The 72,089-nt window shown below is 31.5% G+C and overlaps 3 protein-coding genes and 1 long non-coding RNA gene across 8 annotated transcripts; 3 read left to right on the top strand and 1 right to left on the bottom strand.

Annotated features, from left to right (window-relative positions):
• Positions 1–34,221: 34,221 nt before the first annotated feature.
• LOC101213450 (DELLA protein GAI) lies at positions 34,222–36,300 on the top strand. The gene has a single exon (XM_004146243.3). The coding sequence runs from the start codon at positions 34,488–34,490 to the stop codon at positions 36,093–36,095; it is 1,608 nt and encodes a 535-aa protein (XP_004146291.2). The 5' UTR covers positions 34,222–34,487; the 3' UTR covers positions 36,096–36,300.
• Positions 36,301–52,189: 15,889 nt separating this feature from the next.
• Positions 52,190–60,440, bottom strand: LOC101213206 (protein argonaute PNH1). Of its 2 annotated transcripts, none has more exons than XM_004146242.3 (23): positions 60,290–60,440; positions 57,217–57,545; positions 56,920–57,128; positions 56,693–56,839; positions 56,461–56,594; positions 56,241–56,350; positions 56,025–56,131; positions 55,800–55,938; positions 55,596–55,712; positions 55,367–55,474; positions 55,210–55,281; positions 55,010–55,132; positions 54,754–54,913; positions 54,264–54,385; positions 54,037–54,174; positions 53,806–53,948; positions 53,654–53,716; positions 53,505–53,568; positions 53,273–53,408; positions 53,085–53,158; positions 52,897–52,991; positions 52,776–52,807; positions 52,190–52,476 (listed from the first exon to the last, which is right to left on the bottom strand). In XM_004146242.3, exons 2-23 carry the CDS (start codon positions 57,532–57,534, stop codon positions 52,307–52,309), a joined length of 2,781 nt encoding a protein of 926 aa, XP_004146290.1. In that variant the 5' UTR covers positions 57,535–57,545; positions 60,290–60,440; the 3' UTR covers positions 52,190–52,306. The 2 variants fall into 2 exon arrangements, with proteins under 2 accessions (XP_004146290.1, XP_011656603.1); XM_011658301.2 differs by lacking the exon at positions 60,290–60,440 and adding an exon at positions 58,061–58,167.
• LOC105435756 lies at positions 52,370–59,382 on the top strand. 4 transcript variants are annotated; one of them, XR_004214120.1, is made up of 4 exons: positions 57,544–57,894; positions 58,296–58,428; positions 58,650–58,777; positions 58,892–59,382. It is a non-coding gene; the product is annotated as an uncharacterized LOC105435756 (long non-coding RNA). The 4 variants fall into 4 exon arrangements; XR_969700.2 differs by lacking the exons at positions 57,544–57,894; positions 58,296–58,428 and adding an exon at positions 52,370–52,501; XR_004214121.1 differs by lacking the exon at positions 58,296–58,428.
• Positions 60,441–67,137: 6,697 nt separating the features above from the next.
• Positions 67,138–68,253, top strand: LOC116404332. Its single transcript, XM_031886521.1, has one exon. The coding sequence runs from the start codon at positions 67,138–67,140 to the stop codon at positions 68,251–68,253; it is 1,116 nt and encodes a 371-aa protein (XP_031742381.1).
• The last annotated feature ends 3,836 nt before the right edge of the window (positions 68,254–72,089 follow it).

Raw genomic sequence — 72,089 nt, 5'->3', positions numbered from 1 at the left:
ATCCAAATATTCAAAATGAGAATAAGATAAAATAATCAAATTTTTAAGTAAAACTTTAATGATGTAAAAAAGGGGAAAAATGTTTGCGGGTGGTTTTAAGTTTTAAAGTTGACTTCCAAAGTTCCACAGTAGTTAGATAGGAGAATAGACCGTGAAAGGGATAACTATCTTTATTGATATTGGACAAATTAAACCATAAGAGTTTATGTCAAAGTATACAATATCATACTATTATGAAAATATTTTTAAATTAATTATTATCTCTTATCAAAATGGTATCAAACTCATGTTTCCAACTTAACTAATCAAACAAAGATGCACTGAAGTATTAAAGCCTGAAAAGTGGTGATTATGGTGTAATCCAATGGTCAAACTCTATATGATAACTAGGGTAGTGTGTGCTCCCATAAAGAAAATTTAGGTAAATAAGTGTTTGACAAATATATGGATGACTATCTATTGGAAGGAAGGCTTGATGAACCTTTGTACAAAGGAGGCTCGTTGTCTCCAGCAAAATTTAAATTAGAGACTATCTATAATCATTTCCCAAACCTAAAGGTAAAAGTATAGCTTTTGAAATTTAAACTAAAAGTGTATTTTATCTCATAATATATACATACATACATGAAATTTGACAAATGATAAGAAATCAGCATCAAGTGGGACCCAATGAAATAGATTCAAGCACACGTGACTATTTTGCATGCTTTTCTTCAATCCTGAGGTTTTCATCCATCATTTTCATTTTCAAACAAAATATATATATTATGTATTGTTTTTTATTGGGACCACAAAATCAATAGGTCAATTTCTTTAAAGATCGGGACATAATGATTATATGACAAAATTGTTGAAAATATTTATATAGTAAAAGTTTAAACTTCTACTATCTTGTAAATATCTAATAGACACGAATATACTTTTGCCAATTTAATAGATGTTGATAGACGTGATTCTCTTGAAATTTTGTTATATTTTGTATTTTGATTTATAATTTTATATTTAAAAACCTTCTTAATTTAAATACTAAGTCTATATAATATTTTTTTCACATTATTGTGTCAAAAAGATTAAGATCTAACATCGACACGGGGAATACTTTAAATTGATCGAGGATATATATTTGATTCAGTGAACAAATCAACTGACATATAATTTGTATTCCCCGTGTCGATGTTAGATCTTAATCTTTTTGACACAATAATGTGAAAAATTGAAACTTTTTTTTTTTTGTCCCAGAAAGCTGTTTGAAATATACAAAACTTCTTTCTTTCCTATGATACAAAACAATGGTTGTTAGACAAATTATAACATCATAATTAATAAATTAAGAATAGTTGTTACACAAACTATATCATCACAAAATGTATAAATTTGGTCCCAATGTTTAAAGCAGCAACGCACAAGAAGATGCAGCCATGAAAGTAAAAGCAGGTTGTTTGTCAAAGTTGTTAATAGGCCCAAAATGCTTTATTTATTTTAAAATTTAGTAAGTTAAGTGGTAGATTTAGTCCCTAAATTAAAATTACTTTGTATAGTCAATAATTATAATTTGCTCTTTATATATAGCTAGTTTGACTATCACCACCTTAGGTTTATAGTATGCATTATTTATGGTATAATTTATCATAAACCTAAGGTGGTGATAGTCAAACTAGCTATATATAAAGAGCAAGTTATAATTATTTAATCAAATTCTAAGAACGGTTTACAATCGAAGTTTTATCAAGAGGTTAGATTCTTAATTAATAATAAAATCTTAGGGGACGTTTGGAGGAAGGGTTGAGTTATGGAAGAGTCGGAGTTATGATAAAACTAGTTTTATTATAATAGGTGTTTAGGAGAAGGGTTTATAAAGCCAGTATATTAGGATAACATGTGTTTGGGAAAAGAGTTGTGTGAGTAGTGTTATGATAATTTTATAATAATATGTGTTTAGGGAAATGATTAATATGTAGGTAGTGTTATGATATATATTTTTTAAAAAAGATTATATTAAATCCAATATTTTAGTTTATTTTTAAAATTTAGGTTAGAAGTTGAACATCAAATTATGAAAAAATAAATTCTAGGAATGAACGTTTAATTAAGAAGTGGTTTTAATAAATACATTTTCAACCAATCTTATTAAACAATCAACTCTCATATCAATTAAAATTTGCCAATTCTCAAAACTTATTTTGTATTTAATTTTTGTAGGCAAGACTTTTTCATTTGACTAAATTGACAAAATAATTTTATATCTTTAATTAAGAGTGTTCATAGACTGCAAATTGCTCAACTTCTTTTCCTATTTTTTTTTGGAATTTTCCTTTTATCACATTTGCTTAAACAGGACAAAGAAGGAATTTTTCCCTCTCACAAATAATCCTTGTTTCTCCCATTCTTACAAATCAAACAATAATTATAAGTTAAATTTAACAAAGGTTTCCTCCTTGAGTGAAATTTAGTTATTCCATTATATTAAATAGACTAAAGATGATTTAAAATAGATAGACTCCAAATCTGAACTTACACAAAACAAAAATATAATTGTACTAAGAAATTACTAGGAAAGCAAATTTTTTTGATACCCATTTCTCACCATCCACAAAACTAACACATTATGAATGTTCAAAACCCAATAATCTTAACCAAATATCATCAAACAGAGCTACAAACACAACATCTCTCTCACTCTCTGTTTTTCAAGAAATTACATCTAATTCACAAACAAAATTGCCAAGAAAATCTTAACTATTTAACCCCAAGTCCAAATTCCACTAGGTCAATCCCAATACGAACCACTTTTCGAGCTGTCCGCTATCGCCGTTTATTTGGCACAAAACAGAGTGATTTCATATAATAGGTATAAATATTGAACATAAACTAAAAAAAGAGGAATGAGAGAAAAATGAATCATGACAGAAATAGAAAATGGAGAGGGGAAGGGGAAAGGGAAAGAATAAAACACATAGAAGAAAGGGAAAGAAGAAATGGAAAGAAGAAATGGAAAGAAGAAAACGCAGAGAAAAAGTAAAAGAAGAGAATGCAGAGAAGAAAGGAAAAGAAGAAAACGCAAAGAGGAAAGGGAAAGAAAAAATGAAGAGAGGAAGGAGAAAGAGGAAGAAGACGACATAGATTAAGAAAAAATTGGGGAACTAAGTGGATTACAGCAGAGTGAAGGAAAGGGTTATGGCAAAGAAGAGATAAGTGTGAAAGGAATTTAGGAGTATTATGGAAACCCTAAAACTAGAGTTTGACCCAAAAAATTTAACCCTAACCCAATAGTGATAAACTGGGGCCTAAATGCCCTCTTAGAGATCAATCTAGCTATAAAGTAACTAATAAAACTTTCCCTTAAACCATAAAAACTAATAATTTTGTAATTTAGTCCACTTCATATAATCTACAATTATTTAATTTGCCAAATTTGACCTTTTAGAAATTAAGAAGAATATCGAGGATTTCATATTTGAACTCTTGTTAATTTAATGTTGTATCAAAGTCTATGAAGCTAATCAAACGCATTGGTTCAAAAAATAATTTTTTGAATCTTGATCCAAGAGTGGTGAATCCAAGAAGGAGGTACTATCATGAGGATGAGAAGACATGTTGAGAATCCAAATGTAGCAGTGGTAATTAGATTTTCATGTTCAACTAAGCTTAAAACAATGATTAATATAAGAGGTTGTATAAAGTATTTAAGTTAGGTTTTATGTCCTAAAACTCGTACATAGTAAATATAATTCATTGATCGTTATTAATAAAGTGTTGTTATTATAATTTCAATAAGTGTTATTGATTATATTCTTAGTTTAGTTTTGTCTTAATGACCTAAATCCAATAAACTAACATCCTAAGTTGTTTGATGAGTCTTGAATAGTACCTAGAGATACATAAGAATCAATGTATGAGATACAGCTTAAAGAGTCTATAGTATAAGAATAATGATGGGTACCTTATCCTAGTAACACTATGGATACGACTCACTTTATATTTGATACAAACGTAATGATCCAATTCATTTGTGTAGGTGACATGTGAGTGAGGGTATCATATGCAATGAGTTTGCATAAGATTGGACCACGAAATAGTAACCACTAGATGTACTCCGTTAACTAGTTAAGTGTATTATGAACTCATGTTCTCAAGGGATTGTTATTTGATTTGTACGGGTGAGAGTGGCCAGATTGTCGAATTAATATGCTTATCATTTTGGAGACAATACCGAGTGAGAAGCTGGAAACATAATCACACAAGATGAGATTCACATCTTTTCAACTTTAGGGTAAGTAGATAAGTATTCCCTTAAATGGTGCCTCTGGAACTTGAACAAAGAGCCCTACCCTCTTTATGGCATGAGAGGGGTTTATGTTTAGTGGTTGAACCATAAATAGGTTGTTCATTAGATGAGCATTGGTATTTAAAGACTAGAAGTAACCCAGGGGTAAAACAATAATATGACATAGTTGGAGTTACAGACACTTGAAAAACTAACATACTATTATTGGTCTATATTCATGGACACAGAAATATATCTATAATGAGAAGAGTTTAGTTGTGAGTCTTTAGTGGAGTGTACACAGAGTTAACAAATATTAATCAATGTGGTTAATGAGTTTAGCTAATTAATCTCATATCATTGTAGCTTTTGATGTGTAGGTCCATTAGATCTCCTTCTTAACTCGTAAAGAGTAATAAGATTTATTTATATTGGTTATAACATGAAATGTTCAAATTTACTTTTGAAAACTAATATAATGAATGGTGATACATTATACTGTAAAATTTATATTTTAATTAAATTTAATTTTGGATATAATTCAAAATTAATTGATGAGATATAAGATATAAGATATTTGAATGAGTTCAAATATTAATTTAATGTGAATTAGATTCATATTAAAATTATAATTTCAAATTTAAAAAGTATATAATACACATTGAAACTATAAGTTGTGAAAAATTTATATTTGAATATGATCCAAATTTGAATTAAATTAAATATATTATATTTAATTTAGCGATTAATTAATTAGAGAATTAATTAATAGTTTAGTTTAATTTTATTTAACTAAATTTGATTTAGTTAAATTAAAATGATAGGTGATAGAAAAGATATTTATTTAAAATATGATTTAAATGAAATATTAATTAAATAAATCTTATTTAATTATTAATTTGATTTTTTAAAAATTAATAGGGACTTTTTTTTTTCTCTTCAACTTCCCTCTTCTTACGGGTGAAGGAGTGAAGAAAAGGGAGTTATACATCCAGCAAAATTAAAATTTTCATCTATATGTCTTTGCTATGTGTAATCTCTCTTACAAGAATTCTCTCACAAATTTTCCTTTTCAATTTTGGTTTCACCAGCCAAAATCCCACCTACAAAATAGGGAGGTCTCTAAGTGGTGTTGTCCTCAAATTTGGTGATTGATAGATTTAAAGACGTGAATAGAGTAAGTTTTCTTCTCTATAATTTTTAATTTTAATTTCAAAAACATGTTTAATGTTAGAATTTAGAATTTAGTTTCTATATTTTATTGCTAATGTATTGGTATTTTTAAATCCATATTAAATTGAGTGATGGTTATGTAATTCTTTCATTGTGTTTGGATTCTTATCCTTTCAATTTAACTCATAGTCCCATATTCTTAAATAAAATTTAAGACTAAAAAACTTATCTTTATATAGTTGAGTTGCTCTAATTAAAATATCTTTAATCTGTTTCTCACTTACTTTCACGAAGAAATTCAAATTTTGACATCATCTAAAGATGAATCTATACAAACAAAACTTAAAACAGCAAGGAAGCTTTTTGGAAATGGCTAATGGTGAACTTTTAAATCGGACGAAAAATGGTCCATACTAACTCTTAAAAAAAAAGATCAAACAAAAGTTTTACTATTTTAATAGAATATATAGATTACTCGTCTCATTTATTATTCTAATTTATTTCAGGGTGCCCTCAAAGTTTACATTTATCTAAAATATGTATGAAAAGAAAAATTATATATTGTGTGATTCAAAAAATGAGATTATGAGCAGAATATTGGTGATATATTTAAATGATGAATTCAAATGTTCATTCTTTTTCCTCCGCTAATTTTAACATTCTATTTCCCATGCATTAGGTGAAGCTTGAATCAAAAGATTGCATGGTGTCATTTTTAAATGGCATCTGTCCATGCCAATTAATTTATCCAAATGACAATTGATGATGTCAAAATTTAGAATAGAAAAAGACGGATATGCATCTCTCTACCAACAATCATAAATTTATAATTTTGAAAATATAAAATTCTACAAAAACAAAATAAAAAGTAACTCTACCAACAATCATAAATTTATAATTTTGAAAATATAAAATTCTACAAAAACAAAACAAAAAGTAACTCTAGTGCTAAAGGCAGATAAGTTTACCTATTCCTAATGTGAAGCTTAAGTTCAAGTTCTCTGGCATGAAGTTTCTAGAGCCACTTATTTGAAGTTTACCTTTTTCTAATATCAATCGCTCAACAACTATTATTTATTTAATAATTTTGATGTAATTTTACATATTTTTTAATTTTATTCTTTTATGACATTTAAGTATGGATAATTTTGTCGTTTTACTGCGTCACGTTGGATTTTATTGAAAAACTGTTTAAAAACTAGTCAATAGGTTCGTATGAGATAGTTTTTGGCATATTGAATTTGGAATGAAAATTTTGTTTGTTATATATGATTCTCACTTGAAACTAATGGCTTAAATTTATGATTAAGTTACCAAAAAAAGAAAAAAACAAATAGAGTAGAGTATTGAATTCACATAATGTAAGATAAGGGCCACGCACTCACCATGTTATCGACCAAAAAAACTACTAAGCCATTCATATCTAATAAAACTTATTTGGTAACAAGATATTGATTATTGTTCTTCTTTTTCATTCCAAATTTTGAGGACATTTCCAAAGGTGTGTACAAAAAATGTAGAACATAATCAATTTTGTTTGTTTCTTTGTTTTCCTTTTTCTTAAAATAAATACAAATTGAATTGTTATTTTTATTAGTTTTTAAAATGCATTAACAAATATCTAAAACAAGTAGAATATAAAATTTTGTATTTTAATATTGAAAAATTGATTTGGTGTAAACGTTTTCAAAATTTATTAAACATGAAATAAGTAGAAATCAGAAAGGTTTTTATTAAACATGGTTTTTTTTTAGTACTATTAAACATTGCTCTACCTTCATATTGAATAAAATTTTATTTAAAGAAAAAAAGAAAGCGATTATGTTTTATTTATTCTTTTTGCTCTACAAAGAGGGGGGAAGGGAAAATGAAGCATGAGAATTATTGTTGTTTGGATTGGGCCTCCAAAAGTACATCCATCTCACGCTATACTCATTTTAATTAATATATGCAGCCCATCCCCTTCCACAATATCATCCTTTCCTATACTCAACAAACACTTCTACTTCTACTGGAATTGGAGTACCATCCTATTGTAATCTAAAATTCACCTTTGAATCGACTGTTAAGTTCTTTTCATTTTCACCGTTTTAAATTAAATCTTATTTCATTAGTCATAATTTTATAAATTCAGAATTAAAAGGGTACTAACTTTAATGTAATTTTAAAGCTACGGTACAAAAATAACAAAGCAACAAAAGTTATATTTGTTTATATGTTTGATTTTTAAAAACTTCAAACAAATAACCAAATAATTACTAAATAGGTTTAAAACTAAAAATCAAATCGAGGGTTATTCTAACCAATATGTGATATCTATATACGCACACACACACACGTGTATTTCAAATTTTAAGCAACAAAAAAGTTGTATGTGGACTGAAAGAAATGGTTGTTAGCTACAAAATTTAAGTTAAAAGTGGATTTTTGTTTTTTGAAAAAAATATAAATTTCATTTTTAGTGTGGACTAGAACGTTGAACAAAATTCAACAACTATAGTAGTAAATTCAATTTTGAAAGGCAGGAGGCACCACTTTATCATAAACTCTGTTTTTTTTATTGTGATAGTTGCAAATATAACCGTTAGATTTAAAATAATTAAGAATATAGTAACATTTTTAAAAAAATTATAAATATAGAAAAAACTGTCCAAATCTATTATTAATAGATTTGAGACCATGCTTTTAAACGTTAAATTGAAATTAGTTCGGGCATGTATTAGATATTTTCATGAAGCTCAGTTAAAATTAAAAGTTTTGATATTTGTTACTTATAATTTTAGAAACCAAGAATTAAAATTGTATTGACGGCGAGTAACAAAGTAATAAACCATATATTTGAAAATGGTAGTGTTTATATGCTTTAATTTTTAAAAACTAAAATCAAAGAATGAAGATCCATTTTGGATCAATTTGTTTTTTTGTTTTTCCTCTATTTTTTTCTTTGTTACCTATATTCTAAAAAAAAATGTAAGTTGTAAAATATGAAAAGGAAATAGACAATTCAAAAACAAAAACATAAAACAAAATGATTATGACCCAAATATTAATTAAGACAAATAAAAAAAAATATAGTTTTTCTAACTCATATATATTGACTTGAAATTTTAAGCAACAAGAACATTTTATGATGAAAGGAAACTTAAAAGTTCTCTCTCTTCTTCATTTTTTTTTTTGTTAAGAGAGAACTTGAACCTATCATTTCGGTCTCACATAATTTCAGCTATAAAATAAATTCAATTTTAAAATAGATAATCACAAACATAACAAAATATGTCAAACTCTATTCACAAATATATCACTTTGCAAATATTAATCTATCATAAATAGACTATTAACGATAAAAATCTATCACATACGAACTGTGTCATATTTACAGTTTTTTAAAATTGTTACCCATTATAATTACTCATTTTAAAAGGTAAGAGATAAAACTTAAACCTAAACTAATATCGTCACATTATATATATATATATATATATATATATATATATATATATATATAAAGTGTGCAAATTTTATATTGACAATACAAAGTCATAATTAAGAGAGAATCCACGTGTTCGTTGCTCTTATATGACTTCGCAGTTGAATAAAAACCTGATAACTCAACTCAAGCCAACTCAAAATTTGAAGGTTAGATTGGATACTCGTTTGAGATATTTTGGTTTACCAGTTTAAATTTTTGAATTTTTGCAAAATAAAAAAGAAAAAAAAAACTCCACAACCCAACTCAACTAAGGTATACCTCTGATCTTAGCTAAACAGATATACGATTACATATCCTAAGGACTTTTTATTTCATCTGTTTGGTCACATAGATTTTAGATTAAGTTTCACATAATTTGACTTTTTAAAAATTCAAGATATTGCCATTCTAAGAATTGTAATTTACAAACTATCTAATATGAGTTTTTTCAATACCTCAATACATGTGGAATAATTATAGTTGGAACTTGTAAGATAAACCAGTAAAAATAAATCAATATCAATTAACTATTGCTACTAACTTTAATTAATTGTTAAATCTAAAAAGACTGAGTATAGTAAATCAAACAATTTGTGTATAAAAACAATTTTTTTATCAACTTATATATCAAATTTGAAGCATTATCCAATAAAAAAAAAATCTCTTTTTTTCATACTTCAATAATTTTCTTTTCTTTTATTAATTGTTTGAGTTTAAATATTAAAAAATTATTATTATTATTTTCAGAATTTTATGTAACTTCATAGAAGAAAAACTCATTTTAACAATTAAGTAAGTAATTATTAATTTAAAGGGTAAAAATTCCTTATATTTACACGTTTTGGAACTCGATCCAAATAATAGTATAAATTCAAGTGTTCTAATTTTTTTTCTTTTTCTTCTTCATTACAAATATATACGTTATTCCATTGAATTATGAACACATTATGAAATAAGTTTTATTAAATTTACTAGGTTGACAAAAACATGACATTTAAGGTATCATTATTTTAATAAAAAGAAAAAAGATAGAAAAAGATCAAACGCAAACTAAAATTACACCAACACCAATTACTGTATCGACTCAATAATCCAAACAACAACTTCTTCATTTAATTTAAGTTACTATACAATTGTGTTATTTAAAAATTTTAAACGATACAACTCAAAATTAAGCAGTACAAATATATTATTTTCTCTATTAGAAACTACTTATACCTTACGATACACGACTTGAATCGTAATTCATATATATCCCATGACTTACGTGTGTAGATTGAGAGTTATATTTAATACATGGTACTTGAGTGTGTGTGTGTATATTTACTTTGTTACAAAGTAAATGAAAATGTAACATCAACAAAAATCATAATATGTGCAGATAGAGAGTTGGCTTTTGAAATACCTCATTGTCACAAAGAAGATGATGGTTGTATATTTGATCTTCTCTGGACCACAAGCAATGGCATAGACAGGAACACCCATGTGCCATTTCAATCTTGTGCACATGCACCCTTTCAAAAAGCTTCTCCTAAGCTTCCTCATTTAAATCTCACACCATCATTTTCTAAAAATATTTAGCAACTATGTAAAAGTTGTGTCAAAAATATTTTTTATCCCTCGTCCATGTCTGGATCTCGCATGCGTTAAACATCCTTTGTAGGCCCATTCTGGACTTGACCTCTAACTTGCTTTTTTTTTTTTGTTCTTGTCTTCCTTTTCCAGCTAACCCAACACGATGTTTGTTACACCAGTTTGGTGTCAAATATTCTACACTCTAATGTCTAAGTTAGTATAAGGAATGTGTAATACGGCTAATCACATGAAAGTAAAGTCATGGCAGTTGAAGTATTTACAACCACTACAAGAAATTCTAGATCTCTCAATGCACAAAATTTTCAGGAGATATACGAAAATGCGTCAGAAAGAGATCTCTTCACACATAAATGCGCTTTGAGAAGGGGGTTGAGGGAACTACGTCGAGAGAGGCTTTTCCAACACCAAAAAATGCACAGTCAGAAGATCTTGACTACTTCTGATGCTGCATATTAGTGCGTCTCGAGTTCTATTATTTTTTTAAAAAAAGTATCTTCCAACAAAGCACAAAAGAAACCACCAAAATACGTTCCTTCAACGAAACCTTAACCACAACACCAAAAAATCTCTTTAGTGATCTTTCTTCCTTCCACCACCAATAACCTCCTTAGTTTTTCTGAAACATATGCCAAGACAATATAGAAACAAGAAAATTCCAAAGAAGATGACAAAAGAAGAGCATAAAGTAGAACAAATAAACATACTCATGTTTTTCTTTTGCTCATAACTCTCATAATCAATTAATAAGATTTGGGTATTGCTTGTTGTGGTGGGGCTGTTTTTGGGTCTTCCTTTTTATTGTCTGCCATTTCAAATAAATAAATAAATAAAACCAATCTTGATTTAATTTCCAAATCTGTTTAACTCATACAACAAAAAACATGTTGTACAAAATGATACAAAATTAGAAAGATTCATATACCTCAACTAGAATGAGAAAAAGTGAATTATATGATATTATGTTTTAAATACACCAATACGATGCAAAGAAAAACTATATGCAACTAAGAAATCAAATGCTAAAAATTTTCTTTCTTAACTCACATGACGTAATTCTGAAACTCGAGCTCCAGCAATGTGGTTTTCCTTTCGGCAATCCATTTTTTTAGTTTTTAAAAGTTCAGTTGGACTTCTAAATATCAAAAGATCATTTGACATGTTTGCTAATAATTCTAAGTAATTATAACTAATTACCTATGCCATTTTATACGAGTCTAATAAACCAAAGAATTATTAAAACATAGTTACTCTAACTCCATATGCAATTCTTTAAAGGATGTGAAATGCAAGTCGTGAGAAAATATTTTTCTCAACTCGTCAAACTAAATAGTATGATTTCATTGACCTACTATTTAAAGTATCATCTTCAATATCGACACTGTTAGCACAACGGGTAATATTCTCTATATTGCTGAACAGCCTTGAATGTATATAATATAATGAATGTTTTTAGGATTTAGATTTAGATGTATGTTTGTTAAATATTAGAAAAGTGATTCAAATGTATATTTGTGAAATATTGAAAAAATGTGTATGTATTGATATTATGTTTTGATACAATGTATGTAGTCGAATTTTGAATATGATAAGCGTATGTAGTCGAATTTTGAATATGATAAGCATTGATATAATGAATGTATATGATATAATTTTGGAACAATTTTTTATTTTTAGTATTAAATTTGAATTGATTTTAGGGTTTAAAATTGACGTTGAATATTTTGAAATATTATTGAATTTTTTATTGTTGAGATTTGTGATGTTGTATTAAACTTAGGGTGTTTGTTTATTGAATTGGTTTTAGAATTTAAGAGTGATGTTGAGTATTTTGAAATATTATTGAATATGTGATTGTTGAGATTTGTGGGGTTATATTGAATTTAGGATGGTTGTTTATTGAATTGGAGGTTGGGGAAGAGGATGTATCGAATTTGACAATGGAGGTGTTGATTGAATTTGAGATGGAGGTGTTCATTGAATTCAAGATTGTTATTTAATTTGAATTTTGATATTTAATTTGAATATGATATGAATTTTAATTTTAAATTGAATTTGAATGATTGAAAATGTTAGATAAACTGTAATTAAAAAGGTTGATGTATTTGTTAGTGGTGTTCGTACACCATTGAATTTGAGATTGAGGGTGTTTAAAACTTTAGATAGCCTGTAATTAATGGGAGATTGGACATAACTTATTCTAGAGTAAGTTAGCATAGTTGGAGTATTCGAGATGAAAGATATAAAACTAATCCAATATATTTATTTGTTAGGGTTTTTAACGAGATGGATAAGAGTTCGATGAAACTCGGAGATAGGTTTTACGTTGAGTACAGAGAAGATGTTTTCCAACCACAGAAGCAGCATAAAGTCGTTCAGACAGACCAAGCTCATTGAAGAACGCAGTTGTCCGATGGACTATCTCGAGTTATTCCGAGAAGCTCACACCAACAAGACTGGCAAGTTCGTTTCACCAGCAGCAGACAACACTTTTGTAAGTGTATAAAAAAAATTGTTAAACTTCCAATTCTATTTTAAGTATGATGATCTTTCAACTTACAAACTTCTATTGTGCTAAATCAATGCTAGAACTCCAGTCTCATCTCGTCCTAGAGGGTTCTCAACCACTCTTGAAGGATGAGATATGCAAGACCATTTTGAAAAAACGACCAAGCTCCTCAAAAGGTCTTGGTTGGGACCCCAAACCCAAGTCCAAGAAGAGTTTTGCTTTTGCTTTTGCTTCTTCCTCCAATATTTATGACCACCAAGTACACATGATAGAGGTTAGTAAACTAAAGGTCAACTTTGAAAATGCTAACCACATGATTGGGGCACAATAACTAAGAAAGGAGGAGTGAGGCCGAAAAATAGCAGACCATGCATGACAAATGGAGGAGATGAAGAAAATGATAAAGGAGATGAGTCGACCACAGAGACGGTCGTGAACACTTAGGGTACGTACTTTTCAACATTTAATTTGTTTAATTTTGCATATGTGTTATTCTAATTATATTTTTATGTCATTTGCAGGTTTGACATTCTTTATTTGGCATTCTTGACTAGTAATAGTAGATAGTTGTAGTTGTTTTAAAAAAATTTAATGTAATTGTTTTATATTATATGTAATTTTTGTATTGAACATCTTTCGTGTATATTGTTTAATTATAAATTGAAATATTTTAATTTTCATAATTTGATACAAATTTTGTTTATTGTCTTGTGAAGCGCAACCGAAAACAATAACTCACGATAACAAAAATAATTAATAATTAAATAAATAACAGAATAAATAAATATATCTGACATAGTCTATACGTCGAGGATACCCTCTATCCTTGATGCTTTCAATTGACGTCGAGGAAAGCCTTTTTCGATGTCACGTTGGAAAATATTCTTCCTTGACGTACTGAGCATGTCGAGGATACTTGTATTCCGTCTTTACCTCACTGCGTCCGTTACAGTTTTGTCGACGTTCATCTCTTGTGCGTCAGTGAAAGTTACCCTGGCACAATTTTCCCGACTCCATGCCGACGTCGTATCTGACATCGAGAATATTTTGGTCGTTTGTGTTTTTCCCTACGTTTGTATGCGTCAGGAATATTCCTAATTCTTGTAGTGAACTAATTAATTGTCTGCACTTGCTACATATCTGATGAAATTTTTTAGAGTACCCATTTTCAAAAACAGGCCTCTAAACATTTGGTAAGTGATAATTTAACAAAACACATTCAAAATCACACACGATCAAAAACCTCAAACAAAAGAGAAAAAAGAAAAAGAACTAACCTTCAAAAACCTTGCTTCTTGCTCGATCCACTTCACTTCAACTTGAATTTGATGTTATCCTATGGTCTTAATCAAAGAAGAAGAAAATTGAACTTGTTGGGTTATTGAGCTAGCCGATTGGGACATAGCCGATTGGTTCCCCAATTACAGGAACTAAATATTCAAACCCTAAAGCTGGAATCTAGTAGTGAGTCAATCAAAATCAAACAGAAGCCATTAAAGATGAAAAATAAGGTAGACCCAAAAGCGAAGATGGAACATCCTTGAACCTCTTTTGGCACCAAGTGATAGAACTGAAGAGAAGTTAGGAAGGAGGTTCTAAGAGACAATAACCCATTTTTTCTTCTTCTTCTTTTCCATCTCATTGCCAAAGTAGATTTTTTAAAAGATAACTTCTGATGCCACCCAAAAGGAGTCAGAAGTTATCTCAAAATTGTCGATGTTTTAAATAAAGTGTCCGCGACTCCCTTCTATCTCCCGACACCATCTCTCCCGACGGTCAAAAGCGTCGTTGGGAGATCCATAATTTTTATAGTGAATGGAGAAAGTAATTTTGGTGCAAAAGAAAATCTTGACTTCCCATTTCATATTTGATGTTTTACAATTTTCAAATATTTAAAGAGAAGCGGAGATTAAAAAAAAAACTCTACACTACTACATTTACACACAAAATAATACCTCTTGTAAGAACCAAGTTCTAGAATAAGTAAAATGGGACTTATTACACTAGATTGAGAATACATAATAGAGAAAACAAAAAGAAAGATAAATGGGCAAGGTCTAATGGGTTGTCTTAACCCCCCCTCCCCCCTCCAAATCAATAATTGCGGCATCAAATAAGAGCTTATCCTTTAGCTTATGAAAGCTTGTAGCTAACAGTGGTTTGGTGAGCACATCTGTTATTTGTTCAGATGTTGTAAGGTGTCGAACATAAATTCACTACTACAAAAACAGACTCTTTTGACGTTTTTAAACTGTCAAGAACCACTATTCTTGACGGTTTTAAAACCGTCGTTGAAGCCAGCGTCAAGAAAGTCAAAGTTCTTGACGGTTAATAAAACATCAAGAACAGTGATTCTTGACAGTTTATAAACATGAAGTATACAAATATTCATGACAGTTAAAAAGCGTCAAGTGAATGAGTATTCATGACATTTAAAAACCATCAAGAATGTAATTTATGACATTTAAAAACTGTCAAGAACACAATTGTTTATGATGTTTAAAAAACGTCAAGAATTTACTTGTTTATGACATTCAAAAAACGTCAAGTCTGTATTAGATTTTTTTCTAAATTATAATTTATTTATATTTTTGTTCCTGTATTGTCCCTATAATTCCTGTAGTGTGGCCCAACAATCTCATAAATATGCACGAATACAATTCCAAAACTTTAACATATATTAACGTTTAACCATATATGTATGAGCATTTCGAAAATTTTATATATTTGTTCAATACTGTCATATACAAAACACTACTTTAGTCAACCCCAACCTAATATGATAATCCCAAAATTACAAAACCAATCCAACTATGCTATTCTAAAAATCACAAGACTACAATTATAGTTCAAAAAACAAAATCTTCATTAAAGAAGCTTTGAAACTCAATGATCTTGGATGAATTTGGCTTCCAATACTAACTTGGATTCCACAACCTAAACCAAAATAAAACAATATATCAAGTTAAAATGGATTCACATAACAACATTTTATCAAATGGTTGCAATGTTTCAAATAAGCAACAATTAAAATTCACATATCGATTTGGCATCTATAAATATACAAACTAAAAAGTACCTAAATGTCAATTATTTACTCATTAAGGCTAACTAAGTAACCAACCTCTAATATGTTTTTCAATGAAAAAGGTTGCCATATTGTTAATTTGACCATATTGTGAAGGCAACTCTTAGATGTGTTTGTGAGAAAGGAAAGAAATACCAAAATAAGTATAGACTAAGATAGTATCAAATAAAGTTAAAGTTGAATTTTAAAGCTCTACTTTTTTCAAGATAGAGAAATTTCAGCTAAAGAGGAAAACACTAAGGACAACCAAGCAAAAAAGCCTAACAAATATCAAAAGAGAACATGCAGGAAAAGAATAATGTAAATAAGATTTTATCAGCACCAAACAAAAAGTCTAACAAGTATCAAAAGCTTTATAAGTTCTAAACTCTAAAGAATGTAAATTTCTTTGAAGAAATTTGTGTATAAAGGTCACACAGTTGAAAATTCAATATTACCTTTTCAAGAATGTTGTTGACAAGATTATTGTGATGAATCTTTGAATCCAAATTCTGGAGACAAGATAAATAAAAGAGTTCTGATTCTAACTGACTGAATGGGGGTTAAGAAAATAAGAACATTGGAATTGAATTATCAGCATTTATTTTAATCAAACTTACGATAGCAAACCAAATTATAGAGAGAGATCAAATGCTAGGATAAAGGAATAGTCTTACATTTGGTGAGTTCCCAAATGTTGTGGCAGTCACAAGAGTTATTCCACTCGAATTGTCTTAGACAAGAGGCTTCCATTCAGCAAGCACTGAATATAGTTACAGAGAATAAAACAATGTAAATAAAGATACGAACACTTCCAAATTCAACCAAGAGAAAAAGGAAAAGATATAACAACCTACTTGTGCATTTCAACCTAGTTTATTCCAGGTTTCAAACTTACCTATAGCACCAAAAATATATATATAATAGTGAATAACTGTGTAAAAGAAGGAACAATAATTGAAAACAATGTAAATACCTAAAGATCATTAAAATTGCAGAAGATATCGAGCTCACATTTCATGTCTTTATTATTATTTTGCAGTTGAAGGATTGAGAATGTTACTCAGATAATACTTAACAAAACCATGTCTTTTTTAATTCCTACACTCACAATGTAAATCTTTTTGCGGCAATGTATAAAGAAGACCAAATCTTATGAATTTAGGATAGTGACAGGCAATGAATCATAAACTTTTATGTAGTCATTGGTATCACCTTCTCCTAGCAGTAAGGTTACTGTTCTTTGCTAAAAAACCAAGAAACGAACAAACATGAATGTCATGTAGTCTCAACAAAAATCCTCTGCACCAAATAAAATACCTCTTATTCCACTTTATCCTCAGTAACAAAGGTCCTACCCATCAACTACTCAAACAACATCCATAATGAGTTTAAATCAATAAGATCATGTGCCTTAGTACCTATTTATTCTTCACGAAGGCCTGAAATGATGTAACATTCAGGTTTTTCCTTCAACCTATTCCATAAGTCCATCCACCTTGAAGGCCAAGAACATTCATATATCAATTAAGTTCAAAACTACAAGCACCCTTTTACAACGCTTTTGAGCTCCCATAGAAATCATCAAATCATTTTTCTACTACAACCAAGAAATGATACGAGAGAGTTCACAAGATGTAATTCAAATGACCAATTACATATTATATCCACTTCTCTTAAACAGACGAGTCTTGTTTCTTTACATCCACTAATATCACATTTAATCCTAAGAATCTTGTTATCTATCAAACGAACTCTAACCCAACAATCCAAGACATCATGAGGCAATATGACATCAAGAACCAAGTCAAAATTGAACTAACGTTACACTCACATCCCAATTGCAAAACTTTCCATCGAAAACCGACAAAGAAACATCCTCGATTGAGATTTCGATTCATGTGTACAATGAAGACAAAGGAAAATTCGGACGAGAGAAAAGGGATAAGACAAATAAACAAATTGACTTCTAAGTAATGAGAAACAAGAAAACAAAAATAATGAAAAGTAAAAAAGATGCTCAATTAACACCTTTTATAAGCACAACTTATATTTACAACTTTTACTTGAATAGGATTTGTTTATGTTGTACTAGTGTGTCCTTGAATTCTAAAAATATAGCAACCCATGTTCACTAAGGAAAACAAAAACACATAAATACATCAAAATATCAGTAAATTGAGTCCCAATAAAAAATACATTTGAAAAATGGAAACACTAAGTTGAAGAGAGAGATCAATTTCTTTAAGAGAGAAGAAAAATACCTCACAGTTGACATGAGTTGTAGAGTAATGGCCATTTTGATAGGTTTGTTTGATTATGGATATTCAAGTAGAATGGAAATTAAATTTCATCAATCCAACATCATAAACAAAAATATATCAATATAGTAAACAAAATACCTTTCGTTTAATGGATACTGAAAGATTAGTAACAGGCTTGAAAGATGACTCCACCCTGAAAATTTGTACAGGAAAAAAATTGCATGATATAAAAATTGAATGCAAAAAATATATGGACAAAACCATGGAAAACAAAAGAGAATTTTGGAAGGAGAACTGATCCAACCTAAAGTAAAGTAGTAAGAAAACAACGCATCAATTTTTATGATTTCTACTTTCTTTTTCAGATTGTTTTTCATCATCTGAATTTAATTCACTACTACAAAAACAAGCTCTCTTGACGTTTTTAAACTGTCAAGAGAAGGCTCTCTCGACGGTTTTAAAACCGTCGTTGAAGCCAGCGTCAAGAAAGGCAAAGTTCTGGACAGTTGATTAAACGTCAAGAATAGTGAACGTTGACGTTTTATAAACGTCAAGTATACTTATGTTCATGACGTTTTAGAACCGTCAAGACTGGTATTGTTTATGACATTTTAAAACCGTCAAGGATGAACTGATTTATGACATTTTAAACCCGTCAAGAATTTTAATATTCATGACATTTTAAAACTGTCAAGAATGTAATTGTTCTTGACATTTGTCAACCGTCAAAAATGCAATTGTTCATGACAGTTTAAAACCGTCAAACTTGCAATTGTTCATGACATTTTAAAACCGTCAAGCATTTTTTATTTTTTTTAAAAAAAAGAAATTGTAATTGAATTATGCTGTAATTGAAAGAAATATATTCTGATTGTCCTGTAATTGTCCAACAACAGTTTCATAGATATTTAATATTCATCAAATATAGTTTCAAATCTCAAACATATATAAATAAAACCATTTCACCATATATATTCAATTCGAAGACTTTACATATACATAATGAAATAAATTTTAGCTATAATCAAAAGTATAATCGAATGAACCCCCCCCCCCCCCCCTCCTCCATATGAACAATTCAAAAGAATTATCGGCTAAAGTTTTTATACATAAAGTTTAGGGTCATAAAGAAGCGACACAACAAAAAATTTCCTACTTCAGAATAATAAAATATTGGTCATAATCATATGTAAGAACCCAAAAAGTCAGCTAACTCGACTCGCACCTCGTCTAGTTCTGCCTGTGAGTATGATCTTCGTGTATCAATCTATAAACATGCAAAATAAATTAAATGAATTAACTGACTATACAAATAAACAAATTAACTCACAAAACCAATAGTTTGATATATAACATATCGCATCGGATATGACAATGCTTCCCCTAGTCACAATTTCTCTCATATACCTCATCACGTAGTATCCACACTCAGTACTCCCGACTTGTAGTGAACACTATATAAAAACAACAAATTTGAATAACAAAGTAATCCTAATTGTTAGTAGTCTACAAAAATATAATGACTTTAAAAGTTGATACTTGCCTTTACTGTTACTCTCCCCATTCGTGCACCACCACCTCCAATCGTCTATTGACAATTTTTGTTTGTCTTCCCCGTTCGTGCGCCACCACCTCCTCGTCTTTCCCTCATCTGTTGCCTTAGACTTTTCGACTGTGGATTTTCTCTCTTTATCATCTGATTCTTTGCCCTCTTCCTTACAATTTGATTCATCTGCATCTTGTATTGATGAAGACAAGCTACATGAATTTGAAAGCTATGAGATTGTGTCCTCGCGGTAACTAACGAGGATATCGTTCTGGAGGGTTGGGAAAGTGTAAATAATAGCTTGGAAGCTTGGAAGGTATGAATTCCCCTATGCCCTCGCCCACTTGGACAAGATTTTATACCATGTTTTTTTTAGCATGCTGTGAATTATAGTGTAAAGAACAAATGCTTGTTTCATATGTATACTCTGTTAAGTACAAGGAATAGTTGGGATCATTGTTTAAGCTAACGACATAACTCAATCGTCAAACCCCTTCTACAAATGTTGGAGCATGTGGTTCATGCTCCTCATCTCCTATTAACAATGTCGCTGTTGTAAAGAACACGACTGCTTCTACTACTATCTCTCAGTTGAATTTTTTCAGCACCTTATCCACCAGCCAATACTCTAAACTTATGGAGATGTTATCCACTCATCTCATGCTTCAAAATCTAAGATAGTGATTGCTTTTATTGTTGCTCACACTACAAGTATTTGTTCATTACCTTCTGCCTCATTTAACTTGACCAAAAATTCTGAATATGAATTTTGGTGTTGCACAACACATAATATGTTTTTCTCAAGCATTGATGCATAGTTAATTGTCGATCTATTTTTATATTACTGTGTGATACTTCTCAATATAACAGTCGCGTTCATGTGAACTTTATCAAAGTTGTACAACTTTCATAATACTTGAAGCTTTATGTGCTGTGTTATTCATTCCACAGTTAATTCAATATAATCTAATATCAATTAGTTGCTTGTTACATGATGGTTCTTTTGTTCTTTACAATTCTCTAACATTGATTGTGTTATACATAACAATTCAAGTTTGAGAATGATTGACAGCGTTAGATGCTGTAATGGATCATATTTATTTATTTAATGCCCCCTTCAGTTGGTAACCTCTTTAATACTATTATTTCTTTTCAAGCATTTTCATTTAGGACATCTTTCTTCTAAAAATTTGTCCATATTAAATGATACTTTACATCAGTCCTCTTGTGATATATGTCCCCTTGCTAAACAAAAATGTTTGATTTTCCATTGAAATAATAAAAGTCTCTCTTAATACTTTTGATCTTGTTCATTGTGATACTTGTGACCGTAAACGAAATCCATGGAAGGTATTGAGAAATTGATGTGTATTTGTGAACTAAATCACTTGTTAGTTGTCTTAACTCGTATATATACGTATATGTATACAAATTTTTGAAATTCTACACAAGTAAACAATTGTTGAGAATGTTGTTACAAGTATGGATCAATGAGCATATCCATTGGTGCATTCAGCAAATGTAAGAAGACACTAATATATATTTCAATTCAAACTCGATCGCTCACAATATCATCAAGAGAATGTTGGCCAGCTTAGGTATTCCTAATCAATTGGAAAGCCTCCAAACCCATAAAAAGGGTCAACAAAATATTTATAAAAAAAAAAAAAAACTCATCCCTTTCTGCTCTGCTCCTTCTATTAGTCAATCTAGCCACTAGAACAAATCACCTTAAATTGGATTTTGAAATGAAATTACCCAATCTCCATCAAGGGGGGTTTCACCCTAGCCAATGCGAAGCTCCAATGCCTTGACGCCAGCCGAGTTCGAGAGGTCGAAGAAATTCGATGGACGGATTGGGAAGGAGCGGCAATAAGAGAGCAGAGATGGAGATGGCGATTGAGAGGAACCAAAAGAGAGATGGAGATGAAAATTGAGAGTGTAGCCGAGAGAGATGGAGATGCGAATTGAAAAGGCAACGACTGAGACGACGATTGAGAGTGCAGCGGCTGAGACGACAAGTTTTGCATCTTCGTGCGGGAAGGAACGTGTTTTCATCCTAGGGCTTTTGAAGGAATCAACACAATATTTTTTTATATATACATATTTAATAACATTTGACGTTTTTAAACCATCAAGAAAAATGATCTTACTTGACATTTTAAAAACGTCAAGAAATTTGAAGAATGACTCATCTCCACAATTTTATAAAAATTCTTGACGTTTTAAAACATCAAGAATTTAATGATATTCCTCGAAAAAAGTTACATATTATTTGAAGTTTAAAAAACGTCAAGAATGTCAAATTTATAAACATTTTTGACATTTTTAAAATGTCAAGAAATTAATATATATTCCTTGACGTTTTTTAAATGTCAAGAAAAATACATATTACTTGACGTTTAATAAACGTCAAGAAATCTGAAAAATTAGCCTACCTCCGCCTTTTCATAAAAATTCTTGACGTTTTATATTTAAAACCACCCATTTCTTGACGTTTTTTTCAAAAATCGTCAAGAAAGAAAAATAACAACCGTCAAGAAAGGCTCTTTTTGTAGTAGTGATTTTTTTTCTTTATATGAGATCCCGAACAAAATAAGTGTCAAGTTCAACATGTTTTGATGGGATTTGTACTTAAGTGAACTACACTTAGATTGTCACACCACAGAATGTGAGGATGAGATGGAGTAATACATTAGTTGTCATTTAAGAGAGAACGAATTCATACCACTTTTATGGCAAGAAGAGCAAGACAACGATACTCAGCTTCAGTATTAGACTTGGGAATAATAGATTGTTTTTTAGACCCCAAGAAACTAAATTATCACCATAGTAAATACATAAGCCTGAAGTTGATTTCCTATTGTTAGGATCAAAAGCCCAACCCACATCAACAAAACCATTTAAAGATAGCTTATTAGAGCATCTAAGCCACAAACCATGAGAAAGAACACCTTTAAGATATCTTAAAATTCGTTTCACAAGTTGCCAATGGGTAAGTTTAGGAGCATGCATAAATTGACAAGCTTTATATATAGACATTATAAGAAATCTCATAATGAGTAAGTGTAGCATACTGCAATGCACTAGAACATATGTATATAATGAAATGATTTCCCTTGAAAAGCAAAGACTACAGGACCACTTACCATTGTTGTAGCTATAGGTTTATCCTCTTGCATGTTTGTCCTGCGTAGCAAGTTAGTTATATATTTATATTGAGATAGAAACAAAACCTTCATTAGTAGGATAGGAAACTTCAATTCCAAGGATGTAGGGCTAAGTTTTTCCATATCCTTAAAAGAAAATTGACTCTTTAGAGACTGAATTAGAAGATCCAAATCTTTCTCAGGACTGTTGATAATAATCAGAACATAGCAGCATGAAGTATGAGTAACACAGATTAAAAGAGATGTATTAGTTTTAGATGTTCTAAAGTATAATGAATGTAAGCTTGAGCTCAACTTTTCATACCATGTTCGAGGGGCTTGCTGAAGGCTATAAGAAGCCTTTTTTAGGTGACAAGTTATGGAACAAATACTTTTTATTTCATAGTCAAATGGTTGTTCCATGTAAATATTTCCATCTAAGATGCCATGAAGAAAAGCATTATTAACATCAAGTTGGCGTACACTCCACCCTTTCATGATTGCTATAAATAAAATCATGCAAACATTAACAAGTTTCACAATAAGACTAAGTGTTTCATTGTAATCAATATTAGGTGTTTGATGAACCCCTTTAGCAACTATACATGCTTTATATCTAGCAATGGATCAATCTAAATTCCTTTTAACCTTGAAAACTCATTTACATTCAACAACTTTTTTATTAGGAGTTTTTAGAGTAAGTTTCCATGTATCATTCTTTTGTAAGGCTTCAAACTCTTCTTCCATAGACTTCCTTCAATGAGGATGTTTGAATACTTCCTTAGTATTACATGGTTCATGTTAAGTATAATCAATAAAAAAAAGTTGTAGGTTTGAAAATTTCATGCCTACTTCAAGTCATCATTGGATGAGTAGATACTAAAAGTAGTTGAGTGTTAGTGTTGGACTCATCTTGATGTTGTGGTGGTGAGAGATTTGTGGATTGAGTTGAGATTAGTCTATTACAAGGACCTTTATGACTGGTTTCTTTCATAGAGCTAAGTTGAGCACCTATCTCTAAAGGTGCACATTAGTAGGATTCAAATGATTAGTGTTATCAGAAAATGTGTCAGTGTGATGTCTCTCCTTATTATGGTTCATAGTTGGTGATTGAATAATAAAAGTAAGTGGTGGAGACAAGACATTTTATATTTTAAATTAGTGGAGTGATGAGAAGGATGAATAGGAAAATTAATTTTCATTGAATAAAACATGTCTAGAGATGAAGATGTGACCATTTGGAAACATACATTTGTACCCTTTATGAGAGGTATTGTACCCTAGGAATGTACAGGGTTTGGATGGAAAAGATAGTTTATTGGATTGATAGGGTTGAAGGTAGGGATAACATTTTCAATCAAAAGTTATAAGAGAAGGGTAGTTAGGTTTCCGACCAAATAGCTTCTTCAAAGGACTTATATTGTTTAGGAGTGAAGTACGTAATTCATTCCAAAATGATAGAGGTAGGGTGGCTTAAGACAGTAAGATGAGACCCATGTCTATAATGTGTCTACATTTTTTTTCAACAATGTCATTTTGTTGTGATGTGGGTTGACAAGTTATTCGATGCTTAATGTCAGGTTGGTTAAGGAAAGGTATGAAGGGTTTGAATTTGCTACCTTCATCAGCTTAGAGACTTGTGACTGGCTAGACAAGAGATTTTTCAACAAGAGTTTTAAAATTTTTAAATGCTAAGAAAGCATCAAATTTAGATTGCAAGAAGTATATCAAAGTGTATCTACTATACGCATCAACAAAACTTATATAGTATCTAAAACTATCACGAGAGATATTAAATGCAAGGCCTCATAAATTACAAACAATAAGTTGTGAGGGATGAGAGTATTGAGTGTGGGTGTGTGAAAATGGAAGAGCATGATGCTTGCCTAATGCACATGCTTCACGTAATTTTATTTTATTTATATTTCTAGAAGAACAGTTGACATATTTCAAAATATTCTTAACAACAAGTAAATGAGGATAATCTAATTGTCTATGTCACAGATCAAGTAAATGAAATTTTGAATTAGATACAACTATGGTTAATACAACTCTAGTGTTGTTTTCAGATTGTAGAGATCTTTGGTGTGAAGATTTTATGTTAAACTAGTAGAGTCCATGATTGAAGAGTCCTTGGAGAAGAATTCGACCATTTTCCTAATCTTTCACATAACACAGAGTGGGGTGAAATTCAAAAAAGACATTATTATCCCTAGCAAACTGTAAGACACTGATTAAATTCTTTGAAATAGATGGAACATGAAGCAAACCATTAAGGACGAATGATTTTGAGGGAATTATGGAAGAATTAAATGATAGTGAACCATAATCAGAAATTGGCAAACTTGGCCCATTTATTTCATAGATCTATTTCTTCCTCTGTACTCAAATCTAGTAGATAGATTGATCAAGCTGTGAGTTAGTGGTTTGTAGCTCCCAAGTCTGGGTACCAATTGCTATCAATATTCAGATTAAAAGAAGTCACCGTAGCAAATATTTGTGGATTATTAGTGATATTAGTATATGATGAAGTAATAAAGTTTGGGGAGTAACTTGAGGGATTTGATCTTAGAGTATATCAAAAGAAACATTGATTAGCAATATGCCCAAATTCTGTACACATTTGACATTGTGGCTTATTTTGATTTTCTCTTCCTCCTCTATTTGAGTGTCCACCACCACAGCTTCCTCTTGAATTGTACTAATGATTATTGTTATTCGAGGTGGTTCTGATTGGATGTCTCATTAATTATCTTGCTTTCATTTTGTAATTCCCAGGTAAGTAATAGAGAAATAACATCGAGTATAGAAAAAGAGTCATTTTTGACACATATAACAGACATCATTTATTAATATTCATATCCTAATCCAGCCAATATGTAAAGGATATGATCATCAATGAAAATCAGTTTATTAATTGATGATAGGGCATCAACACATTGTTGAATTTTTAGAAAATACTTTTTTAGAGGCATGACTCCTTTTCGTATATTGTGATAAGCCAAAGAGGTGTCGTATGGAAAAAAAATGAAGAAAGTAATATTGGTGCAAGAGAAAAACTTTGGCTTCTCATTTCGTATTTGATATTTTATAATTTTCAAATATTTAAAGAGAAGCTGATCGAGATGAAAAACTCTACACCACACTCACACACAGAATAATACTCTTGTAACAACCAAGTTCTAGAACAAGTACAATGGGGTCTTATCACATGAGCTGAGAGTACATAATAGAGGAAGCAAAAAGAAAGATAGATGGGCTATCTTAACAATGGCTCTCCTTCAAAAAGTACTTGCTCTTCTTTTTTGGAATCATTGATAACCTATTTATAAAGTAATTCCTCTAGCAGTTGCCTTTGGTTGCATTTAAACTTTGATTATTTCATCATAGTTTGTGTCACTCAAGCTTGAAAGAAACATATTCGAGTACAAGTTGGATTGTTTTGAAATCAGTATGTATTCGTAGACTTAACTACCTAGCCTAAAACTTAAGGCGTTAACTTTTCCTTTTGGTTTTTTCCATGTTGCCTCCAAGTATCTTTTGGATTTGTGCTTCTCCATGAGTTTTAGGTCTTACTTGAGATAGCCCTCGACATTCCTAAACTTTTGTGAAAGTAACATTTTAAATGATGAACCTCAATTCTAACAATATAATTTCTCTACTTTTAAATCTATAACAATTCTGTTTGTAACAGTATATGATTTCTTAATTTTTAAATATGTAATAATTTAGTCTTTAAACTTTAATTCGAAAAGAAAAAAAAGTGAGTCCTTATGCTTTTAAATTTGTAATAACTTAATAGAAAAGTTCAACTCATAACACTTATTTTTTCCATATTGCGAATATGACAAATGTGACAATTAACTAGTTATATCAGACAGTTACGTAAGAACTATCAAAGGGTTATCATAAATGTTTTGCTATAACATTCATATTGTATATCGTTTCAAAATTAAATACAATCGTTTGTTATATTCTTTATAGCATATAAGCATATTAAGTTGTGAATTAGCTTTATCAATGTACTAAAAAATATTTTCTATAATAGAAACTAAATCCTCTATAAGAAAAATACAATAAAGTGACTAAAAACTACTACACTATTGATAAAGTGATGGTAATAAATTAATTCATCGACTGAATTGCTATTTAATTTCTAAGAAAACTTAGGAGGTTGTTAAAAAATATATACTGTAATTTTATAATCATCCAGGGGTGGAAATCAATAAATCACTAAAGATTATAAGGTTGGGATAAACAATTTGGAAAAAGTTAAATAGTAAAAGACCTATCCAAAATTAGGATATGTTTTGAAAAAGAAAATGGATCAAAGAAGGGTTTTTTTTTAGGTTAATTTTAGAAGGTGGATTTATATTTTCGTTTTATCTTGAAATTATAACTTGTGGTCTCTTTGAATGTCAGAAATTAGCGGTTTCCCATTGGGACCTCTTTTGGAGCATAAAAATGGTCTCCAAAAAGGTTTTGAAAATAACACTTCTTTTCAAATTTTCAAAATTTTGCTTTCCCAAAAAAAATTTATCCACTTACTTTTATTTCTTTATTCAACCCTTTTTCTTTTTATTAAAATTTTAAACATTTGTCCCTATATTTTTTAATTTGTGAAAAAAAAAACCTTAAAATTTCAAACATATTCGTTATCGGTTATTTTAGTGAGAATTGTTAAAGTTTTAATTTTTAAGAAAAAATTTGAAATATTAAAAAATATTTCATAGATACTCTTGAATTTGGAAAAAAAAATATAAATAAATACAGAAATTAAATTTTACATTTTGGCAAGATATATTGACTTTAAAACGAATAACGTAATCAAGAGATTAATGAAATAAAGGATTATTTAGTGTGTATATATTGTAATCTAACACTTTGAAATTAATTTTCCTTAAATAAGGATATTTTTTAACCATACCTTTTAAGTTTTAAGGACGTTTTTTAAACTTTTAAAAGTTTATGAACATTTCTTACCTAAACAATCATTTTTTATATATATTAACCCATTCATTTAATAACTATTTCTTTTTTTCTTTCGAGTAGTTGAGATTTTAGAGGAATAAGGAAGGTGACACCGTCGAAGGAAATTTCTTTTTATTGACTTAATTTTGTCTAATGACGATCTTCACTTTCTACATGTCTTAGCCCACCTCATAGGTCTTCTAAGCTCATTTTTCCATATGTTCTTTAACTTTACTCTAAGCTTCTCATGAATATTAATTTTAAGCTCACTTTAAGCTCCTTATAGGTCCTCTGAACTCTTCTTATAGGTTCCTCTTGAGTCTCTCTTCTAACCCGGAGCTCATCATGCCTAGGTTTTTCTAAACTCAAACTCCTTATGCTTAGGCTTCTCTCAACTCAAACTCTTCTATGTTTCTCATGTCTAGGCTTTTCTAGGCTCAAGCTCCTAGTATTCATGCATAGGCTTCTTTAGCCTCATACTTTCTTAGGCTCTTCATGCCCAAACTTCTCTAGGCTCAAGCTCTCCCGTAAACCAGCCTAGACTTTCCTGGGTTCAAGCCCTCTTAGGCGTAGATTTCTTTAGGCTCAGATAAAGGCTTTTAGATTGGTCATACTCAAAATTCTCTAAGCTCATAACTTCTTTAGGCTCAAGTCAAGCCTTCTTAGCTAGGCTCATCTTGCTCAGACTTCTATAGACTTCGATCCTTTAAAGCCCTCCTAGGCTTCTCATGCATGTGCTCGCTAAAGCTCTCCTAGACTCCTCATGGGACACTACTACAAATTTGGTTTTTCTTGACGCATGCAAATTTTGATTTCTTGACCATCAAGAAAAATATTTTTCTTGATAAAATGTTTATCTTGCCAGTCATGTACGTTAAGAAAAGTCCCTTTAGTTTTGTTGATGGTCAACAAACGTCAAGAAAATTATTTTTCGATGGACAATAAACATCAAGAATAATATATTAATTGATTGGGAATGTCCATCAAGTTAGTTAGGTTTTCATGATAAACAAGGTCCATAAAGGGATTAATTTTCTTGATTTGTAATAGTCATCATCGGAAAAAAATTAATATATTTATTTTAACTTCTTAATGGGTTTAGAATTTTCTTGATGAGTTTATGGTTTCTTGATGGGTGTATGGTTTGTTGATGGACATACCAAAAAAAAATCATGAACAAGGTCCATCAAGAAAAATGATGTCTTGATAAGCATTGCTCATCAAGAAAAAAAAATTATAATTTTGGGTTTAGGATAAGATCGCGGGTAAGGCCCATAAAAAAAAAAAAAACTAGGGGCTCTTGCAAAATTAGCAACAAAAAAAAAATGATAATAGGGCACTACATTTTCTAAATTGCAAAAGTAGCAAATTTAAAAACTGATAATCCTATGATCACCGTCTAATAGCTCTCTGATAGTCGTATAATTACCATTTGATAGTTGTCTAATATCACTAATTTTGTCATATTCGCAATATGCAAAAAAAAATAGGTGTTAGGTGTCATGAGCTGTTTTTTCTAAATGTTTTTGTCATTTGATGCAATTTTCCAAAAAATTATTTTTCACAAAACATGAAATTCGGACCCTCGTTAACGGACTCAGAAAACACGATATTCATCAATAATATTTTTAAATCTTTACTCTCTTTTTTCCCACTTATTACTTTCTATTCATCAATAATACAATATTACTTTTCTAATTAAAGTTAACTGTTGTAATTATAATTAGATTGAAATAAGTAACTTTTTCAAAATTAAATTAGTTATTATGTTCAACTTTAATGGGTTGAATTGAAAGTTTGTAATTTAAGATTTTTAAAATTTGTAGAAATTGTACAAACTAGTCAATATGAGCTTAACTCAACTTCCATCTGTATGTATCTATGAACAAGAGGTCTTAGGTTCAAATTTGTAGAAGTTTTTTATAAATTTGGATTTCAACGTTACACTTCTTAATACAAGAATCATTGAAGAGAAAATCAAGATCATGTTTGCCTACTTAACTTATGGACAAAGACCATGAACGTAAACATTTTCTTATGCCAAAGTTGTAGTAGTGAGTGTAAGCAACTTATCCCTCTAGACTCTTAATCTGAGCTTATTACAATTAAATTTTGTGTGACATTTTCTTTTGGTTTGTACGTGTATTTCTTTTGTCTTTTTTTTTTTTTTTCTATCTTTATATTTTTACATTACTTCTTTGTTATTAGATTGTCCACCAATTTCTATTTTATCCTTTTATCTTTTTATCTTTTTTTTTTTTTTTGGTATCCTTACTAATTACTCCCTTTCTCCATGGAGCCTCCAAAGTTCTTACTAAAGTGAAATTTAAAATCATACAAATTCTGTAGCAAATATATAAATCAATGATTTTTTCAAAATTGACAAACCGTTTACATTTGATTACATTTGATTTTTGTATGAATGATTTACACTCTTTTTTCTTCTTAATCATCATGCTTTTATCTTTTTTTAAAAAAATATGCCTAATGTCCTATTTGAGTTTTTCTTAAAACATTTAAACTAAAGTTGTAAAGGAAAGTATATATCTTATTTTGTTTGGTCTTTTATTTAGTTACATTTTAAAAGTGTAGGTACAATATTTAGTGAATCATTTATAATTGCAAAGATATATGTTCACAATTGCATTAAGACATTTTATAATATTGATTAGAAAATAATAAAAGAAAAGTATGTATAATACTTTTAAAATGATTTGATCATGGTCTCATATTTTTACTATTTATGTTGTTAAAACTTTTAAATCACGTGAGTTGAAAGGAGGAGGATAAGTAAAAGTAAAGTAGTATTTGTATATAGATGTGTGTGGTTTTGACCAAATTGAATTATGGAATGAAAAAGCTCAATGAGTGTACACGTAGGCACTTTAATCCATCAACGTTTTAAAGTGACAGCCAGCTCATAAGAAAAAAAAAAGAAAAGAATAATAATTGAAAGAAAAAAAAAAAAAAAGAGTTTGGTGGTGATATTGTTGGGGACTATGCAAATTTCAATTTGCATGGGATGTAACTGTTCCTAATTCCCATGCAATCATATCTCTAATCTTTGGACCACTCCACTTCACCAACACCCACCCCCATCCATTTTCAAACTATACCAACCCCTTCCCCCCATTTTTCTTTCTATAATCACTCATCTATTATATTAACTTTCATCTACTATATAAGTCATTTTTAAATGTGTTTTCATCTTCTATTTACCTCACGCCAATTTCTTTTTTTAATTTCTCTCATTCCCACTATCTCATTTCATTTCCAACACTTTTTCATTCTTTTTTCTCACTTTTCATCTTAAATTTAAGTTGTTAGCAACTATCCTAAACTACTCACCAAAATCTTAATATTTCAACTGCCAAACTTTGTTGTAATATGCTTACGCCTTCTATAGATCGAATAATTGTTTTTAGCTAGGACAACGCTTAATATATAGAACTCCATCTCTACTACCTATATTATTAATCTTTCCAAAAAATCTTGACCCATTTACCTTGTTTCTCACTATGCTCATCTAAAAACTAACTTCTTTAATACATATTTTAGATTTGATCTATCTTTTTCCGACTTACTTATAACTTCCACCCATATGAATTTACTGTTAATACTATTCTCAAACTATTTTCTAATTCTCTGATTTAAATAATAAAAGATAACACATTTTTCTGTATTTTAGTGTAGGTTGAATTTGAATTCTGAGAATGCATGATTATATTGGGAAAGATTAAAAAACAATAATGAAAATATTAGCTGATTTTTATAATCTCGATTGTTTTGTTAAATTAAAATATTTATTATATAATATATAATAGTGAAATTGTCAAAAGTGCCAAAGATATAAACTATTTAATACTTTCTGGAAAATCAATGGTAATGAAAAAAGGGTCCCTATATTATACACTCTATATTTAACATAAAACAAGTTCATAAATTAAAATTATATACTATAAAATTAACGCAAAACAAATTCATAAATTAAAGTATGTTTTAAAAAATTTGTTTTCATACCAGATTTTAAAACCTAGCTTTTTAACCATTTTTTTATGATTTCATAATTATCCGAGAATTTGTCTTTGGTGGCAATTTGAGTTTAAGGATTTGCAAGTTTTTCACGCACCTTTTTTATTTTGCAAAAATGACAAGAAAACAAGTTCAACCCAAGTGATACACTTGATACACTGTATATACACTTAATACACTTGATATTGATACTTCTAATCCACCTAATACATATACATAAATGTTGAAGATAACAAAATATAAAAAGTATTTAATCTAATAGCAATTAAATAAATATGTCTAATGACATTTGGATGAATAAAATAATTAATGTGACATTTTTGTAAATAAGTTGATCTTTATCAACTTTTGGGCAAAAAAAACATGAAACACTTTTTTTTAGAGGTGTTAGCTACAAAGAGTAAGTTATCATAGTCTAAAATTATTATAGTTGTGTTAAATAATTTGTGTTTGAAGTATAAATTATTTTTGTTTAGGTTATGTAGTTTGTATTTGAGGTGTAACTTAATTTTGTTTGGGTCGCAATACTATAAGTTTGTGGTTTATATTTTTACAATAAATATATATTTTCTCTTGATGGTGGATGTTGGTTTTTTTTTTTTTTTACATTTTTACAAAAGTAAATAAGGTTGTAATATTGTATATAATTTTGTAAACTTATTTTGCCAAACAAGCAAAAAGGTCTAATTATTTTAGATGGAATCAAATTAATTATTTTCCATTGAATCAAATTGGCGTGATTGACCCTTTCAAATTTCACCCTTAATGGCTACCAATTATTATAACCACAATAAATCTCTTCTCTCTCTCTCTCTCAATAATTGACATTATTTTTTAAGCTTATGACAATTTTATATTATGATCCTCATTAGCATCGGTATTGTCAGTTAGACCCCTGTCTACTCCCCTTTGACTTCACTCCATCAAGTTTGGTTTCAACAACGAAACAATTTTTTTATTTTTATATTCCAATTGTGAAAATCATTTGAAAATAGTAAAAAAAGAAAAGGAAAAAAAAAGTGAAATATATTTTTAATACAACTAATTAAGGCGAGGGGTGAACGTGGGGGAGTATTTGTTTAATTTTTGCAAAGAATAATTATGGTAATAGAATATGAAGAATTAATAATATAAAGATTATTTAAATAAATGGAGTGAGGATGGGTGTCGCTATCTTTGTCTTAATAATGGTAGTTAATCAATTAATGTACTCACTCTTATGTGTTGCTCTAAATAACGTGGATTGCGACCACTCTATTCAATTTTAATTAATCATATGATAAGTACGTATTAATAATGCTTCTTCTTGACAAATGTCTTCCTCTCAATTATTCCACCCTGGATTTTTATTTCTTTATAACAGATAGAGCTACATTATAGAGAGTCATTTTTTTTTTGCAAAATAAATTACATTAAGGTGTTAAATAATTGGCACCTCTACTCTTCCATCCATGTAATAATACAACAAAAACAGATATATATAGTTTGAGTGGATACACACAAATTGAAAGAACATTAGAGGGAAACATTTGTAAACAAAGAAAATTGATTTTTATTTGTATAAAAAAACATTCCAGATGTACGTCTAGCCAAACCCAAGAATGAATTCAGCTAAAAGTGTTGAAGATGAGAGCATATTTGAAGGGTGGTTGTAATAATGGAAGTAAAATATTATATTAATATTAAAATAGTTGATAACTATTTAATTTTGATATTATAGAAATAATATGTGAAAGGAAAGCCATGGTTGGCGTGGAGGCACTATGCAGAACAACGTCATTCGGTATAACGTTTTATTTCCTCCACGTGTGTGTCTAACTGCAGCTTGCATAGAGATTCTGTTTTCCTTTTCTTTCTTTTTTTCTTTTCTTTTTCATCTTCTATTTTCTACCATTTTAACAACTGCTATTTATTATTATTATTATTATTATATATATATATAAAAAAAGAGGTACTTTCTCAATGGATATTCCGGTATTCCAAAACTAATTTTACATGGATATTAGTGAATATTTTTTAAAATAAAAAAAATTAATATTATTAAAATGTGGTAGGGGGTAGGGGGTAGGGGGTAGGCTCCCAATCTCAACTCGCAATAGAAATTAGAATAAAATTTAACTCTTCAAATAAATTAGAAAAAATAAACCCAAGTTTGATCGGTGGGTTAATTGGTTATTTCCAGATTTTCCCATATTGGTTCTTAAATTCTCAAATACACAACCCTCTCTCTCTCTCTCTCTCAAAATCCTTTTTTGGTCCTTTCTCTTTCACCCATTGCTTTTCAGTACCTCCCTCACTCTCACACACACACACACACACACACACACACACAACTCCGTGGTTTCTCTATGGCCATGGTCAACTTAAAATCTCCCTAATTATATTCCTCCTTCTCCCAGCAACCATCTTCCTTTCATTTCTACCTCTCTAAATTATCTGATTTCGTTCATATGGGTCCTTTCGACTCCGCCGCCTCTTCCGGCGGCAGCAGTAGCAGTAGCAGTGGCAGCTCTTCCTCAAGTACCGTCACCAAACCCCAAGACATCGACGGCCTTCTCGCCGGCGCGGGCTACAGGGTCCGCTCCTCCGACCTCCACAACGTCGCTCAACGTCTTGAGCGTCTCGAATCCGCTATGGTCAACTCTTCCTCTGAGATCTCTCAACTCGCTTCCGATGCCGTCCACTACAACCCTTCCGACATCGGTTCTTGGGTTGATTCAATCCTCTCGGAGTTGGACCAAACGGCTACTTTGCCGTCCGATCTACCGGATTTTCCCGATCTCTTTTCGGTTTCTAATCAGACGGATGGGAGTGTCTCGTGGACAGATCCTTGTGTTGCTGCGCAGCACCAGAACCTTGGCCAGCATCAGCTAACCGTCGTGACCGCCATGGAGGAAGATTCCGGTATTAAACTCGTCCACATGCTAGTCACGTGTGCCGATTCAATCCACCGTGGTGATTTCCCATTGGCTGGTTCTCTGATTGTCGAAATGCAAAGTTTGCTGTCTGGCATCAACACCGAATGCGGCATCGGTAAAGTCGCTGGTTACTTTATTGACGCGCTAACTCGGCGCGTGTTCACACCCCATGATACCATCACTTCCACCACCGGCTTCGAAGACGTCCTTCTCTATCACCATTATTACGAAGCTTGCCCTTACCTTAAATTCGCTCATTTCACCGCTAATCAAGCCATTTTGGAAGCCTTCGACGGTCACGATTGCGTCCACGTCATCGATTTCAATCTAATGCACGGTCTACAATGGCCCGCATTAATCCAAGCCCTCGCCCTCCGTCCCGGCGGTCCTCCTCTTCTTCGTTTAACCGGCATTGGCCCACCCTCTCCCGACGGCCGTGACTCGCTTCGAGAAATCGGATTGCGACTCGCTGAGTTGGCCCGTTCGGTTAACGTTCGTTTCGCCTTTCGCGGTGTGGCTGCGGCTAGGTTGGAAGATGTTAAGCCGTGGATGCTTCAGGTGAGTCCGAAGGAGACTGTGGCCGTGAACTCGGTTATGCAGCTTCACCGATTACTAGGGAACAACCAGTCGTCGTCCGCCATGGAAATGGTTCTCGGGTGGATCCGGAGTTTGAATCCGAAAATCATGACGGTGGTCGAACAAGAAGCGGACCACAACCAGACCGGGTTCTTGGAGCGGTTCACGGAGGCTTTGTTTTACTATTCCACCATGTTTGATTCGCTTGAAGCCTGCTGTATGATGCCGGAGAAGGGTCTGGCGGAGATGTATCTACAGAGGGAAATTTGCAACGTGGTGAGCTGCGAAGGATCGGCTCGAGTGGAGCGCCATGAGCCACTGGTTAAATGGAGATCTCGACTACGCCAAGCCGGTTTTAGAGCCCTCCATTTAGGATCCAACGCTTTCAAGCAAGCTAGCATGCTTCTAACGCTCTTCTCCGCCGAAGGATTCTCCATCGAGGAGAACGAAGGGTGTTTGACCCTCGGCTGGCATAGCCGACCTCTTATCGCGGCTTCCGCTTGGCAAGCCGCGCCACCACCGGATTCAAATGCAAATCATCATCCCTTTGGAGTAATAGTATAAAATTACAATAATAATGATATTATTACTATTACAAATAAGTACCATGTATAATTCTTTTTTTATTTTTTCATTATATTTTTTTCTTATTTACTTTCATCCAACCCTCCCAAAAAAAAAAAAAAAGGAACTAGCTCCATCCATCACATTGCATTAAATTTTAATATAAAGAGTCAATGATATCGACCTTCGATCTAATCTTCTCTTCTTAAGGGTGGTTTAGCTTTACCAATCAAAAGATTTAAAATATTAATCCCAATTACTAATTTTGTTTAACCCTATCTATTTCCTCACCTTCCATTTCCCCAAATTCATTTATATATATCTTTTTTTTTTCTTTTCTTAATCCTTAAATCCAAGCCTAGCTAGGTTTGTACAATAAAAATGTTTTAGCATTCTTTGAATCAATAATTTACACGTGGGTTGCAATTTAGATATAATTTCGTTTGTCCTTGTAGATCTAGATTCATAAAAATATTGAATGATGAATAATTAATATCGATCTCAAGTGATCACTGTTCATTTATTAATTTTTTTTAAAAAAAAGAAATAATTATTTATGAAAGTGTATATATGTAAAGGGGGATTGGGTTAGTGTTAGAGGTTAGAAGCAGTGAGGCCTACCTTAATTACTGTCTTATTTATATGTTCCTTTAATAGGGACAAGTTGGATGTTGTTCCGTACGTTTCATTGTTTCTAAACTTACCTACATTTCACCCACTTCATTTATTATCCTTGTTTTTAATTTCAATTACAATTTTTTTTTTTGTTTTTTAATTTCCCCATAGCTTTACCTTAGTACATATTAATAAGTTATTTTCAATAAATAAATAAAAGAAAGAAAAGGGGAATATACTCTTGAATCATCATGAGAGAATTGGAATTATAAAGAAAAAGGAGAGGGAGATGGGGGGAAGAGGGAAAAGAAGAATTGGGGGAGGACTAAAAAGCAAAATGTAAAAGAAAAGGAAAAGAGTAGTGGGAGTGGGGTTGTGTTGGGGAAAGGAGAGCCAGGAAGGGTTGATTGGAATAGGGTTAGCATGTGGGATTGCCCGACAGTAAAGGAAAAACGGACTCAGCAACGACGCCAAAACGGGACCCCTTCCTGCGTAATTATGAGGGGCTGGCTCAATCATAAAGCAATTTATTTTTTTTAAAATAATAATAAAATGGTTGTTTACGGTTAGTAGCTGCATGGGGTTCTAGCTAGCCAAAACATTATTGAATGTGACGATCCAGAAGGCTCAATGAATAACCTTAGACATTCAGAAAGGATGTTCATAATGTGAAAATATAGTTTGAGATGGCTTAAAAAGTTAATTACAATCACTATGTACACTTACACTAACAATGTCTATAGTCATCCTTTTTATTGACTTAATAAAACTAAAAAATGAAGCGTAATTTTATGTTAAGTGTCCTCTTTAGATATATGTAGGAGAATGGTAAAACTAACAAACTAGTCTTTTGAACTTGTTTTTATAATGATTTATTTTGTATTTTGAAATAAGTAAAACAACTAAGTAACTATGTGCACGTTTAATTTTGTAACAATGTTGTCCATAGTAAAAATCGTGATACACCATTTTAATTGCATTATGTCTCAATCTTTTAGTTCATAAAAAATAAAAGTTCATTTATGATTAGTTCAAAGTTTAATGAAAGTTAACAACATTCTTTACATGTACTGAATCAAAATAATTTTTAAAGTAAAGCCATGCAAGAATGAGGAAATTGTTAGCTTTAAACTTTTATAATAAAAGGCTAAATCTAGTTACCCACCAAAATTAATGAACTTGTTTCCATGAAGCCTAATGATAAAAAAAAGTGATTGTGGACAAAAAGATATTGTGTGCAACATGGTTGTTTAATCATTATATGAGAATTTAGAAAACATACATTATTTCTCTTTGTCATTGTTTAAAGTTGTTCTCCGTAAATGTCAAAATTCACCCATGGACGTGAGTTTAAGGATAATTGAAAGAAGGTATAGAAGAGTGTGCATCCCAAGTGTTGCAATTTGATTTATGTAGCCAATATTGTAAATATACATCAATCATAAAATTTTCGATAAAAGAAAAAAGAAAGAAAAGACTAGATCAAGAAAAGGGAGGTAAAAGTAAAGCTCAGAAAGAGTAGGAACGCAAGAGTAGATGGGAGTGCTTAATTAGAAAGTATTTAAATTTAAATACTATAGAAGTAGCGGTGAAAAAGTGGAGGTAGAAGGAGTAAATTGTGGAAGAAGGGTGGCATGAGAGAGAGAGAGAGAGAGAGCGTTGTGTTGTGTAAGTCTAAGCCACGTTCACAGCTAGGCTGTGCAAAACTGTGCCATCACCTCAGCTTCCCTGTCCATGGGCCTCTTCCCACTCACTGACTCAACTTGTGCTCTTCTGTTCTGCATTACATTTCGGGCCCTTGCAAAGTGTTTGATCAATTGCATGTGACAACACTCCTTTCTTTCTCTTTTTTTTTTTTTCACTTCACTAACCACTAACCCCTCCCCCTCTCCTCTCAATTTAATGATAAAAGTAAAGGAATTAAGGTGGTAAGAATTAGAAGAAGAGGGATATAAGAATATATATATATATTATATGTGTGGATTGAAATGGGGTTGGGAAACAGGGTTGCGTAAGTTAAGGAAATTAAGCCGAGAAAAAGCGGGTGAAGCCGAAAGAAAATCGGACCCGGTAGAGCCGAGTACGTGGCCTACCAGTCCCTAATTTCACGTGATCCCGTTCTGCGTGCTGACTTAAGTGGGGAAATCGGATGGCCCCACCAACACTGAAACATATTTCCTGGGGACCACTTTTAAGCTCTGCGTCCACCTCCTCTATTATCTCCCACGTGTCCTCACCGATATTACTCACTTTTTCTTAATTTTGATTTTCTTTATAATATTATATTACCCTGGGTGGGTCAATTTTGGGTGAGAGAGACCCGTCTTAAGTCTCAAAAAAATTGAAAGGCCCATCATTCAGGACACCATCCTCTGCCCTCTTCTCTACCCCAATACCCCTCTCCTCCTTTCCCCCTTTCCCCCTTTCTTACATTTAATTAATTCATTATTATTTCCTAATCATTCAACTTTTCACCACATTACACCTTTCCATATCATATATTATCTGCCTCAATTCAATTATTCTCTTTTTTTTCTTCTCATTTTAATTTTATCATTCTCTACTTTTTTAAACACTACACATCTTAATTAAATCCCCATTTTCTTTTCTTCATTCTAACTCCCATACTAAACCTTCTCCTAATAATTTTCCCTTTCTTTTTTTCTTTTTTAACATTTAATGTCATTTAAGATTAGGGTTCAGTTCAAATTTGAATGGACTTGAGCTTTTCTTTCCTAATCATTCAACTAGGTTTAAATTAGCTTAACTACGCACCCTACCACATTCATTTTCTTTTATATATTTAAAATATATTGACTTCATCATTGCTTACTCCTTACACTGTCATCAGAAAATGAAATATTAAATAATTATTTTTATTTTATTTATGGAAGTAGGTAAGAGTAATGAGTATTGTAATACTCCTAATGACACCAATATTTTTTTATAAAAAAATATATATATGATTTCTTTTTTAAAAGAAAAACAAATCCAATCTAAATAATTCATAATTAAATAAAGTTGGGCCAGTTATCTAATCTTCTGTTTAGCACGAGTGTTAACTTGCAAATTATTCTATAACGTCAAAAATGTCCCTCAGGCTCATTAACCAACAAAGATTTTGTAATATCTCAACATTTAAAAGCAGGGGTGTAAGAGAAATTAATAAAGGTGTAATGTTTTTCCTCTACCTATCTCTCTAATTGGTCAAACTATGATACCAAAAATGAAAAATCACATTTTCTTTTTTCTTTTTTATAAAAAGAGCATGTACATTTTTTAAAGCTATCAAGTCAGTAACCAAAGATGCTATACACTTCTTTTTTCCACTTTGCTTTTTTTAAAAAAAAATAAAATAAAATAAATGATCACTTTGCAACCCTAACCTTTGTGTGAGTGTAATTTACATTCTCATGTAAACCACTCTATCCAAGATCAATTTGTAGCAATTAGATATTTCACTTTATTCCAACATCAATTTGTGACCATTAGATTCTCCAAATTGTTCAATGTCAATTTGGAGCTATTGAATTTTCTTGATCAAGTCTATGTGGACAATAATTAGGTGGGTACCTATTATTGGCAATAATCCATCTGTAAAATCTCAAATCAAGTTAATTAAGTCTGAAATAAAACAAAGAATTCTTTCTTTGCAAGAGAGTTTGTTGATTTTCCTCTGTCAGAAAAAAGTCTGCCACTCTTACCAAAAAGGATTATCCATTACAAATTGTCACAACTCACGCACAGTCATAACTAGCACTACAAAAAACCAACTCTTTCTCAACGGCCAAAGTTGTCGAAAATTACACCAAAATGAGTTGGGAAAAGAAATTTTGACGTCATTTTAGTCGTCGGAAAAGTGGTCAGAAAACCAAGTCATGAGAGGAATTCTCGACGCCATAGGTAAGGCCATCGAGAATTCATCTAACTTCCGAAAAGCAAGATATGAGGTGGGGAGATTAGAACTCCCAGTGGTGTACATAGCTCTTCGGGAGTTAGGCTCAATTCTCACGAATTTACCTACGTCCTATGAGACTCGTTCTTGAATAAAAGGTGATTTGGTTAAACAATCATATAAGAATGTAAACAATTGTGTAAGACAAACTAGACGATCGTGTAAGACAAGCTAAGATAATAGTATATAAGAAAATAGAAACGAGGATAAAAGATCGTGTAAAATAAATATAAAACGATTGTATAAGACACTGAACGATCGTATAAGAAGATAGACGATCATGTAAAGGTTAAACAGTCGTGTAGAATGCTAACAATCGTTAAAAAATTAGAAAGGTTCTTGGGGTTAATTAGTAAATCATTGGGGTGGTTTTTATAGGTGTCATGGCATTCGAAGACTTAGATTTTAGTTAAGTAGGAGCTGGCGAAATTATAGGAGTAAAGAATTAATGATTAATCCAACTTATAATTAATATAAATAAGGAAAAAAGACAAAAGGTAAGGGGATGATTATGAGCTTTTACAAAGAGAAAAACTAGAGGTTGATAAGTAAGAAGAAGACCAGAGAAGAGTTCTAAACAAAGAAGGAGAACTTAGTACTGTGAGTGATTTTCCAAAATGTTTTTAGATTTTAAAAGTTTTTCTTGTAATCTTATACTGATTTGTATTGAGATTTCACACATGATTGTTTGCAAAGAGATTTCAAATGAAAAATTGTATTATGTTTTATGTGTTTCAAATGAATGTGAAATTATGTTCAAACCATTAGTCCTTGTCTTATAAATGAGCTAGTTGTTATGTGCACCTAATAAGTAAAGTCAGCCATGTAGAGAATGTCTCCATAGTGGACTAAGGCAAGACAATGCATAAAAGATGTGTATCACGCTAGAAAGCCCGAGTAACAAGGAATGAATTGAGATATCCTCAAGGATGTTGTTGATGAAAATGCCATCACAGTAGTTCATGCACAAGAATGGTTCATGTCTTGGAGAAAGGAATAAGTGAAACTAATGTATATTTATCATTTGAAATGTGCTATTGAATTTAGTAAGTGAGCATGTGTTAAACGAAAATGATTTATAAACTGTATTCTCAAAAGGTTTTCAAAAGCATCATTCACTAAGTCTTTTGACTTATGTTTTAAGTTTTTCCTCTCCATGTTGTATGAGTTAAGCGATCGTTTAGAAAGGTAAACAATCAGGTAGACAGGTAACTGATTGAAGGTAAGTAATCGTTCAAGTAGCTAAGCAATTAGGTTTGAAAGGGTAAGCAATCGATTAAGGAGCTACACGATCAAAATAGGAACCTAAACAATCCTTAAAGGTTGAAGGTTAAGGACTTTAAAGACTTTTGACATTTTTTTTTGTTTAATTCTTGTTGAGAAAAGTTGTGTCATGTCATATTCTATTGTAGAAACTATTGGGTTGAAATTAACAAGAGAAGTTTACTGATTTAATTTCCATTACATGGTTTTTAGTTAAGTTCTATTTAGGAGCTTTTGCAAAAATAGGAAAAAAATTTATGATAATAGAGCCTATGTCAAAACATTTTACAAATTTGCAAAAGTAACAAATTTAAAAGTGATGACCATCTGATAGTCGTACGATTACCGTCTGATAGCCCTTCAATAACTTATGATTACCGTCTGATAGCTGTCTAATATCACTAACTTTGCCAAATCCACAATATAAAAAAAATAATGTCATGAGCTTTCTTTTTCTAAATGTTTTGGCCATTTGATGCAAATTTTCTTTTATTTAATTTGTATTAAGTAGTTTGGAACAGGGTATGACAAGCTGGTATCAGAGTGATACATTCTTTGGGAGCTGAGTATTTAAGTTCTTTTGTAGGAAGGAATAGAAAGTAAGCCATCAAGAAGAGAAAGGGGAGCAGGAAGTAGATCAAGGTTAACAACTGATCCTTTAATGGATTGAAAGGCTCATTTAATAAACCAAATGAAATGAGAGAGAACAAAGAAGCCCTGTATGTTAAGGTTGCGCAAATAATACAAGATGTCTTGGCGCAACAATCAGAGAAAAAGTTTGGTGAAGAAAGACTTAAGGCATTGGGGGATACAAAATCCAATTGGACAAAGAATCCTAAGGAGTCGGAGAAATGGATTCGAACATTGGATAAGTTTTTTTGAGTAATGCGGCGTACAAAAGAAAAGAAAATTGATTTAGTAGTGTTTCTACTTTAGAAAAGCTAAGGGCAAAAGATTTGTGGATGTTTGAAGAAAATAAGCAAGGAATGGTTAGTTGGGAAGAGTTTAAGAAAATATTTAATAGTAAGTTTTTCTCTGAAACCTTGAGATGAAAGACGAGATGGGTTTCTCCACTTGGAATAAGGAGAAATTTCGATAGCAGATTACGAAAAGAAGTTTATAAAATTGTCTCGGTAGGAGATGAAAATAGTAGGTAACGAAAGAGAAAGATGTAGGCGATTCGAGAATGGATTGAGAACTGAAATTAGAATGCGTGTTACAATCATCTCAATTAGGAAAAGAACATTGGTCAGATATCACGTTCGAGTGGTGATAAAAAACATAGGACGACAGAACTCCTCAAATATCTTCATACACCCTCATGAGGACCAATGCAAATAAGGGTTGTATCCCACCCTTAAGGGGAGGTTATGCTTTAGACAAAGAAAAGGAAGATGTTTTGGGATAGCTAAGTTTCTATTATTTATTAAATTTATTTTTGTTTTATCATGAAAATGTGAAGCTTGTAATCAATAAATTTTAAGTAATAATTTTTTTGTTTATAAAAAATTTGTGTAAGAACTATTGTTTAAATTTCGAGGACGAAATTTCTAAAGGAGGGGAAAGTTGTGAGACCCATTCATGAATAAAATATGATTTTGTTAAACAATCGTATAAGAACGTACAAGATCGTGTAAGACAAACTAGACGATCGTATAAGAAAATAGACACAAGGATAAAACACTACAAGAAATCGGAGTAATTCCGACGTAGGAAAAGGCGTTGGAAAAACAAGCGTCGACGTTGACCAACCAATGCCGACGCAACATTGTTTGGTCGGCTTAGGAGATATTCCCCGACGTGCCTACCAAACACATCAACATTAATCCTCTTTTAATCGGCGTTACGTTGACCACATCGAGGGAAAGCATATAAATACATTTCAATTGTTAACTTTCTACGACATGTCACTTATAGAATCGTGGAAAGGTCACTTACGAAGACGTCGGGAGAGAGGAGAGAGCTTGTCGTTCGTCGTTGCCGTTCATGTCGTCTGTTCCGCTGCTTGTTGTTCATCGCCAAGGTTGTTATTCTTTTTTAAAAAATTAGAAAATTAAATGTAGTATGTTTGTTATAATTTTTTTAAATATTGTACAATGAAAATACATACATTTGTATGTATGTATGAATGTTATCCATAATATAATGAAAAATGCATGTATGTATGTAACTTTGTTTATTGCATTTAAAAAAATGTATGAATTTAGGAAAATGTATGTATGTGTATTTGTTTATTGAATTCAGAAAAATGCATGTATTTGAATTTTGAATATGATAAGCATTGATATAATGAATGTATACAATAATAATTTTATATCAATTTTAAATTTTAGTATTAAATTTGAATTGGTTTTAGAGTTTAAGATTGATGTTCAATATTTTGTAATATTATTGAATTTGTGATTGTTGAGATTTGTGGGGTTATATTGAATTTATGATGGTTGTTTATTGAATTGGAGGTTGGGAGAGAGTGTGTTTATTGAAGTTGAGATTGTAGTAGGGTTGTTCATTGAATTTGAGATTGGAGGGTATTTAATGAATTCGAGATTGTTATTTTAGGAAAATTTTAAATTGAAATTAAAATTGAATTTGAATATATGAATATGAATTTCACTTTCAAATTGCATTTGGATTTTTGAAAATGTTAGATAGCCGGACTAAAAAGGTTGACATATTTGGAAAGGGTCTTCATACACCATTGAAGTTGAGATTGAGGGTGTTTAAAATGTTAGATAGTCTTTAGTTAATGAGCGATTGAACAAAACTTATTCATAGAGTAATTTTGAGTAGTTGAAGTATTTGAGAGGAGAGATTAAAGGTGTTTAAAATGTGCGTCATGTCACGGACAACTTCATAGACGATGAAGATGACGAACAATCATCATCACATCAAAGGAGGTCAAGCGACGATGAATAACAATGTTTTCATCATGTATACACATTAGTCATTTTTCTATACTTTTACTTTGTGATACTCACATTTGTTAACGTTTGTTGGTTTTTATGTCTACAGAAATTATGTTTAACTTTTCAAGTGGCACTCATGAGGTAGACTATTTCCTCAACTTGGACGCGTCAGATAATGCGAGAGGTTCGTCTTTAGTGGGTAGCATTTGAAGTTAGTAATTACCCCAAACACTTTAGTTAGGATTATTGTATCTAATAATTTATATTTTTAGTAGATCCCTCTCAACCGTCTCCCACTCCCACTGCGAGGAGACGACAACATTCTTGAAACATTGATGTCAAGAGGTACGTATAGCAGAATGGGAGAACCCACATTTCAATCCCCCTACGAGGCAACAAACATGTCTTGCCACATGTCCCTCATTTCAGTTGCACGATGGTTTGTTAACGTGAGACACGTTTCTGATCTAGGCTCTGAAGTGGGTAGATGTACCACGAGAGTGCATCGAGGTTTTCAAAGGCGGCCTAGGGATAAATATGTAAATTTGTAAACATATATATATGTTAAAACTACGTACATATGTAGAAGACTAATCTGAAACTTATTTCTTTTGTAGCAATTTTTTGAGTTCAATCTAACCGATCCAACACTTAATCGATTTGTTGAGCATTAGATGCTCTCCATGTGGAAGGAATTCAAGGGAGATAAACACCAACATTTCAGGAAGTTTAGCAATCATGAAGAAGCACAAGCAAACTCGCCGTCGAGATTGGTTAATCGGGTGCATGATTGATACTTTCTTTATGACCACTACATCACTCGACAGGTTTAGGTGATTTATATAGTCTACGTTGAAATCAATTAACATTTCTTCATTTAATTTGTTTGAAAGTATAACGTTTTGATAATCACTTTTGGAATGTTAGAGCAATCAAATATGTGCAAGGCTGCTATGGCGCAACAACCTTACAACCACAGCAGAGGCACAAAGTGGTTCCTTCAAAGATAAACCGAGCTCATTGAATTTCAGGATCGCCTGGTGGACCGTGTCGAGTTATTCCAAGAAAGGCACGCTAGTAGTACTGGCGAGTACGTTTCACAAGCAGTAAAGGACACTTTTTTAAGTTTATGAAAACTTTTTGTTATACTTTCAATTTTTCTTTTAAGTCTGGTCATCTCCCAAACTTACAAACTTCTATTGGTCATCTCCCAGTCCCAACCCGTCCTAGAGGGTTCTTAACCAATATCTGAGGATGAGATATGTGAGATCATTTTGGGTAGACAACTAGACTACTTAAAAGGTCTTGATTGGGCCCTAAACCCAAGTTCAGGAAGAGTTTTGCTTATGCTTCTTCCTCCAATATTTATGACAACCAGGCACACATGGTGGTGGTTAGCAAACTAAAGGCCAATCTTGAAAATTTTAACCACATGATTGAAGAACAATGCCTGAGGGAGAAGGAGTGAGATCGATAAATAGCAGATCATACACGACAAATGAAGGAGATGAAGAAGATGATCGAGGAGATGAGTTAGGCACAGAGAGGACTGTAAACACTTGGGGTGCGTACGTTTCAACATTTAATTTGTTTAATTTTGTATATGTGATATTCAAACACTACTTTTATGTCATTTGTAGGTTTGACGTCTGTGACTAGAGATAGTAGATAGGTGTAGGTTTTTTTTTATAAAAAAATTAATGTAATTGTTTTTTTAATTTAATGTAATTGTTTTATATTATATGTAATTTTTTGTATTGAATATCCTTCGTCTACCTTGTTTATTATAAATTAGAATATTTTAATTTTCATAATTTACTGAAATTGTTTATTATTGTCTTGTGAAGCGAAACCAAAAATAATAATTTACGATAACAAAAAGAAAAATCACAAAATTAATAAATAATAAAATAAAATAAAATAAAAGCCTTCCCTGGCATGTATTGCACATCGGGGAAAGGTACAAACCCTAACATTTTACATTGACATCGGAGAAGGCTTTTTCCGACGTTTTCCGACGTCACGTTAGTGTGACATCGAGAAAAGGGACAAACCTCGATAATGTATCGAAGGGATAAAAGCCCTTGACAGTGAAACATTTTATAGAACCATTCCTCAATTTAATTTGAGAATCCCAAAATACCAATACATTGACAAAATAATACATAAACTAATTTTCTTACCGTAACTTAAAGGTTAAGAATGCTTTTTAATTATAGATTAAAGAAATAAAACTTACTTAGTTTGACGCCTCTGAATTTACTAAAACTCCAAATTGGAACACCATCCGTCGTAGACCTTCCTATTATGAGATGAGATTGGTTTATGAAAATCAATTGGAATGAGGAAAAATTTAAGAGAAACTATTTTGGAGAGAGCAAAAGCATTGACTTTTTCTTTTGATTAAGAAATACTAAACCCTAAAAAATATTAAATTAATAGAAATTTCAAATAAACTAATAAATAAATAATTACAATTAATTAATATTTCATTTAAATCACAATTAATTAATATTTCATTTAAATCATATTTAATAAATTTCTCTCCAATATCTTATAATTTAAAACTAATTTAATTAAATCAAATTAAACTAAACTATCAATTAATTCTCTAATTAATTAATAGCTAAATTAAATGTTTTATATTTAATTTAATATTTGAATCGTATTCAAATATAAATTTCTCTCATAACTAATATAAAATTAAATTAATATTTGAACGCATTCAAATATTTTATCACTCATAATATAAAATTTATATATTAACCAAACTTTATTATATAAATTTAATTTTGGATATAATTCAAAATTAATTTAAGGGAGATAAAGTATTTGAATGAGTTCAAATATTAATTTAATGTAAATTGGATTCATATTAAAATTAATTTATGAGTTCAAATATTAAAATTGGAGTCAAAGGCAAAGATGATTCCTTTATAGCCCTCGTCGTGTATGTAGATGATTCATCATCACCGGAGTAAACCTACTTCATATACAAAAACTAAAGAGAGACTTAAATTTAAAAAATCTTCTTAAATGATCTGGAACATCTAAATTTTTTCCTTGGCCTTGAATTAGCAAGAAACTCATCTAGTCTCTTCTTATCACAGAGACACTATACCTGTCATCTTATTGAAGATCGATGCAGCACTCCATGGTGTAAAACCAACTTTTGTTCCTATGGATCCTATGTCCAAGTTGAATAATGCCTCTAACAAAGATACTCTCCACCATACTACGACATATTTGACACCTTGTTAGTCAATTACTTTACCAAACTATATCATGGCCAGACATCACCTTTGTTGTACACAAATTAAGTCAGTTCATGGCTAAGTCAAACCTAACACACATGAATACAACCAATCACTTACTAAAATACTTTAAAGGAATCCCTGGTAAAGGTATCTTGCTCTCCAAATTCCAAGATTTCTCAATTAAAGTCTTTGCTTATGTCAATTGGGGATCTTGTCCAGACACTCATTGCTCAATCACAGAATTCTATGTTATCCTTGAAAACTCACTCATATCTTGGAAGTTGAAGAAACAACAAACAACGTCAAAGGTGATTCGTAGAGGTAGAATATCGAGCTTTGACTATCACCACATGTCAAATTATATGAATTTGTAGCTTACTTATTGAATTACAAATAAATGCCTTGTCATCAACCCTCATCTTATGTGACAATAAAGCCACCATCGACATTGCTTATAATCCCATGTTCCATGAAAGAACCAAATCCATAGAACTAGATTGTCATTTTGTTCGAGATAAAGTAATGGACGGGTCCATCAAGCTATTATCGTTTGGTCGCAGATGCATTCATTAAACCTCTTCTAGCAAGCTCTCTTTTCACATTAATGAGCAAGATGGGTGTCCAAGACATATTTTCCCCATCTGGAGGGAGAGTATTAAATAAATGAGTTAACAAGTTGAGAGTTTGTTAGTTAGTTAAACATCTCCTTTTCATTGTAAGTAATAATTTTATCTTTCTCACATGTGTATTTGTACTCTTGAGCAACTATTTAATAAAGGGAGAAAGTCAAACTTTCCTTTGCCTTCCAATACAACACAAGCTTTCTTTGCCCACCAAGAGTTCTAATTCTTTCTCTTTATTCAAAATCAAATTTGACAAGAGCAATTACAAGAAAATTCAAGCAAAAGAAAGATGAAATCACAGAGATTTAAGGGAGAAGAAGATACACACAAATTTAAGTGGTTCGGGTAAAGAAGAAGCCCATGTCCACTGCGAAATCAGCCATTGATAATTGTTTCATTCAAGAAGAGTTTCAAGAGAAGAAATGGATCTTCTAATGGGTTCAATTTCTCGTCTCTTTTCACTCTAATTTTTTTCTCACACATCCTTGTAAAAAATTAAAGTTGGGTTGATGATGGTTTGGTTTGTTGACTGCTGACTGTTTTTTTTTTTTTTTTTTCTGTTTGTTGCTTCTGTTACGTTTTTATAATGGTTTGAAATTATTTATTTGTTGAAGTTTTTGGGACTCTGTCTGTTCTGGTTTTTTATATTGTTTTCTTGATTGATGTCGAGACTTTATTTTAGCTAGATGTCTCTTTACTTCATTTGAATCCTTGTGGAAGGAGTGGGGAATCTGCAATTGAATACAAAATGGAGGAGAGAGTGAAGAATTTACTCCATGGCTAAACATGGATGAAAATTACATTCTTTCTCCTCACCCTCCCACATAAGTACATGCACTCACGCGCATGCACACATAACAAGCTCACGTATGTGTTATGATAATTTTTATGTCAATGTTTTCATATTTAATATATTCCTAACATATGAATATTTAATATCTAAAGACTTTCTTATTTTAAGGCTACTAATGTTGTCACACTCAAGTTGAAGATTTTAGATTTATTGAATTCAATATATATATTTTTATTGTATTAATTTTACATTTTAAAAAATAAAACTATATTAAATGTATATAGAAAATATTTAAAAATATAATATGTGATGTTATAAACTCAATCCATTTTTAGGTTGAATTACAAATTCGATCTCTATGGTTTCAAAAGGATAAAACTTAGTCTCTATGGTTTATTTGAAAAAATCATAGAAAATAGTTTTGCTTGTAGGATTATTTATGAAGGTTTTCAAATTATAAAGACTATATATGAAGTTTTATCAAACTATAAGCCGAACTCAAACTTTCTCCAAACATTAAGGACTAAAAATGAAACCTAACCAATTTTTTAAACATAAATTATATTCATAATTAAATAAAATAATGATAGCTTATTGTGATCAATTGAATCTTAATGGATGTGTAAGACTGATTTTATGATTTATAAATATATACTATAAATACATTTAAACATATTTTTTAAACTAAAATCCAATTTTTGAATCTGTCACCAAACACATATATGAAAATATAAAATACAACTTTGTTTTAATTGATTCCTTTATTTTCAAATTTTTGTTTTTAGATTCTCTAACGAACAGACTCTATAAAAAAAATATATTATTGTTTTTATTACAAAAATTTATAATATTTCTTGAATAAAAAAATGTATTAAAAATTATCGATTTAACATAGAAAATTTTGTTTGGTTGAGAATAGATTTAAATTTTATAAAAAAATGGATAAACTAAAAAAGGTAATTTTCTATGGGAACAAGAACTCGAGGTTACAAAGTGTCAGTCGTGAGCTTAACAAGATGATTTTCCTTTGGATGAAGCTCCATTAACTCATTAAATTGACTCAAAAGTCGAGATTTGAATTTCTCGATGAATATATCCATTCACGGACCTCAGAACCCTGAGTTTGGAGAACCATCAACAAACATATTCGATATTTTCTAAAAATAAATTACCAAACTTCCATTAAACATAAGTTTTAGTTTTAGATACAAAAAGTCAAGGAGTCAAAAATAGAATATTTGATAAAATATTTACAATTCATAGAAAAAAAGTATAATAAATTTTGTTTTCTTTTATTGGTTTTATTATATGAAGTGTAAATAGTTTGACAAATTGTTGTATATTTGAAAAAACTCCAAAATTCAATCTACACATTAACTACATAAAAATTAAAGAGTTATCAAATATAACAAAATGAACTAAAATATTTACAAAATATAAAAAAGAATTCAGATTTCATCAATGATAAACAGTGATACGTTGATAGAATATAAAATTTAATTATATTTACAAATAATATTTTTGATAGTTTAAACAAAAAGTTATGATTTAGAAAACATTTGTAGAAGTTTAAGAAGGGCACAAATACGTACCAAAAATTACTAAACTTATAAATTTGCTATCATCTCCATCTATTTGTCGCCAAAGAACCTTATGAAATTGTCTTTTTCTAAACTATACTTCATTTATCCTAAAACTCATTTTATTTTAAAAATCTACCACCATTTTAAAATTGGTCTATTTCTGGTAATTTCCCGTCAAACTTCAAACCCTTCAAAATTGAAAATTTGTCAAAAAAAATAGCTTTTTTTTTAAAAAAATCATTTAAACATCTTTTCTTAGTTCATAGATCGATCTCTTAAATATATTAAACTTTCCAACTTATCAATTGTTTTAGATTTTTCTATGCATCTCATCCAATATTAGATTGAGAACTACTGATATTAACAATTTTTCAAATTCACAAATCTTACATAACTTTTTTTCTTCTATAATCTTAATCTTATTATGAATTTTAACTAATTTTTCCCATATCTAGTTTTTTTTATACAATTTCTTTAATCTTTTATTCTAATTTATGAGTTCCATAGTTATGTTAGATAAAATTACCATGCAAATCCTATTTACAACGATAAATTTATATAAAATTTGACAAGATTATATTATAATAGAAAATTTGGGTGAGAGTTGTAAAAAATTTGGTTGATCTCGGTTCATTTGAATAAACTTGTACCGAGAAAGTCTAAAAGTATCAAATTTTAGGCCTTTTAGTATAATTTTACTCGAGATTATTAAGTTTTTAGACTTTCTGGATACAATTTTGATCATCTCGATTATTAAGTTTTTAGACTTTCTCGATACAATTTTGAGGTTAGAACCCATGTCCATAATTTTTAAAAAGGAAAAGAAAAAAACTAGTTAAGATTTGAAAAATGATAGATCTCAACCAATAAAAACCAAAACACAATCGATAATTTTAATATTTTAGAAAAATGTGAGTCGTGTGTGTGGTTGGAGATGTGGGAAAAATGATGTTTAAACGAATTTTGGGTGCTAATTTTACAAAGCTATTTATGAAAATTTGCCTTCAAAATTCTGGGTGTTAGGAGGTCTCTATCAATGTACATGAACAGAAGCAAAAGTTTGTTGATCAATCAGTACAAAACTCGGAAGAGCGGCAAATTTAAAAATGGGAATATACTTGGGTCAAAATTTTCTTGATATAGATATATGGAGATTATATATAAAATTTTGGAACAAATCGCTTTCCGATTTCTCTCTTTCCTTGTTTTATTTGTGTCAGCAATAGAACATTACATTTTTCACTCTCTCTTTCAGCGCAGGCAGAGGCCGGACACAGGACCCATTTGTGGTTCGAGTGCAGCATCTTTTGGCATTCTCCTGTGCGTCGGGTTCTACGTAGAATCGAGCTCTGTATGCTGCTAAATGAGCGTAGTATGCTGGAGGCACTGCATCATACCCATAAATGTCAATGTAAGTACTTGATTTTGGAACGCCCTTTCATTTCTTGTCTTTGAATTCAAGTTAAGTAACCAAGTGGGAAGGGAATAGTAATTGTTGTTTTCAGAACTACGGTTCTGATTACAAATACAAAAAGTAAGATGGGTTTGAAGTAAATTGAGGTTTAATGTTGTTTTTGTGCTTTATTTAGCATTCTAGCATTAATGATACCAAAAGCTACCAATTGGTGTGATATTTGTCGCTTGAAACTGGAAACAATTAGATATTATTGCTGTCAAGGGATTACCTACTGAGACCGATCTTGTGCACCGAGCATACCTGTAAGAAAGTTATAGTTTTAAGCAATGTAGAAGGACAATGAGCTGCTATATTGGGAAAATTTGTAGAAATGATTGTATGATTCTTACGTGTAACAGAGATTATTAGTCAGAGATTGAATTTCATCCGCACTGAAATTGTTCTCATCCCAAAGAACGTGATAATGTGCAGGACGACTTGTTCCCTGAGTATTCCAAAAACTCAATAAAATTATTTCCTTTTATTTTCAATTTCAGTGTCATGTTTTGTCTATTACGATTGTTATCTTACTCCATACCTGGATTCCTGCGTGACTGCATAGATAAAAGTCGAACTCAGTTGGATGACATATTTTTGAATCCACGACAGTACCTACAGATTAAGAAAAATGCTGAAAGTTTTGAATTGAAAAGGTTCGGAGAAGTCTCTTTCTCTTGGGTAATATCAGATGGAGTATTGTTATATCTTGCTTGCAAATGTTATTACCTGGTAAAATGTTACCACTCTTGTCAGTGCTACTCCTATCGTTGTGATTGGATGCAAAGAGTCTGGTGTGGTGTCGCTTTTGGACTATGATAAAAGTTACTGGAGGTTGGTAACTGGGTTCTAGTGAAGCACAGGCCTAAACATTTGCCAAAGTTTAAACTAAGACGTCCACCCTGGTTTCTTAGAACACAAGTAAGCACAACAGGTGATTATAAGCTTTATAACAACAAACCTTGCGTATGGCATCGAGTTCGTGCAGTAGAACCTGGTAGAACTGACCCTCACTGACCCCATCCCTATCAGCATCTAACGTTACAGTTGATAAATAAAATAAAGTATTCAAGTGAAGTGTCTCAAGGGATTTTTTTAACCCTGCATTACCTATAGAATATTATCCTTAATGGTTTTTGTCCAGTGGCCTTCTTAAATGAAAGCAAGAGCTCCCTGCAAAAACATGAATTCCATTAGCCCCCAACAAGCAGCTTGGATTAAGCTATTTCATGTCCATTCAGTAGCAACTCTCGATTTTGCACCTTATCATACCCCCGGCAACTGTTCCCCGATGAGGATCCTTCCACGTTTTGAATAAATCTTGAATTAGTTCCTCCCTGTGCGGCTGCGCACATACCAATCCAGCATATTTTGTAACTTCTGGCCAATCTTGGGAAGCCACAACCTGCATGACACATATCAGTGTGGCTGAATCTTGCGGACATATTTAGGAATTCAAGTAATGATTATTGAATATTTTTGGAAAAGCTTACAGCTGCTATTGATGGAAGAGAATCCTCTCCAGATTCTGGATGTGTGACGTCAGCTCCAAAAATAATGGTTGGTATGTCACTGACTAGAGGAATTCTTGCCCGTAAAGCATCTAAAAGAACAGTGTTTCTTCCACCCATCTTTATAGAGCACAAGAAACAAACCCAGTATTAGATCAATTCGGTAATTATATATGGTGGAATTGTGTTATAAACTAGTGAGTAAAGACCTTGACATTGATCTTAAGAGACACGTTCGCCAAGTACTGTCTGCTCTTCTTGAAGACATGTTTTGTTAGACAACACTGGGATATCAATCCCAATTCTGTTTCACAGATCCTTTTAAGATCACCTGAATATGAAGTTTACTGCTCTTAAATAAGATGGAAGGTTAACATTATTAGAAATTTAGGGAATTTTTTCAACTTTAGCTCTCTGAAATTGAAGTTTTCAGGTAATGTTGGATGCTTCAGATGTTCCAGACCTAAGCTTTTTACAGGCAATGACATTCAAAGATCCTACAAGTTTATTTTCAACAGCAATAGTCTTCTTAATACATGAGAAATGTTGATTTGACGTCACTAATAGATTTTGGCCCTGGATTAGATGATCCATCGTTTCACAGTTATTGGTGCCAAGCAGGCAGGCATACACCAGAGTGACCATTATAATTCTTTTGTAACAATTCCAAATCAATATATCACAAGTGAAAACTGGTACCATATAATGAGCCATTGTTGTCAGGAAGAATAGCTATCAGCAAATCTAACTCTTTCCCTTCATTTTTGTTATAAACCGCACCATATACAAATTTTAAGGCCTTCTTCACTTGATCTGGTCTTGCTGAGTATATAGGAATTGCAGGATCTGGGTTAAATTCCTGATAGAAAGATCAAAAAAATTAGATTTAAAGAGATAATTAGAATGGCAATCCTCTATACATTGAACCATAGTCAAGGTACAGGGAACTGTTTACCATGCCAGAGATCTGGCACATCTGGACCAGCTGTTGACAGAAACCACGAGCTATGCTCTCTTGAACGTTACGTGAGAAATTTATACAAGCCCAGTATCTTATAACACTTCCATCTATAACTTTCTGCAATGGAGCAAGAAAGTAAAATATATTTCTATCATATAACAGAAAAACAAACCAAACATTATGAAGTGACCAACCTTATTCATCATATTCCACTGACCAACTTGAGGCTGATGTTCCTTTTCTTTTCCAGTATCATGAAATTTTAGCTAGAGGAAAAATATTAACATGAGAAACATGTTAAAACTTGAAGCTGAATATGATGTGTTATAGATAAATTTACTTCTTGAGTACCCATGGAGATGGAAGGACTCGTGCTTCAACTGATGTAAGCTTGTTGTCAATGCTGATTCGAAATTCTTTTGCGTATGGATCTGCCTCATATGCATTCTCATGAACAGTCTGAAAAGCAGCAAATAACTTTGATGGAAAACCATTGATTATTGATTACGTTTTCCTCTTCTTTTGGACAATTTACACAATTAATTAACATATTGAGAGAAAAAAGAGTTATGCACTGGACCTGTAAAATGTCCATTTCCTGATCAGAGGGTCTTTGGCATGAAACCTTCAACAAGGAAGTTATTTGCTTTTCGTTAAGTCCTTTTGTGTATCTCTGTCCTTTGAGTATCTTACATGCCTGGCAAAAACTGTCACGTCAATTTTCTGAAGACAAAAGATTCAAATGTAGCAGAAGGCATTGAGGGATATAGTTAGCAGAACTGACCTCCATGGGTAGATAATTCACCTTCTTCTGGTTTCCTACTTGAAGGCAAGGCAAATGTGTATACTGAATGGTATACCCATACATCTCTTGGAAGTACTCAACTACAGATTTCATGTTCATCTGCTCATCAAGAGGGAAACTGCAGGAAAATGACTCAATTGAAACAACTTCAAAGAGGTAAAGACAATCTAAAATGCAGGAGTACGGGGCCAAGATTTTATATACATTAGCTCTCTTGTAGGCTGTGATGTTAGCCCTGAAATCCGATATTTCCTTCGTACGTTTCCTCTATGTGTAACTTCAACTTTTACACCTCTAAGTACTTTTTTGACCTTACAAAAAAGCATCACTACTTATTTAGTTCAGGATCTTTCAAACTCTGATATTATAACCTAAATTTCATGCTCGAGAAGCTAAAAGTGTCTAGAAAGCTCATGGTACCTTGATACGATCAGCATCAGACAATGTTCTAGAGTACACGTCTTTGTTTAAGAGTTGAGCGACAAAATCAATGACCGGGATTGCTTCAATGAATGCAGTGGATGACATGTCTTGATATGAGATGCAATTCCAAAAGGAAAACCATAAGAGAAGTCAAGTTAGTTTGATTGAAAGACAGCCAATGTAGAAAACTCTAAATGGAATTGAGTTCGATCCCTACCAATATTTAGAGACAATCCCATTTGAGTAGGCCGGATGCTTTGATAGAAGCCTCGCCATGCTTGCAGACCACCCCCAACATGCTGAGGCTTCTTAATACAAGGAGAGTAAAAGGATCGTCCAACTGATATATATCTATAATTCCAGATTGAAATTCACCACAGAATTGAAAAGATAAATGCAGCCAAAACATGAATCCAACAAGGGCCAAAAAAGAGCCATTAGATACAAACCTTTGAGCATGGAGCTCCCTCAAGACGATGTCAATAATGGTCAAAGCTTCTTGAGGGTTATTAACTTGTTTGCCAGCGAGTAATTCTCTTAACTGGTGCATGCTAGCCAAAGTTACAAACTTAATCTGCACTTTAAATTCTCGTTCCCTGATATGATCACCCCATATTAAACTAGAAGTTTTACTACAAAGGAGCAAAAATATGTACAGAAAAAGAAGAGAAGTTGCCTGGGTGTGCCTGTCCCCTCTTCTTCATTAGCCAAAATGACAGTGAACTCTTTTGATATGAAAGGCAGCAATCCAGCTGTGTACAGGTTACTTCCTCCATCATAAACCGGCAGACGCATCCCCAGCTCTGTGGTTCTATATTGTTTGACCAACTCGGTCAGTATATTCTTCTTCATTTTACGAGAAGTAACTTCTGGAGTTATCTTAACCTGCAAGCTCAATGAAATACACTCAACTTCCATATATGCTTTTTTAAATACATTTTCTGACGGATACTATAAGTTGTTTCCATCTTACGTTATAATGGCTTATGTCTGATTCAGGTATTATGGCTAGGAAGTGGTTGGCTTTAACCAAGCATTTAGTCCCCAGCTGGCCAAAGTTTGGCCTTCTTGGAAATGTTAAGCTTTTGCAAGAAGAAGAGGGAAACTCCAGATTTGGATCGAGCTCCTTTTGCTTCAATCCTTCCATGGGAAGTCCTTTTGCTCTCCTCCTTCCTTTCCTTTTCCATAAACTAGTCTTCTCACCATCATTTGAGCCATGGTGGGATTTCAACGCCATTTGAGAAGCTGGTATCACATATTTATCTTCTGGCTCCATTTGCATGTAGGGCATTTTTCTTTTTTCTGTTAACAGAGGGAGACTCAGTCACTCAACACAACACTTGAGGAGTTGAAAGCTGACAAGGAAAACTTGGAAGAAGATTTGTGCTGTGGTAAGAAACAACTGCCATGTTCTCAAGGTGTGGTGTTTAAAAGAAAGGCAGCAAGCATGTTAGCAATCACAAGATAAAGGAAGAACTATCAGAGTGAAAGAGAGAGAGAGAGAGAGACTAGGAAATGGTATCATATCTCGACAGTGTCCTGTTTATTCCCAAAAGCTTTATATACACAGTAGAATTGGAATCAGATAAGCTAAACAAAGTTCATCATCTCCCCCTCTTCGAAAGTGGAGCCTTTGCATCATAGTATCCTGGTTAGTTGGCTAACCAAAACCATTTCATTCAGAATTACAGACAAAACAGTAACTTATATTAAGGAGGACAACATACATATATTGGTTAAATCATGTGTCTGTACTTTAAAAAAAAAGGCAATGGGGTTTTCTTAATGTATTATTATTAGCCTAAATATTTTAGTACCAAAGTGAAATGACTGCTGTCGGATGTCAATTAGATCATGTGGGTCAAACATAATATTTGACCCCATCTTACACAAAGCTTACATCTTTCATATAAGTAAAATTTCTCCCACTAATGGTATGAAAACTTGAATGGTAGAGGTATAGTTTTGAGGGGCAAAAAATGGGTTGATGAGATGAGTGGTCCTAATGGAAAAGGCAGGAAGAAATGCTATTTATTCCCAGTGGTTTTGCAGGAAGAAGAGGACAAAGTTGTAAGATGGGCAAAGAATACAAACTCTTTTCAGCGAACAAAAAGGAGCTTTAACTCATCCCAAAGCTCACCCACAGTGCCAAAAGTAGACAAGTATTTAGACAACACATAACAAAGTAAGGGGGGAAAATGAGATGCATCAAATTAACAGCCCCCCTTAATTAATTCCCCACAGCAGAATTTCAGTCTTATCTCATTGTTTCACTGTTCTTTATAAACCAGACACCATTAAATGGCCCCCTGCTCTAGCAGCCACACCACACATGTCAAATTTTTGCCACCCCTCACTCAGTGAATACTTTGTTGTAACTTCTTTTCTCTCCACTATTTCTCCCAGGAAACTGTAGCAGCAGCTGGAAGAGGCGTCAAGCTTTAATACACTCATAGCATCATCATAAGACAAACATGAAGAAGTAGAAGAACATTCAGAAGATATCAGACCAAGCTCCTTTGTCCTTACAAATGGTGATTTAATCTTAATTCATGAACAAATTTTCTCATTAATGAAATGCATAAGAGCACAGTGGATTTGGTACTAAGCCTTTGGGTGTTTGTTTGTTTGACATTTTGAATGTGTAGGGAAGGACAGGGGTTGAGCATGCAGGTTCTGATCTGGCCAAAGAAATGTCAAAACAGAAAATGAAAAAAACAATGAGATAAATCCGATCTGTCTGTATTCGTATTTTACTTTTCCCACTTCATATTTATTCGAAAGCTACGGATCACACCAAGATTCATTGACCAACACAATACGACACCCAAACTGTGTGAGAACCACAACTCACTGCTCAAGTACCACAATTCTGGATTTTGGGAACATTCATCATTTTTTTAAAATTGTATTATTCTTATAGGCACCGTAAAAATGGACTCCAACCTCGAAGATCATGTTTATTATCGTGAGGCTAAACTAGCAATAGATTAGATTTTTTTTAGTTTATTATTGTTATAAAATATCATTGAAGATAGGGTTGTAGTGTATGAAGATTTTTGAATGCCAACAGTAAAGGCATCCAAATTTAAATTAAAAAAGTAATAACAAATATGATTATTTCTTAGTGAAATTAAAATCATACTGTTTAAGATTCAAAATAGAAATAATCGTATTATTACGAAAATCATGAAGGTAACTGTTATGTCTAATCAAATAATGTATCAATTAATCTAACTAGAAAACTTTAGTGGGAGATACATAAAATAAAGTTTTCTTAAATATAAATGATGTGGACGAGAGACTAGATCTCCTTTCTACTTCAAAATAAGTGTTTTGAAGAAATTCATTTTATTAATATCCTTTACCATTATAAAACAAGAAATAATTAGTTAGAAAATTTAAGTATATATTCGTAGGAAGAATCTAAAAGAATAACTAAAAAAATATTTGGGTGCTATCACTCATATTTATGATATATATATATGAATAAAATGAATAAATTATTCTCTACAAATATTGGTATAATCAAAATGTAACCAAATATGTTTGAGAGTTGTGATGAGGAGAAATAGTGGAGGGTACAGATGAGACATCACAGAGAATGTTATTGAGACATCTCTATGTCAAAAAGCATAAACTAAAGTGAAAGAAAAAAAGTGAAGAATTTTGAAAAGACGTATGGCCAAAATGTGTACAAATTCTCTTCACTTCACCAACTCTTTTCTCTCTCTCTCTCTCTCGACCCATCACGTGTGATACATAAAAGTCAAAATAACAAAGTTGAACAAAATCAATCCCTATTTCACTTTACAAAAACCCATATTTCTCTATCATTTCATAGCTCAATTTACATTTCTCTAAAACTATATACATAAAGTTTCGATTTTGATATCAACTCAAGTTTTCAACTACCTTTTAATATCAATAAACAAAATCTAATACCCAACGGAACCCAAACCGCTAACCGGTTAGAGAATACTCATCCAACCACATTGTGATGTGTAGCAAATTAAAAGCCAAAGAGAGAGGGGGAGAGAACAAACCTTGACCAACACTAGAGCAACGAGAGTGAAGAAGTCATTCATTAACTCAAAATTTTCTCCTCCTTTAATTTCTCTGCTCTGTATATATTAATCACACACACAAGAACAAAAAAGAGAAGAAGATAGTTAATTTTTGGCTGGAGGATGGCAGAGAGGATTTAGAAAAGTAAAAGGCTAAAGAGAGTTTCTTTCTTTTTTTTCTTTTGGTTGGGGGATCAGTATTATTTATGGTCAACCTTTGATTTGATTTGAATTTTTTTTTTCTGGGGGCCAACAACAGTTGAGATTGAAAATGGTGCAAAAAGCAAAAGCAAAAGCAAAAGCAAAGGGAGGGAAAAAGAAAGATGGAAAATGGAAGGCAAAGGGCAGTTTTGATCAGTTTGCACAAAAGCAGACCACTATATTCTGCTAAACTCTCCAAACTTTCAGCTATTTATTACACTTTCATTACTCTAAACCCCATCTATCTATACTTTACTTTTCTCCTTTTTTTTCTTCTGTTTTTTGCTTCATCTCCATTAGTTTATTCATTGAAATATTAGTTGAGTTGCAACAATGAGCAGAACTGAATGCACTTTTAACTTTTCAAATCAAAGGTTTAATTCCCTCAACCTAAATTATCCAGAAAGAAGGAGAAAATGAACTAATTAAAGACGTACAGGAAAGAAAATATTTGATAAGACTATGAGATATAACTACTTTCAATTCACATCTACTGATTATTAACAGGTATGTAGATTTTTTTACTTTACAATCAATGGTTATTATAAAGTAGATACATTTTGACCATTTTATTTAATAATTCAAGAGGCACTTGCACAAAATATAACATATAAAATGAAAATTAAGATCATGATCCAACTTTTTAAAATCTGCACCAATCACAAATTAATAATACTAGCCCAATTGAGGACCAAAATGCCCTTACAATTAAAAATATAAAAATCCATTTAATTATTATTTGATTACCGCTAATTTTATCAATGATATCAACTGTTATTTGATTGTTGTCTAATTACTATTTGTTGCTATTTGATGTTCATTGTTAATGATATTGATTTATCATCTAATGACCTTACGTTTTCTTTTTTTCTTTTTTAGTATTTACTAAGTAAAATCTCATCATTATCTCATTAGCACACTAGTACAAAAGTGGGCTACGACGACAGTTATTTTCAGTCATAGAAGCGGGAGTCATGGAAAGGCCTTCGACGACAGTTTTTGAAAACTGTCGCAATAGGTTGTTTTATGACATGAAATAAACGTCGTTAATCAACATTCAACGACATTCAATAACTGTCATAATTTATTTTATGACATTCAATAACTATCATCATTTCTTTATTAACGACATTTAAATAATTGTCACAAATTCTATTATCGTGACATGTATTAATTGTCATGAATATGTTTTTCGCGACAGTTTTTTTTGTAAAAATGTCATTGTTTAGTTATTGACGACATTTTTTTCCAGTCAACGATTGTGCAATCGTGACAGTTTTTCGATAACATTAAATGTCATTGTTTTGCCATTGACGACATTTTTTTCCAGTCAAATATAATGCAATCGTGACAGTTTTTTTTTAAAAAAAATTGTCATTGTTTATCTTATGATGACATGTTATTCCTGTCACATATAGAGCAATCGTGACAATTTATTTTGTTAAATAACTGTCATCGTTCTCCAATTTACAACAACTATTAACTATCACATTTCTCAATTTCCTATAGTTTTATTATGTTCTCCATGCAGCTCCACCATTACACGAACCATTAGAATGACAATAATGTAGCTGAGAATGACAAATTTGAAATTATACAAGTTTCACACCAATGTACAAGAAAATAGCCAACACTTTAATATATATACATTATAATACGATTTATAACTTTTGTCAATTTATTGAGTAGTTTCTGATTACCATCGTATTATCATGTGATTACCTTTCATTTTTTTGTCAATTGGTAAGGATTTTTTTTATTGAATTATGATTGTCATCTAATTACCTTACATTTATTTATTTATTTATTTTTGTCAATTACTAAGTAGTTTTGGGTTACTATCCATTAATTATGTAATCTACGTGACATTGTTGATCATCTCATTTGCACTATAAAAAGTGATCATATGAAACTTAACCACAATAACAAAATAGAGAGATAGTCATTTGATTACCTATTATGATTGTCATTTGATAATTAGCTTTGAATTGTCATTTAGTTACTTTTGGATTGTTATCTGATTACTTTCTATTCACCTTTTAAGATAGTTTACTTTTTGCGTCATAGTAATTTTTTATATTGTTTGATTGTCTTCCAATTGTCATCTGATTATTTTTTTATTTTTTGACACATTTAATTGTTATTTGATATTGATTGTTATATAATTGATATCGTATGTTTATTTTTTATTTTGAGTGCTTGATTGGTATTTGATATCGATTACATGTATATTTATTTATTTTTCTAACTTCATATTATTTCAATTTATTTCTTTTGCCTATATCAAATGCTAAATTCACAATTATCAATGTTTGACCTGAAAAGTTATAATTTCTATAATTTAATAATCATAATTTTTTAATTACATTCTATTGTTAACTAAATTTGGGTATTTTTAGAAGCAGAGAATATTTGTAGTTGAAGGAAAAATGTAAGATAAAAATGAGAATTTCTAATTAAAAGGAGTTATGGGAGAATTGTTGAATTCTATACTTTGCACATTCTAATACACATTAAATTTTAGACAACTTCTACCGACTACAATTCTCAAACATTAAATAGCGTAAAACTATCGGCATCATGCAGTGTAGTGATCTCTAAAAAAACAAATTATCAAGGAGGAGAATTGATCATAAAAGAAAATAGTCATATTACATCCCAAAATATATTCATCATTTTAGGTTCTTTATACACATATGATAAATTGAAATATTTTAAAAAAGAATAATTCACACAAAACAATTTTTAAAAAAAAGAAAAAAAAAGAAAAAGAAGAAGAAGAAGAAGAAAAATATGAACTTAAGAAAAGAAGGTTGGAGTGGGAGGAATAGAATCGAGTTTTGTAGTTTTGTAGTTTTGTTTATTGTTTATTGTTTCGGAAACGGCACCGTGTTTAACTCAGAATGAATAAAAAGGAAAAGTAAGAAGCACAAATAAAAGATTTAAAAAAGCATTTTGCTTTCTTTTTCTTTCTTCTGTTGAGGAAGCAGAAGCAGAAGCAGAGAAGCAATGGGGTGTTAGGAAATGGCATATTGGCATTGGGCACTGCCTTTAAGAAAGAGAGAAAGAGAAAGAAAATTAGTTTGTTTAATTATATATATTGGTTTTAGTATTAAAGTATAAAGGAAAGAAGAAAGAGGTTGGAAATTGGCTTTTATTTTAGCTGAAAAAAAAGAGAGAAAAAGGTAGCGTGGGGGTTACTGCTATCACCCCTTACCTTTTTATTAAACTAATCTTATATTTCTCTCTTTTTATTATTTTTTTAACCCTATAGAAAGAAAAACAATTAATTTTTGCAAAGGGAACTGAAATCAGAGTTGAATGATATGTGTGTTCTGGTTTTTTTTCTTTTTTTCTTTTTTATTATTATTAAAGTACATTCTTTGTAATATCATATTGTTATTTGCACTCTCCGTGGCGGCGGCGGCGACCGCAACGGCTGGTGTCGGAGCTAAATTGATTGATTTGTGGGTTAGTTTAGTTATTTTCGTGAGTTTAGGGTTTATGTTTAGAGGTTTTCATTTGGATTTGGATTTAAAGCAAGTGAGATAAAAAAGGAGTTTATTGAAGACATTGTGGCGGTGGCGTGGTGTGGGGATGGGCGGCCCAACCCTCAACCATCCAACTATGCTTGGAAAGTTTTTACTCTTTGATATGAAATATTTATTTATACACATATATATATTCTTGATTTATAGGAATATTCCATATTATTTATAATTTTCTTTATTGGAACGAGTGTATAAAAAAAAAAACTAAAATCTACTATGGTTGGATGTGACAAACTAGTACAAACTGACACTATTTCAATTTACGAAAATTGATACAAACTCGTTATTATATTTAGAACTGCAAGATCGTCTCGTTGATTTCATCACATCGTGCCATTTGATTTGCTTTATCTTCGGGATGAAAGTTTGATTTTCTTAATAGGACTATCAAATATGTTGTTCCATTTTAGACGAAAGATTATTATGTCAACACAATTTAATATATGCTTGTCTACCTTGGCTTACAAATACAATAGATCCCAAGGTACGCTCTATATTATCAAGTTATGATGATACCAAACGTTTATGGGATGACTTGAATGAACGATTTTCAGTTGTTAATGGTCTTGGTATTCACCAACTGAAGAGAGAAATTAACTGTTTTGAGCAAAGTAAAACAATGCATGTTTCAATTTATTTTAGTAAATTAAATGTCTTATGGGATGAAGATAAACATTAGCCTTTGATTTCTTGCGAATGTGGAAGATGTACGGCAAGATTGGTAAGAAACATGGAAAACGACCTTCTGATGATAGACTTCATTAGTTTTTTCTTGGTTTGTGTTGTGAATATTATGGTAAACTTAGATATAATCTTTCGTCTCAAGATCCTCTTTCATCATTAAATAGAGCTTTTTAGCAAATAATTCAAGATGAATGGGTTCGAGACATTAATCAGATGAATGATGAGAAGCTTGAGGTAGTTGGATTTGCTATACGGGCAAATAATAAAACGTAGTAGCATCTTGATCACACAATAAAAGCAAGTCTTTATCTTATTTCCTCCCATTGTTGAAACAAGTCATACATGCAAGTAGTACGTGTTTTTATATATAGGGCCCCCTAAATTGGTACTCGGAGAAATATAAATCTTCATCTAATAACAAATCAAAGGAAAAATTATATATTGTGCACCACCTACCACAAATCTTTCTCCAGAATTTACTGTTGAATAATGGGCAGCCTTTGTCAGATACTAATTACATCTTGAGCTATGCAATAAGATTGCATGCGGCAAGAGTGAGTTATGCGATGGAAATGGTTACATGATAAAAGATTTTCATCGAAAGGTCTACAACTTGTGTTTCATATTGTTTTAGATATGCGATGAGAAAGAATTAGGTGATGGAATGCAAAGCGAGGTAAAATTTCTTTGCCTGAAAGTAATGACATCATTTTTTTTTTGTAAGAAAGCCGGTGATTAATTTAACTTTATCATGCCCCGTTCCGAATTTCTTAACACAACTTAAATAAAACTTAACTAAAAACCACACAACAGAAACTAAATAAAAAAAAAAAAAACTTCTCTTATTAATTCAAACCCAACAGTTTCTACAACAGAATAGGACATGATACAAAATTTTCCAATAAGAATTAAACAAAGAATTGTCGAAAGTCTTCAAAGTTTTCAACCTTCAACGATCGTTTAGATTTCCAGTCAGATTGTGTAACTCCTTGACTGATTGCTTAGCCTTGATTGCTTACCCTTTCAAACACGGTTGCTTAGCTACCTGAACCATCATTTACCTCTGATCGCTTAACTGTCTACCCAATCGATTACCTTTCTAAATGATCGCTTACCTCATACAATCCAGGGAGGAAAACGTAAGTCAAAAGATTTAGTGAGTGATGCTTTTGAATACCATTTGGGAATACAATATATAAATACTTTTCGTTTAACATAGGCTCACTGCCTAAATTCAGTAACACATTTTAGATCATAAATACACATTAGTTTCACTTATTCCTTTCAACAAGACATGAACCATTCTCGTGCATGGACTATTGTGATGACATTTTCATCAACGACATCCTTGAGAATTTTTCAATCCATTCCTTGTTGCTCATGCTTTTTGGCGTAATACACATCTTTTATGCATTATCTCGCTTCATTCCACCATGCAGACCTTCTCTACATGGCTGCCTTTTACTCATTATGTGCACGTAATAGATAACTTATTGATATAAGAATAAAAATTAATGCTTTATACATAATTTCACATTCATTTGAAAAACATAAAACATAATCTAAGCTTTAATTTGAAAGCACTTTATAAACATTCATGCATGAAATACAAATTAGTACAAGATTTGAAGAAAGATTTTAAGATCTAATAACATTTTAGAAAATTATTCACTGTTCTAGGGTTTCCTTTAGCTTCACCATCGAATTTTATTAGGATTTAAACAAAACAAATGAATGTATGAACAAATTTTTGGGAGTGCAGGTCATATAATCAACTTCCCTCTTTCAATAATTTTGAAGATCTCATATAACAATACTACTAATTGAGAACTTAGATAAGAATAATTCAATTGTGTGTTTTTACTTTTTTCTATTGGGTGAATTCTGTTTTGACTTTTTTTAAGCTAAATATAATTAATTGTTTCCTATGGAACCATAACCTTGATCTTGGTTATAGATTTCATTTTAAGGTAAAAGTAAAATCACTCTTATTTGAATGATTATGTTGTATTATCCATTGAAAGACTTCGTGTTGTAATTGCCTTGTCTTCCTCAGGTATTCTGTTGTATGGTTGATTACGATCTTAATGACTGGAATCTTTATTTAGTGATGCTCATTTTGTTTGACTTACTCAGTCGTGCAATTGCTTTCTTTCTTATGATCACTTTAAAAAAGAAATGAGTTTAGTTAGTTCTTTTAATTTTCTTAAGTTTCATTTGTAATGCATGAAAATCTCTTAGCAGTAGAAACTGAAGACCATAATTGTAGAAGATTTGTATAGATTGGATTCACATTCTCAACATTGGTTATACAGGGCATTACTTATCATTGTCCTTCCACTTTAATTATCAATAGTGACAATAACTTTATTTCTCATTAGATTTACAATGATGGATAAATCTTGGATGCACAAGAGTAGATTGTCTAAAGATTATGAGTTGGGTGTGGAAAACTTCATCAAATTTGGATTTTCTAATACAACTAGCTCCTATATTCGTTGTCCTTGTTTGAAATGTGGGAATTGTGAAAAACATAGTAGAAAGGGTGTTAGAGATCACTTGTATGTTAATGGTATTGATGAAAGTTATAAAATTTGGTTTTGGCATGGGGAAGAACTTCCTAACTCATCCTTCTATGATGAATCTTCAAAGTTTGACATCCATACATGTGAAGATCAGGATGTTGGAAGTGTAAAAGAAATGATTGAAGTTGCTCATGAGGAGTATTCAAAAGACCCAACTGGATTTGAGAAGTTGCTTATTGATGCTGAAAAACCATTGTACGAAGGATGCAAAAAGTACACAAAGTTGTCTACTCTAGTCAAATTGTATAATTTAAAAGTTAGGTATGGATGGAGTGATACTAGTTTTTCAGAATTACTTGAAACTTTGAAGGAAATTATGCCTAATACCAATGAGCTCCCGAATTCATTGTATGAAGCAAAGAAAACATTAGGTGCATTAGGAATGGAATATGAAAAGATTCATGCATGCCCGAATAATTGTTGTCTCTATAGAAAAGAATTTGCTAATGCAATTGAATGTCATGAATGTGGTCAATCAAGGTGGAAAAACGTCAAGGATACAAATGAAAGGAGAAAGCAAATTCCCTCTAAAGTGATATGGTACTTTCCAATCATTCCACGATTTAAAAGGCTATTCAGAAGCATTGAATGTGCTGAAAACTTGACTTGGCATTCTACTGAAAGAATTAATGATGGTAAGTTACGACATCCAGCAGACTCTCCAGCATGGAAGTTAGTAGACATGAAATGGCCAGACTTCGGTTCTGAACCCATAAATCTTCGTTTAGCATTGTCAGCCGATGGAGTAAATCCTCATGGTGACATGAGTTCTAAATACAGTTGTTGGCCGGTAGTGATGGTTATTTACAATCTTCCACCATGGTTGTGTATGAAAAGAAAGTACATGATGCTATCAATGCTAATTTCAGGACCAAAACAACCAGGGGATGACATAGGCATATTACTTAGCACCACTAATTGAAGATTTAAAACTTTTATGGGAAAGTGGTGTTGAATGTTATGATGCTTATCGAGAAGAACCATTCAACTTAAGGTCAGTTTTGTTGTGGACAATCAATGATTTTCCTGCATATGGTAACCTTAGTGGATGTTGTGTGAAAGAGTATAAAGCATGCCCAATTTGTGGAGATAATACAAATTCTATAAGGTTAAAGTATGGAAAGAAAATGGCATACCTTGGACATCGTAGATTTTTGGCACGTCCGTATCGACGACAAAAGAAGTCATTCAATGGTAAAAAAAAGAACTTGATACAATTCCAGAGCCACTTTCTGTGGAGGATGTGTATTTAAAATTGAAAGATCTTGAATTTTCTAGAGGGAAGAAGAACCATAAGAAACGGTTGATGAACAGAAGTGACAAATTTTGTTGGAATATATTATCTTCTTTTTTTGAGTTGCCATACTAGAAGGATCTTCATGTTAGACATTGTTTAGATGTGATGCACATTGAAAAAAATGTTTGCATGAATATCTTAGGTACATTTCTTGATATTCCTGGAAAAAGTAAGGATAGATTGAATGCTAGACGTGATTTAGTTGATCTAAAACTTCGACCAGAGCTTGCCCCTATTAGTAGTGAAAAGAAAATATTCATTCCGCCCGCGTGTTATACTCTTACAAAGGATGAAAAACGATGTGTTTTGAAGACTTTGTCTGAAATAAAGGTTCCTGAAGGTTTAATCAACCGTCAAGAACTTTGCCTTTCTTGACGCTGGCTTCAACGACGTTTTTAAAACCGTCAAGAGAGTCGTCTCTTGACAGTTTAAAAACGTCAAGAGAGCCTGTTTTTGTAGTAGTGTTTTCTTACAGAGCCTTACCTAACCCTTTCTTTTTAATCGAAAAGCTTTTCAGCAGCAGTCTTAACCAATTTCTTGTTCTTTCACCAGAATTTAATCTCATAATAATCCTTCTTTCCTTTTTTTCGTCTTCCCAAGGACTTCTTCAATTTCTACACGATCGTTTAGATTCCTACACGATCATTTAACCTTTTACACGACTGTTTAACCTCTTACACGATCGTTTATCCTCTTATACGATCGTTTAGTCTCTTATACAATCGTTCTATCTCTTTTACACAATTTTTTATCCTCTCATTTCTATTTTCTTACACGATCATCTAATTTGTCATACTTGATCATTTACGTTCATATACGATTGTTTAACCAAATCATCTTTTATTAAGGAACGAGTCTCACAGACTTTACCGCCCAATTGAAATCAGGATAAGAAAATGACAATGACACGTGACATTTTGGCATTGGTTGAGTCTCACCACCAGGCAGTGGCAATCATTCTAGCATGGGAAGTCTCACCAAAGAGACTTATAAATAGGTAATGTCCGACCATTTTTAAGTTGCTTTTACCTTGTGTTTTGAGAGAATTTCAAGATTTTCATAGATTCATCACGAGCTCGAATCCGACAAGAAATTACAAGGAAGTTCTTGGCTAAGGAATTAGGTGAAGAAGCTAAATCATTGTGAGTGGTTCTTCTTAAAATGTTTTCGAACCAAAAGAATTTCTAATGCCCTTAAAACCCTCAAATATATTCTCATTGAATTCATGAATTCTTGAGTTATATGATTCCTCTTATGATCTCAAATCCTTAAAATAAACTTTATTTATAAATGGTTTGGATTTGAAATGAACTAGAATGACGAAATGAGACGATCTTTTGTACCCTATGCGATGAAATTTCTCACACTTACTATGACGTTTTGGTGTAGGATGTCTTATCCTTGTTGTGTGATCTAGAATAAGATGTCTTATTTTGTTGTGTGATCTGAAATATGATGCCTCATACTTGCTATGTGATCTGGTATGGGATGTCATCTGGCATTGAAAGACGTGTTATGCATGATGGAATTGATGGAACCTTGCCGATTCCGTTGACACTACTCCTCACAGCTGCAACCTAGTAAAATTATGTGGTAAACACTTGAGGTGAGGAAGGATACAAAGATGTAATAAAATATGCATAATGCTTCTACGCTATGAATATATGATGAGTTTTGAAGAATATGTTTCTATGGCGATATGAGCTTTTAAGCATAAATTGAAAAGGAAACGCCTTCCATGTGATTGATAAAATTTGTTGATGAGATATGAATTGTGTTAATCGTCTGACGCGTTAACATGATTTAATTTAGACTTAATGTTTTACTATTGAAACGCATAATGTTTCTATTACATGATTTGGCGAAATGAGTTACAATGTTTTGTGGCTGAATTTGACTTATTAAATATATTGGTAAAAGACCCGGGTAGTTTTAAATGCCTTGATTTATTCTCCCCCTCTCTAGGTAGCGAAGGACAACCAGCATTTGACTTGTCGTCTTGATCGTCTGTCATGACATGCTCAAATCGCATCATCTTGGTTGTTTTGAGATTGTATACATTTCCAGTTGAAGGAACTTAGTACTAGTATTATACGTACTTCTTATCCATTATCAATGAAGTAATTGTGTTTTAAATTGAGTTCTCATTTTACATTCAGTTTGTTGGTTTGTTGTGTTTATTCCACTCACTAGGCGTTTTGCATTCTATCTCGTAGAGTGATTCGCATAAAATGTCTAGGCGGTCACGTCTCCACTTGGTCGCATGGAGTGATTTTTGGGACAGGGCGTGCATGCTTAATTGTGTTGTTTGTATCTCTTTCCACTATTTTTATTCGGTTGAATGGTAAGTTTGACATTAATGAATTTTTAATTCATATTGGTTGCTCTCATCACGTTTTTGATAATGAATCTTGTTTTTTGGATGTTCAACCAGTTCCACTTTGTATAGTGGATTTTCCAAATGGTCAAATAGTTGTTGCCAGTAAAAGGATGGTGTGAGATTGACAAGCCATAATACTTCATCTTGTTCTCTAATTCGTTCCTCAATTACAATGTAATTTGATTTTAGTTTCACAATTAAATAATGATCTCCATTATTGTATTGTAGAATCTAATTCTAACATATGTGCTATACATGAGGAAGGTGATTGGGATGGGTAAGAGATGGGATGAACTTTACTATCTATGGAGAGGTGTCACAATACAAATAGTTTCAGTTTAGGGTTCGTCGTCCTTGAAGCTATATCATCATCGATTAGGACTCCTTTCGAGAATATAATGAAGTTGCTTCATTTTCTTCATAATTTTGTAGTTCATTTGAATAAAAGTTGTGAAGTCTATCATCGAACTAAACATTCTCACAATATTTTTTTCTTTAAGTCAAATTAAATCCACTAAGATATATGAGTTAACTCCTGCTATTTATGGGGTTTGTATAATGAACCCTCTTTCTATGATGCTCGTTATTTTTTTAACTTTGGTGGATGATTATTCTCAAGCCATATGAGTTTATCTATTGATTGATAAAAAATAAGTATTTATGATGTTTATGTTATTTTTTTCTATGATTGACCGGCAATTTTCCCGAAGGTGAAACTTATTTGTAGTGACAATGGAAATGAGTTTAACTGCAAGAAAAAATATTTTGAGCATAATCAAGTTATTTTTCAAACCTCTAGTATGGGTACACTGCAACAAAATGTAAAAAACACAAACATAAACTTATTTTGAATGTTGCTCGTGCTTTAAGGTTTCAGGGAGGATTATCAATTTATTTTTGGGGTAAGTTGGTTTGGTCATTGCCCATAAATCGAACTTCGTCCAGTGTTATCTTCAGCAAAACTCTTAGAATCTCTTTGGTTGTGCTCCAACATTTAGTGACTTAAGGATGTCTAGATTTCACATATAATCATCAACAAACAAAAGGTGACAAGTTTGCTAGTCAAAGTTGCAAATGTGTT

Source organism: Cucumis sativus, chromosome 1 (genome assembly GCF_000004075.3).
Source record: "Cucumis sativus cultivar 9930 chromosome 1, Cucumber_9930_V3, whole genome shotgun sequence".
In the NCBI taxonomy this organism is placed as follows: domain Eukaryota; kingdom Viridiplantae; phylum Streptophyta; class Magnoliopsida; order Cucurbitales; family Cucurbitaceae; genus Cucumis; species Cucumis sativus.
Note: the sequence above shows the minus strand (reverse complement) of the source record. Positions and strands in the feature narration are given on the sequence as shown.

Bases quoted from the DNA above. Each gene is read 5' to 3' on its own strand.
- LOC101213450 (XM_004146243.3), top strand. From the start codon at position 34,488: ATGGGTCCTTTCGACTCCGCCGCCTCTTCCGGCGGCAGCAGTAGCAGT.
- LOC101213206 (XM_011658301.2), bottom strand. From the start codon at position 58,127: ATGGGGTCAAATATTATGTTTGACCCACATGATCTAATTGACATCCGA. The intron at 53,159-53,272 runs GTAATAACATTT...CTTAATCTGTAG, and splicing joins GAGTGGTAACATTTTACCAG to GTACTGTCGTGGATTCAAAA. The intron at 52,808-52,896 runs GTAAGAATCATA...ACTTTCTTACAG, and splicing joins ACTAATAATCTCTGTTACAC to GTATGCTCGGTGCACAAGAT.
- LOC116404332 (XM_031886521.1), top strand. From the start codon at position 67,138: ATGGATAAATCTTGGATGCACAAGAGTAGATTGTCTAAAGATTATGAG.